The sequence below is a fragment of the Ochlerotatus camptorhynchus genome, unplaced genomic scaffold, assembly GCF_037179485.1.
Source record: "Ochlerotatus camptorhynchus isolate MF236.1 unplaced genomic scaffold, CSIRO-AGI_Acam_v1.1 ptg000007l, whole genome shotgun sequence".
Classification (NCBI taxonomy): Eukaryota; Metazoa; Arthropoda; class Insecta; order Diptera; family Culicidae; genus Ochlerotatus; species Ochlerotatus camptorhynchus.
Genome location: NW_027040499.1, coordinates 1,439,817 through 1,494,971, shown reverse-complemented (window position 1 = coordinate 1,494,971; position 55,155 = coordinate 1,439,817). Strand labels below are relative to the sequence as shown.

Sequence of the window (55,155 nt, the reverse complement as noted above, 5' to 3'; positions counted from 1 at the left end):
GTTTAAATTAAGAAAAAAATTAAGAAATGCACGACAAACTCAATTGTTCAAATATCCACCTTCAAGACGTTTACGCCACCTCTAAATCTAAATATTTTTATTTCGCTAATGTAAATTCTGTCAGACTTTTTAAATTGAGCTTTTACAGATATTCAAGGACCTTCTTTGAAATCAATGAAAATTTGTAGAAGCTATGACTTGATAGTTTGATTACAGGGAACTTCGTAGATTATTGGGCAACTTTTTGTCTTTAGCACTACTTCAAAGCAAATTTAGAATAGTTTTAGGAATTGCATATATTTTCAAAATATTGGTAGAACGTCAGGGGACAACAAATAAACGATATTCTTAAAAATTGAGAAAGCTTCTTAGAAGGGCAACAAGCTTATAGTAGTTCAACGACCTTTGTACAAGTTTGGCGAATTAAATAGAAAATCGAGAAACTTCGGAAAACTTCTATGAAGAGTAAGGAATTATGTAGAACTTCAGGAGACTTCATAGAAGCTCGGCTAGATTTTTGAAAATTTCATGGAATTCAGGGAGCTTTTTAGATGGGAATATTATAGAAATTCAACATAATGTTCTGAGGTTTCAAATTTTCGGGAACACTGAATGAGACATAGAAAATATTTATAAGTTCAGTACATTGTATTGTAGTTTGCCTAAAACGCTGTCCAGACTGAGCAGTTATAACATGTTATAACGGTTGTCAAATAATTGCAACACAGAAACCACCATCAAGATAGCGCTATAACATGTTATAACTCTGTAGTCTGAACGTACTATAGTAGTCCGTTCAGACTACATAGTTATAACATGTTATAGCGCTATCTTGATGGTGGTTTCTATGTTGCAATTATTTGACAACCGTTATAACATGTTATAACTGGCCAGCGCTTAAGTTATAAACAAATCGTATAAGTTCAGATAGCTTTGTATAAGTGGACAAGACTTTCCAGCAATTCGCAGAACTTTCCACAAATGTAGAATACTTTATAGACGCTCAGGGATAAGTTAAATTGATTGAGAAGAAGTTCAAGGATTTTTGGAATTGAATCAAATAAACTTTGTAGAATAACAGGGACCTTCGTATAGGTTTTATTGAACTTAGTTGATATTTATGAAATTTCAATATAATTTTCATAAAGCTCCCTGGATTTTTTTCAAAGTCTTGAAAAATGAAAAGATTTATTTTCTATTATTCTGAAGATCAGAAAAACTTATTCATAGAATTTCAAATGTTTTCAAAATTAAGATAAATCTTCAAAACGAATGAAGAGATTCAACCTTCATACGAGACGTTTGCGTGTAGCAAAAAAGTGAATAAAATATGAAGGCCAATCTTCAGCCATGAATAGGCCATTAATTATGAAGCTCAAGGGTAATCTGGAAAAATATCGAAATTCCTCCTTGCAATGCAAAAATAGGTTACTCCAGTATTTAATTCCTAAATTCTCTGGGGTTGGCCAGCTCTAGGTCTGAGGTTGCCAGGCCATTTCATTTTTTCTGATCTTTTTACTGAACTTCTTTGATAACTCTTCCTTCACATTATATCAGAGCTCTCAGAGAACGCTTTGATTCAATCAATAATATGATCAATGTAATATTTAAAAAAATTAAGGCTCTTGAATAACAAAAACATGTTTATAACTTGGACTTCAGATGTTTATTCGCAAAAAGGCGGTGCCTAAAGCAAATTACTTCATAGATGTGAACTGAAAACAAGCCATGATCGATCCATTTTGGCCCAACCGAAACGTTCTATGGAAGAATAGTCATATTCTGCAACCGGACGAAGTCTCAACAACATCTTCTAACTATGAAGATGATAGCTTGCAGTATGACTTCTTTCACATTGCTATAGCTCCAGGTATCAATCTGAAATGGTCCAACTTTGTTTAAACATTGCTAATCAATTTATTCACCTACACATTTCATAGTCCTCAAGTTTTCGCAACTCTTTGGAGTCTTCCCGCTACACAGCGTCATGGAGCGTCTTCCGAAGAACCTTTTCTTCAAATCCAGCACCTTGACCTCGTTCGTAAGTGTGGTCGCCATCTTCGGTGGGTACTCCATATCCGTACTCAGCTTGAAACGTATTGCCCGAACAGGGATAAATGCCATCAACATTGCTGAGCCGTTCTTCTACGCTGTTTGCGCTACGAGTGCCGTCCAATTTTGGTCACTGGCCAAAGAATGGAAATCGATCATCACCGTATGGTCTCGAACAGAGCGAGTATTTCTGAGCAAACCTTTCCGCGACAGTAACCTACAGAGGAGGATTCGACTGACGGCGGTTGTGATTCTTATGCTTGCTCTCGGTAAGTTGGACAGAAATTATTTGACTAGCAATCAATTATGGAAAATATTATTTTTGCAGCTGAACATGCTTTCTCTGTTGCGAACAATATAGCTAACTTGCAAAAGGAGGCTTCACAATGCAATTGGACCATCACCAGACCTGTCAAATACTTTTGTCTTAAAACTTTTAGTTCTGCGTTCGATAGCATCCCGTACAACTTGCCTGTCGCCATTTACAATGAGGTATTAGCCAAGTGCTTTGGTTAAGGCAAATTTTTAATGAATTGGTGTTTTCCATCCAGTACGTTATCGTGGCAATGACATTCGCGTGGAACTTTGTCGACCTGTTCATCGTCCTCGTGAGTATAGGGCTAACCACTAGGTTCACTCAACTGAACGCGCACATATCGGATAGGATACGGAGCTGGAAGCCAACTTCCCAGAACTTTTGGGAGCAGATCCGCATCCACTATGTATCGCTATGCGAATTGGTTCGTGTGTTGAACCTTTCAATCAACCGGTTGGTTTTCGTATCGTACGCCAACGACCTGTACTTCATTTGCCTGCAGATCTTGAATGCCACTCAACAACAGCCCTTCCTGATCAACAGAGTGTACTTTTTCTACTCCTTCAGCTTTCTACTGCTACGAACGTTTCTCATGTTTTGGTTCAGCTCCCAGGTCCAGGATGCGAGCCATGTGCCATGCAAGTTGATACTGCGAATTCCAAATGACGAATACTGCGAGGAAGTGCAACGGGTACAGATGTACTCCAAACGCGGCGTCAGCCTCACCGGAATGGGCGTTTTCGTGGTATCGCGAGGGATCTTTCTAACGGTAGAAGAAAGCTTCGTTTGAGGTCGTAGATATGGCTTCCTAATCGATTTGTTCATTTCAGATCGCTGGGACGATTATCACATACGAGCTTGTGCTATTGTCGTTCACCAAACGCACCTCTGAGCAAACGAGCAACGGCAACGGCAGCTCGTGTGAGCCATTACAGTTGGACTAATGTGATCAGTTTGCGATTTATTAATCTGATCTGAAATGGGTGACAATCGTTAAATAAGCTTGCATAAAATTAATATACATATGTCTACACATCATTTTTAATATTTGCAAACAATGTTTCAATTTTCAATATTATTCTACTGTATCACTGCCATTGATAATTTTTCATATGAAATTTGGGATCGACAAACCAATTAAATTGAAAACTTATGATCCGTAGAAAATTTTCAGTAATAGATATCAAGGAAAATGTTGATAATATTTCACCAATGAACCATTTCATCAAAAAAATATATTTTACTGAATAAATTTCAATCATGGCGTTCAATAGCTTACAATATTATTAATCAAACAAACGACTGTTATCATTAGCTGAAAAATGGTGTGTTTTTGTTTTGCTGCGTCGTTTTTGTTCTAGTGAAAATGTTATAAATTTAAAATTTCATTTTTAAAAAGTGTTAATTGGAAAGTACAGAAGTGATGTTGAAAAGTACATTAAGTGAAATTGTTTAATTCTTATCCATTGCATGTGGTGCCAACTGTTCTAAACTACGCGTAGCTACGCACAGCTAAGTTTATTTACCTTTTCGTTCCTCTGTCCTCGATAGGAAATATCCATCTAATTCAAGACGATCATTTTAAAACTTACTAAATACGCGTCAATCAAGTAGTGCCCTGCTGCTTGATTGAAAGTTTCAGTACATTATCAATGGTGCATATTTGCATCGATAATGTATTGGAGCGGGGCTTATCATGTGTGAAAATAGCTTCGAAATGCTTGTGTTCTTGAAATGGGCTATTGTTGCTGCCGCAGAGCTGTCACCTTCTAACTCCCGGGTTCAAGCTTCTTTGCATTCATAAGTAATGATTGCAGGCAGATTTTATCCATAATGCCACTGCCAGACAGTGGGAGCTAGGCCAAGGGCGAATATTCATTATAATCTACGATTCCACATACAATTAATAACCTTTTACACATTAGAATGAATTGTGCATATGTTTAGGATCAACAAACATTTTCAGGCGCAAAGGAGCGAAGGATCGAGCTGATAACGTTTCTTAATTCCAAAAGCTGAAGACTGTTTTGAATAATATGTTTAGGTAATGGGCAGCAACTACGGACAGATAAACTACTGTCAGTATCTATTTATTAAATGCTTGATATAACGATTGCCAGCAACGCCGCCTGGGCGCATCCTATGGCTTACCCTCCCTACTAACAAAAATCCACCCTTCCCGTGACACTTATGAGGGGTCGTAGAGTTCTCTGCATCTCTCTTAAGTAAGTGTTGGACTAACATTCCTTCCCTTTCCCCACCAGATGCAAGGACGTGGCTAGGACAGCTCTGGTCTGTTGGAGGGTTGACACATCCTTTATCTAAAAGGTAGTATTTGTTCACAAATTACTATCTAACAGCAACGGATTCATGGATTAATGGTTCCACGGTTTCCGATCCGGAAACGGTAGCTGATGAACTCGGTTTCTACTTCGCCGAGACAACAAGTTCAAGCAGAAAACCAAGCCATCGACCGCATCCATCGCAGACTTCATAGTACCCCCCGACACCGCCAGTACCGGTATAAACCAGGCTTTCTCTTGGCAGGAACTGCAGCATGCCCTTCGTTGCAGCAAAGGGAAGTCAGCGGGACCCGACGAAATCGGATATCCTCTACTCAAAAGGCTACCGGTACCAGGACTGCTACGGATGCTAGACCTTTTCAACAAGCGCTGGCTCCCTAACGGGTACCCAGCAGTATGGAAGGAAAGCTTGGTAGTTCCCATCGCGAAAGCCGGCGTAGCCACCCGTGAAGTCAGCAAGTTCCGTCCAATAGCGCTAACATGTTGTATGGCCAAAGTCCTAGAGCGTATGGTCAATCGAAGATTGAAGCAACACCTCGAAGCTGGAAGTTTCCTTGATCACCGACAGCACGCTTTCCGACAAGGTTTCGGAACGTCCACCTATTTCGCAAGGGGAAGTTCTCAAGAACGCCTACGACAGTGGTTTTCACACCGAGATAGTATCACCAACAAGCCGACATGAATGACCATAGCAAAATCAATAATATTTCTGACCAAAGCACACTACTGACATCTGGCTCCGTGTTCGCGGGAAATATTTAGCTAATACCCCGTTCACATTACAGCGTATATCACGTGATATACGCTGTCTTGCAATGAGCACTCATGCATCTAGTTTTCACTGGAAATCCTATGTATGAGTGCTCATTGCAAGACAGCCTATATTACGTGATATAGGCTGTAATGTGAACGGGGTATAAGCCATGGAACCCCATGCAAAATGTATGAATTAATTCGTGTCTGATCCATTCTGAATAAATTATTTTTAACTAGATCAAAAAATCCTATGGTTTTGACAGTTCGGATCACTGCAAATTTAAATCGGCCGTTTACGATTTTCGGGCATAAGTCAGAATTAAGTGTCATGTCGGTTTGTCGGTGATAGTATCGCTCGACATATCGAAGGCCTTCAACAGAACGTGGACGCTCCTTGTCCTTAAGCAACGAATCCAGTTGGGTCTTAACGGACCCATCGTTCACTGCATCCAGAATTTCTTGTCCAACCGCTCATTCCGAGTCGCAGTCGGCAACACCAAATCTCGGCTTTTCCCCGAGGAAACGGGTGTCCCACAAGGATCGGTTATCACCGTTACCCTGTTGCTCGTGGCGATGAACGGAGTCTTCCGTCAACTACCGAAGAACATATTTGTGTTCGTCTACGCCGACGACATCCTCATCGTCACCACCGGACCCACGCCAGTACGTACAAGGATGAGAGCCCAAGCGGCAGTCTCCGCCGTCGCCAAGTGGACCCACTCAGTAGGCTTGGAATTATCAGCCTCTAAAAGCATCAGGTGCCATGTCGGCCCTTCTCGACACAGAATTAGCGGACCACCGATCAAAATCGACGACCAGTCCATACCGCTGAAGAAGACCGTCCGAGTTCTGGAAGTTCTCGTTGAACGATTCCTCAACTTTGAACAGCATTTCAGTGCAGTCAGTCAGTGCCGCAGCCGAGTGAATCTCATCCAGACCATTTCCCGACAGAATAGATCGAACAACCGCAGCATCCGTTTTCACGTGGCGAGTGCTATTATCGACAGTCGCCTTCTATACGGGTTGGAGATGACCTGCATCGCAACGGATAAGCTTTTAGCTACGTTAGCACCAGTCTACAACTGGCATGGAGACAAATGCTGGCAAACACGGAGACAATTCCGTGGCCATGAAAAGGACTGTAGCTGAAATGTTAGGAGAAAAACACCATACGCACACTCACCGATACACGGACGGATCTCGCTCTCGGGCCGGGGTCGGTATCGGTCTAGCCGGAAACATCACACCAACCAGCTGCAGCTTACCGCCGCAATGTTCTGTCTTCTCTGCTGAAGCTGCTGACATCTTCATCGCTGCTACAACGCTCTCCAACCGACCGATCCTGGTCCTCACGGATTCGCACAGCGTCATACAAACCCTGACATTCGAGGCCCCGACTCATCCCTGGGTACAGGTGACGATGAAGTCCACGCCACCAAACACGGTATTCTGCTGGGTTCCGGGGCACTCCGGAGTACCAAGCAACTCTGAAGCTGACTTTATGGCTGGGGCAGGACCATCTGCCCCCCGCTATACTAACGAAGTACCGTTACACGAAGTCAAGTGCTGAATCATGAGCAAAGTACAGGAAGCTTGGGACGCAGAGTGGGCTCAAAACCGCTCCCTCTTCATCAGACGGATCAAAGGGACAACGAGGAAATGGACAGAACAGTTGAACCAGCGGGATCAGAAGATAGCGTCGCGTTTGAGAACCGGTCACACCAAGATCTCGCACAACTTCAGTGGAACGCCGTTCCAGGACTTGCGTCAGTTGTAGAACTCCAGTCTCAATCGAGCAAAGTTTAGTCTTTTTTAATTCCTTTCGGCTGTTGGGACTTCTCTGCCTGGTGGGGGCCCTCCCCGTTCCCCCGGTGTGGAGCTCTGTCTTATTCAGATTTTAATGTTGTGTCTTTAATATGTTGTGTAAATGTACGATCGAGCCAGGAACCAATTTTCGGTTGAAGTAAACACTGTAAAAACTACTCTGTTGGGGGTCCTCCTTCTGAGGCCCCACCTTTCATTCATGGACGAGATGAACTAACCTACGGCTAAAAATCTAAAAAATAAAGTCTAAAAAAAACGTATGAAGGTGGGTCTCCTTCTTAACAACAGTTTGGAGCTTGTACCACAGACGACATTGTGCAACCTGGTTTATGCTATGTTATGCAATACAACGACTGTTATCATTAGCTTATGAGATATTGTTAGACTAACCTTAAAAGGTGTACCGTCTAAAATCCGCACACACTTAAATTGCTATAACTTTTGATCCATTGGGTAAAATTATTTGAAATTTTGCGTAGACATAGTTTAATGTGTGTTGTTTACACTCTGTAGGTTTATTTCATCAGGTGCCAAAAGTTTTCAAAATGGCGACGAAAGAACAGTGCGTGCGCGAAAAAGTTTTGCACGAGTACTTTGAGAATAAGGATCTGTCGCATCGTGCCATCGGAAAAAAAAAGTTGGGAATCGCGAATTCCACGGTGTCTGATATCATAAAATGGTTCGAAGAACGTCTGACTGTTGATCGGAAGCAAAGATCCGGAAAAAAGTGGTCATAGGTCAACGACCCAAGTAACCATAGGCACGTTATTTCGCCTTTTTGGCTATATACAGCTGAACAACGGCTATACCATTGTTTGTAAGTTCTGATGAGGCCCGTATATAGCCAAAAAGGCGAAATAACGTGCCTATGGTTACTTGGGGAGAACGATCACAAACGCATGGTTGGGGCCTTTAAACGGAAACCGAACGCCTCATTACGATATATGGCTAAAAAGTTGCATGTGAGCAGGACTTTCGGGCAGAATACCAAAACTCGAGCTGGATTACGTACGTTTAAGGTTCAGAAGTCACCAAACTGTGAGTTTATACGGTCGCAAAAAGCCGTTCCCGGAAGTTGTACGACCGCAAAATAACGAAACCACACTGCTGCGTAATGGATGACGAGACATATGTGAAGGCGGACTTCAACCAGATTCCAGGAAACCTGTATGTGACTCCCAAGGATAAAGTTCTTAATTTGGCAAACGATTTGTACTTGCGGAAAGCAGAGTACACCTTTCGTTACCGCAAGCACCATGAATGGACAGGTATATTTGGAAGAGTGTCTCCAAAAGCGGCTTCTCCCTCTCTTGAAGGCTCACGACGGTCCAATAATATATTCTGGCCGGATTTGGAATCATGCCCCTTACGAAGGACGTGCTAGAGTGGTCTTCCGACCTAATAAGCACAACCCACACTTAGTATTTCTTAATCTAGCGCAGTTTAGCACCAAACGGAATGTTATTATTACTGATGGGTTCCAAATTTATTTACCTTTCCGTATTCCACTGTTTACTCTGATCTGATTAATTTACTTATAGACTGTTCCAGAAAGTATAAGCACAGCTTATTTTAACGGTCACTTTGAATATAATGAAATATTTCAACATGTTTTGGCTGCGTCCTTTTGTTTGCTCATTTCTGAATGACATAGCATCAAAAAAGTGCTCAGTTTTGTGTTTCCTGTCAAAATGCGTGGTCTTACTCCGGAACAAAGAAAAAGTATCGTGCACAAATGGTGCACTGTGAGCGGACTCTCTTTGAGAAAATTGGCCAAGGAAGAGGGTGTAAGCGTCGGAGCGGTACGAACTGCGAATAAAAAATATAGAGAACAGTGTACGTTTGAAGATGCGCCGAAGAGTGGCCGGAAATCCGGTCCTGTAAGTCCGGATATCGATAAAAAGATCAGGGATGTCTACAAACGGAAACCAGCGACTTCCGTTCGGGATGTTGCGAAAAAACTAGGGACCTCATCGAGTAACGTCATGCGTGCCAAAGAAAGACTTGGGCTAAAAACATACCGGAAGCAGAAAAAACCCAAAAGGAACCCAAAACCGAGGGTAACGACTCTATCTACGATGCAGGAAATATTGTGTTTTGCTGTGGCTTGCTGTGGCTCGCTGCGCGTACGCTGAGTAGATAGAAAGAAGATTTATCACGATTTTAAAGATTTCCTGCAAAAAAAAGATGTGCGAAGCAAGTAGATGCGAGAAATGAAAGAAGATTTTTCAAAGATTTATTCGCTAGTGTGAGATTTATTGAGCATCTAAAATTGAGACTTAGATGTGTCGCCCCCCTCGCCCAAAACAGGCCGCGTCCGTGAAACCACGGACCCACAAACTCTACGATTCGTTATTGTGTCGAAATTCTGGGTGTATAATAATGGACGACGAAACGTACGTGAAACTAGATTACAAAACGCTTCCCGGACCACAATTCTATACTGTAAGCGAAGGCAAGGACATCCCCGAAACGGAGAAGGCAATTTTTACCGAAAAATTCGGTAAGAAGATTATGGTTTGGCAGGCAATATGCGAGTGTGGTAAAACATGTAGTCCGTACATCACAACGGAGACGATGAACACTCAGAAATACGTTAAGGAATGTCTCCAGAAGCGATTGTTGCCGATAATCAGGCAGCACGAAGGTCAAGTAGTATTTTGGCCTGATTTGGCGTCATGTCAGTGCCCTTAGAATGGTACAAAAGTCAAAATGTATGTTTCGTGCCGAAAGACATGAATCCGCCGAACTGCCCGGAGGCACGGCCAATCGAGACTTTTTGGGCTTTAACCAAAGCAAAGCTTCGAAAATTAATAAAACCAGCGGACGACATCGAAAAATTCAAAAAAGATTGGCCAAAAGTGGACAAAATGGTGGGAAGTACCACTGCGCAGAAGCTAGTGGGTCATGTTCGAGGAAAAGTTAGGAGTCTTGGCTATGATTAAATATGTTGATTAAACGAGAGTAAAGTATCATTTGAAATACAAATACAAATATGATTTGCCAAATAAAATTATTAAAACTTAAAAAAACATGACTTTTTTGTTATTTTGAAAGTGTGCTTATACTTTCTGGAACAGTCTATATTAAAGCTGTATAAACGTTGACTGTCTTCCCAATTCAACGCCAGAAGTTTGATTTAATAACAAACTGAATAAGACTCTGAACCATTTGGTGGATTATTTTAACTTTTGGTTAAAATTTGACAGATGGAAAGTTATCGATTAACCCTGCTATCCGAGCGTGGTTACTTCTGACAGACAAGAAGTTAAATTTTGACAACCTTGGCTAAGTTCTGCTCGAAAACCGGTCGATCGACAGCACAGGGATTTTCGAACATAGAAAATAACTTTCGAAATGTCACTTTTAACCACGAGTTAAATTTAACTCGGCAAATGGTTCACAGCCTAAGTGTAATTTGCACATACATTGACGCTTTAATTCGACTGTTTTCAATTGATTTAATAACATACTCTATTAGACGTCTAATAAATGTTTTCTAGCTCCATTATTGGATTTCATTGCACTGCTTTACAATATTACTGAATAAAGGTGAAAACACTATGTGTACATTAGAGTGATGCAAAATTTGAAATTTTCGCTCCACAATACTTAAACGAGTCCAAATCGGATCCTGACTAACCTCTCAAAATTTGAACCCATTTGGTGGGAAACTGAGATGGCACAAACCATTTGAATTATTATTATTTAGCTTTATTTAGGAGGCTTTCAGCCTTAGGCTGGTTCGCCTCCATAAAAAAAAACCATTTGAAGTTTGCATGGGAATTACTATGGTAAAACCAAGATTTTTGTTCATGTCTATCTAATAATTCACCATATCGGTCTGCTTCAAAAGTTTTCAACTTTGCTTGTAGGAAATTTTTCCAGCTACAACTTTGCTGAAGACTACTTTTTGATTAAATGCAAGGATCGAAAGTTATCAATGGTTCAATGCGCTGATGTCTTATGATCATGCTCAATCAACTGCTCAGCAGGCAACATTGGTATTTCTGGAGCGTTGAATAGGACACACAAATCATGGCTACTATGTCACACTGCAAAATACAGTGTTGCCTACAGAGCAGCTGCTTTATCATGTCATAAGTTTACCAATCTCTTAAATAATTGATAACTTTTTCCTGTCTCGTTTTACATAGAAACAATCTTCAGCAAAGTTGTAGCTGAGAAAATTTTCTATAAGAATGTTTATCGAACTGTTTCGCAGCTCTATATGGAAAAAGACTAGAAGGCAATGAACAGAAACGATCGCGGTTTCAATCTCAAGCTCAACTCTTTTTTTTTTTATTTGTATTCTACACCTAATTAATTTATAGTAATCATCGATCATATCACCCGCGACAATGAATGCATTGATCTAATTTAAAAAAAAATAACCGAGCATCCTTTCCTGGGAATTGGCGAGGTGAAGAGGTAGCATTGGTATCACGCAAAACAACGTTGAATGAATTAATCATTCCCACATGGAACTTGAATTGCGATCGGGAGTGCTGATAGGTATTCAGTTTCAAGCAAGCTTTGATTGATTATTAAGCTGCCCATATGATGAATTCTAGGACAGCTCAGATGACAAGGCAAGTGGCTGGTGATCGGAAGGTACATGGTTCGAATCCCATGCAACGACATGTATATTTGTAATAAATTTTCTAATAATTGTGTGGCGTGTGCTACGTCAGAAATAATGAAAAAAATCACTAGAGCAACACCCCATACCCTGTCTCTCCCGTTCCACTTATTTTCGGGTTAATGGTACCGCAGTTGATGAATAATCGTTTAACAATAATTGGGTTTTTTAATTTTGAAAAATATATCGTTTTTTATATATCGTCTGAAAGAGCTTCGTTTTCTGAGCACAGCGATATTTTTTTTCGAACCTACACACTTTCATCTCGATTTTTAAATCCAGATTTGATGCATAATAATAACTTCACCGCTTGACACTAAACTAACCAACTGACAGCTCGCTCCCATACAAAGTGACACCGAGAGGCGCTAATAAGGTGATTTTTGCAAATGCAATCGTTCGTATTTAAAATAGTTCCAGTGTACCAAAATTGATGAAATTTTGGGTCTGGGTTCCATTTTTAATGCAGATTACGAATATGCATTTACCTCAATACCTTTAAAGAACCCAATTTAATAATGTCTTATTAAACGTTACTTCACATGAATGAGAATCTCAAGCGTATACAGAGCATCGCTGTTTAAAGGAAACAGTTATGTCTAATAAACGCTGAATAATCAAAAATGTTTTCGAATAAGCTCTGCTACACACCTAGTTTATTTTACCGAGCTTTCATCTGTTATCCACTCTTTCCTCTGGGTGCGCAGCTCACCCAAGTTGTTCTCGCTTGTTTCTATAAAGGCATTCTTGATGGCCGTCCATTGTTCTTCTACGATGCCACCTTCTGGAACGTCCGCAGCTCGAGTCTCAAGTTCTTTAACAAAAGACCTTTTTACCGCTGGATCTTCAAGTCGGCGTGTGTTGAACCGCCGCCCGAGTCTCTCCTCCCGTCACTGGATCCGCACCATGCGTAGGCGGTTTCACTGATTAGAAGGTGATGGTCAGACGTGATGTCGGCGCTGCGTTTATTCCGGACATCAAGAAGGCTCCGTCTCCATTTTCGGCTGATGCAGATGTGGTCGATCTGATTTTCGGTATGTCCATCACGGGAAACCCACGTGACTTTGTGCACTGGCCGATGGGGGAAGAGCGAGCCCCCGATCACCATGTCGTTATTGCCAAAAAATTCTGCAAACAGTTCACTGTTCTCGCTCATTTCGCCGAGACCATGGCGTCCCATGACACGCTCATAGTCCGTGTTGTCGGAGCCGATCTTCGCATTGAAGTCGCCAGTGTAGATCTTGATGTCACTCTTTGGAACCTTATCCACGACGGCATTCAGTTGACTGTAAAAATTCTCCTTGTCCTGTAGCTCGGCAGCATCGGTTGGCGCATAACATTGGATTATGGTTAAATCTGGCAACGATTATCCTCTCATTAATAGGCTCCCACTTGATGAGCGCAGCACTTGCCTGGACGGTAAGTAGGAGACCAACTCCACGATGGCAGGGAGCGTTTTCACCTCGAATACCAGAGTATAGTAGTACCTGTCCCGACGGCAGTTTGTGTTCTCCAAAGTTTGGCCAACGAACTTCACTCAGTCCCAGGATTTCTAGCTTCATGCGTCGCGCCTCGTTGGCGAGTTGTGCCAGTTTACCCTGCTGGGCTAACGTCAATACATTCCATGATCCAATTCGTGTCCGTTGTTTTGCGCCAAAAATTGTCGTTGCCGTTATATCAGTTCAATGTCTTTCTCTGTTGGTTTCTGTAACAATTGTAAAGGTTTTAGAGACAGTATGTGGTTGGCCTAAGGTCTCCTATCCGCCGTGATGGGGCTGCCATCTTAGGTGTAGCTTCCGGGGAAGAGCATTTCTTATTCAGCCGCAGGATGCCAGTCAGACGCTGTTTGAGCCGCACCTCCATGGTGAACAGACGCTCGGGTTGGCGAAGCATTTCCTCTATCACCGTGCTATGGTTACCGCGCCAGTGTTCGCGTCGCACCTCCTCACTCTGCTATTGTCGGATTGACAACATTGCCCAGGCTACGCCAACCAGCTGTGTCCATGTTTCAGCTGGCAGTCTTTTGTGATCATATGACTCGTGGAGGCGTGAGGTAGGAACTTGTGAGGACCCGAGCTAGGTATATCACCAACAAACCGACATGAATGACCATAGCAAAAACAATAAAATTTCTGACCAAAGTACACTACTGACATCTGGCTCCATGTTCGCGGGAAATATTTAGCTAAGTCATGAACCCGCATGCAAAAGTCATGAATTGGTTCGTGTCTGATCTATTCTAGACAAATTATTTTATCTAGATAAAAAAAAATCCTATGGTTTTGACAGTTCTGATCACTGCACATTTAAATCGGCCGTTTTCGATTTTCGGGCATAAGTCAGAATTAAGTGTCATGTCGGTTTGTCGGTGGGTATATTGTTCCTTCCAGATTGTCACTAACCATTTTGTAGCCCATTTAAAGATAGCCCAACAAGCGAAATCCAACTGTCCCTGTGTCTGAGACGAAACTGGTGAAGACAGTTTTCGTTTTCTACTGTTTTTTGATTTTTGATGTACGACTACTTCTGTGTTTTCTATATGCGGGTGGCCCTAATGGCAGTTTAATATTTCAAACGTTCAAATAAAAGCTTTATATAGAAATTTGAAATTTTCTAACTGCTAATAATTCAAACAACATCTCACTAACAAATGAACGGACAAGTGCATATAAAATATTTACACTACAACGTGATGGCGTCTTACAATCAACTGCGAATGTTATATTATTACCCATTGGTACACCGGCAGTGTTGGCAGAAAAAAAGGATTTTTTGGTGTTTAATTCAAACCACAAATATTTGAATTGCTATAACTTTTTTTTAGATACATTCTAGCATCGTACTTGGCGAAGTTGTTAGGCACTTCATCGATATTTGTAAATACTTAGTTGCATTGTTTATGCTAAATTGCGGTCTATAGGGATAAAAATGCAAATTTCCCATACTAATTTCCATACAAATTTCAAATGCAATGCGGAAAGCCGAGTTACAACCAATCGTCCCCAAATTTTGCACAGTTGTTTGGGACTCCAAATGGAACCAAAAAAGAGTTGTTCTCGATTGATGAGGTAAAGTTTGCGTTTTTCCATATAACGATGACCCACTCTAGTGTGCATGCATGAAGAAGTTAAACAATATGGCGGCATCGATTTTATTAGTGGAAGAAGTGATTCAGCATACTGCAACTATTTGAAGGTATTTTTGTATTACTTCGCTTTATTTGAAATGGGAATGGGAATATTTTGGCTACCTGGGTTAAAACGTAAATGTTACGTGAAAAGTAGTATGGACGAAAGCTACCTATTTTTTCACGTACATCGGACGTGCATATTTTTTGGAGTGTATATATATATAGATTCGCGGAAGCGGCCATATTGAGCCAATCGAGCAGTGAGAACTGGGTTGAAAAGTATTGTCATCGGGGTGAAATACGTTCAAACAAAACTTTTATAAATTTGAAAAACATTATAGCAGTAAAATGCGTTAACATAACACTTATTTGTCCAGTTTGGTGTGAAGTGCGCAATAACACTATACGCTATATTCCTGTTTTTTCCAGCAATATATCTTAATTCCTAAGCAAAATACAAGTGTGTGTGTGAAGTGGTACTGAAAGAAGCTAATAGTAAATAGATACCACCCAATAATTATCATTGCAACATACACTGCACAAACGCATAGAATCCTCTAGGGAAAAATCTGCCGGTAGTCCGCAAAACTCCGCCATGTTTGGCGAAATTCAGTGTTTTTTGGAAACCGGAAAAAAGCTTACATTTTTGCACTTCGTTGCATTTCCACGACCGCGGTTCACCATTTCACTCTAAGAATTCAAATAACGTAAACAAACTAACTCATACCGTAGACAAGGCCACGTTGCCAAATCGTCTGATGATATTTCCGCGAATTTCAGGATTACTAGTTCCATCATTTGGGTTATCGTTCGTTTATGGTAATGTTTTATTAGGGTAAACAAATCCCCTTAACAAAAAGAATGATCTGCAGGTACCGGAGGAAAAACCGTGGACCCATTGCCTATCATGTTTTTATTGGTTTTGGAATGTGAAGTGGTTTGGTGGTTATGATCGTCTTTTGGGAGATTTGGAATTTTCCCGTTTGTTGCTGCTCTCATTCAGCGATGTTTTAATACTGAAGCGTTCCTTTCGACCATTGAGCGCTTCATCGAAACCCGCTCATCGTTGTAGTGGTCTATTGATTGGAGGTGTTCTGCTGCGATTGCATCGGGTCAACTTGAGACGATCAGTATTCTTTGTTCGTGATGGAGCTTCTCGACTTGCTTGGGCGAGGCCGAACTATCAGATAATTTTGACGTTCAGTTTTACATTTTACAGTGTTTTAGTAGGAATTCCACTCACGGTGGCGCTATTCGTATCTCATGTGTATCATAAGAGTTGTGCATCTTTTTGCTTTATTTCATCTTTGTTTAATCCTTGGAAAATGCCAGCCTCGAACATGGAACTATATCTCCGACGCCTTCGGTATCCTCTGCAAATTTCAACATCACTAGTTCATAGGTTACCACTGTACCTGCCATCTGAAAAGTGCAAATTTATGTGATCCCCCTTCCAAGGACTTAATAAATTCATTCATTTACTGCAAGCATGGTTCTTTTGGTGAGGCGAAAAAATCCCATCCCAGTGAATGCCACTTGATTGCTTCTCAGTTGTCCAGTGAACCGCTCCAGTTCCGAACACCATCCGATGTTAGGGATTCTATGGCACACTGCCAACGGATCCCTAGCCGTCTCGTTGATCATTGCCGCACTGTAGAAGACCAATGTCGTTTGAATAATCAGGTACATCAGTGCAGCCCAGTGATGTATTGTGGAGGCGACGGTATCATCTTTTCTGGAATGGAAATTCAAACTGTAAGCTCTTTGGGAACAAATCTGGTTCCGATTTGGTTTCACTTGGTAATGTTGATCAACTCGAAGCACATCAGATACAGATTTTTACCGCAGGAGTGTATGATGATCAGTGCCAAATAGCCATTGGCCTCCTTCACAAACTCACAAAGCAGCACGTACTGAGTACGAACTTCCGCCCAGAATTTCTCATTTGCTATCGTGATACCGCTACTGAAGGGTTGCACTTTGGCGTGAATTTGACGAAAATAGTAAGTTATGCTTATGCTGGTCAGAATGATCATCAAATCGTGGCAGCCCCAGGACATTGTCAGGGCTGCATGCGAGTACTATGTGAATAAGGGAAAATCATTGATTCGATTGAACGAGCTATTAGCTGCGTATCAAACATACCTCGAAGAAAAGTAAAATCAAAATATTGTATCGGACATGTTTGAAGATGAAGGAATAGTTGCGAGAAGCGAAATAGTGTGGAAAATTGTGCACATCCCATCCACAGAATTTGGCTTCACGATATTGATTGTAAACGTCGGCCGTCTTGGAAGCTACATGTTGAACTGAAATTAAAAATCAGTTCCTATCAACGGCTTCAACGATTTTGAATATCCACTTACAAATGCCACACGTGAGCAGTACGCAAGCGGTGACGCGTATCTTCGAGTGGATTCCTTTCCGTACTTTGTCATCACTGCCCATCACAAACACGTTGTGGATCACATCAAATTGAACGGCCAACTTTTGCCACCTTCGGGCAAGGTTCACCAACAGCACAGTACTAATAACCGTATCCACGTAGAACACGATTCCAATTATATTCTGAGCATTGACTCCACCGACCCGATCCAGTCATTCATACTCAACGTAACTCATGGTTAATCCAATCAGTACAATAACCGCCGAAAACAACGTTCTCAACGTGAACCACCGGAAGTGTAGATCCCGAGGGTCTTTTTGCAGGATCCCGTACAGAGGAAATATGCCAATCAGTTGGAATAGCAGCAGAATCGGCCGCATTGCACTGTGAAAGGTTTCGCCGTGCATCTTCAGACTTACTTGCCGTCAAATGCCTACGACTCTAGAGCCTTTATATGCAAGAATGTTGCAGAGTGCAGACCGTCGATTAAGATTAGCCAAACCGATAGCAGCTGGTACATTAGTCCGGCTGCAATGGTTCCCATGAGCGGTGTCCAATGCTGTTGCTGTAGGACTATAGGTGATTGAGATTTCTTTGCAAGGCGGAAGAGCTAGCACCGGAGCTCTGCAGGCATTGCGACAATTAGTTATAGTATTGGCAGTTTAACATTGATCATTGCTTATTTAGCTAATCATTTTTGTGATGAGAGGGGTTAGCTGAAACGAAACTCGTTACTAAACCACCTAGTAGTGTGAATTTGTGGTAAATGACTTCTTATGTTGACATGATCTTGACATGGCATTTTGCATTCTACTTTTGAAATGGTTACAATTTCTTCCAAGTCATTAACTTCGCATTTGGGGATGATTTATAGTATGCCCGCAGACCACTAGGTCTCACTTCGATTGAGGGTTTTTGGTCGTTGGAAACAGGTAAGCACTCATCTTATATATTTTCCTTCAAAAGCATTTGAGCAGATGGACGCACTTTCCTTTATTTAACGTCGATCTCTCTTCGTTCCATTTGGCGATTGTTGTGTCCGATTTGGTGCAGTGCTTGCTGAGAAACACACCTTACTTTAGGTTTATTTCAGTACTTGCTTTTTTGCTTTTGAAGTTGCTGTAAGACAACAATACAGGAATCCAAACGCCGTTAAAAAAATTACTCTTGAGAAAAATTAATAATTAGGTTTCATTGGTGAACACGGCTTATTTGTTATGTATTGAATAATATTGTCAATTTCAATTCAATTAAATTGAGTAAACAATAACAGCTGTTAGCATGATTAATAATCAAAAGGCTATGTTTATAAACAAGCCTTATTCGATTTCACTCCATTGTATCCACTATTTGGCATATATAGAACGTACTATTGTTAACGTGGCACATGAAACACAAAAGCCTCGTTGAAGTTATGGACATTTCGGAACAACAATCAACACGTAATCTATGCAATTTAAGAATAAAAATATATCCAGATAAATCTCCTACACAATCAATTCTACCTTGTCCATCAATTTCATCATTTCTCGAAAATATTCTGCAACAAGCTTAAATGTTGCTGCTGCAGAAATTGCACCAACAGCTCATCCAGATCTTCGTTGCTACGTGAAATTTGCTGTTTGATCGCCTGCTTGAAGTCCTCCTTTACGCCCTTATCCACTCCTCGCGTTCCGATTCGCCTGGACCCTGCGGCGGCTAGGGTACTACTACTCGACGGCAAGGCCAACTCCAGCTTCACGTCCGGACAATTTTGCCACATATACATGAACTCTTCGACGATTTCCACGTTTACCACATAATTCGTCCAGGTGGGATAACTGAATTGACGTCTCGATTTAATAATTTCGAAAATAATTTCCACGATTGTGGATTCGTCAGGCCAATTCAGCTGGCACAAAACGAGAAGATTACCCATAACGGAGTTCGAACAGTCGGGGTCGCTTAGCTTGGCCTTGAGGAAGGTAATGAGTGTTTGAACTATATAATGTAGAATGGCACGCTTGGTTAGAGGCATTAGCATCAGCACCCGGGGCGCTGGGTAAAGGGAGACGTTTTGCAAATAGTATCCATTTGTGGTGGGAAGATTCTGCAGAATGCTGTTCATCAGCTCAAACAAATGGACATTTATACTCCCTTGTACCAATGCAACACCAAACAAGCGGACGTTTTTCTCCAGCTGGGACATGTTGCGGGCATTTTGAGATTGAAGCAGCGAATGCGTTTCTTCGTGCTGTCTAACGTAAACCGATAGGTCGATTAAGAATTTCTGAATCCACAGCGATAAGCCCGGTATGCATATAATGAGCTGAGTAAAGTCGGCCTTCAGGATTTCATTCGAGTGCAGCAGCTGCCAACAGTTGTACGACGTTACCAAACAATTTGGAGCATCAGGGTTAACCGGTCCATTGACAACCACCTGTGGAATCTCCAAAACCGTTTCCATCTGACGGCGTTTTACATCGATTTTCAAATCCTTCAAACCTTCAACGAGAATCACCTCAATCTCATTGTCCTTTCCTTTCAGACGGGAATAATTAATGTACTCCTGAAGCGACAGCACAAACACGATCGTAGCGCAAAATAGAATCTGTTTGTTCTCGGAGGGTCTCGGCGGAGCAGACTGCACAATTTGAATGATCTTCTGCCAGTAGATATCCTTGCTCCAACCTTTCTTGTAAGGCACGAACGGTTCCCACTTGAGAATCTGTGCACAAAATTCAAGTATTTCGAAAATTTTACGCCAACAATCTGCGATCGTTCGTGCTTTATCCTCAGTTTCCGTGAGCATCTGATTCAGATAATACTCGAAGCAAACGGCCATGATTTGATGAACCAACTTGCTCGGTAGTTCTGGAGGACGATTGTAAACCAGCGGGATCGCTTCCTGTACCAACATTTCCTTAAAGCTCGGTATCGTTATGTTCTGAACTAGAGTTTCCAGTAGGCGAGGCTGAAAGTGAGATAAAATTCAATATCAAAAATAATTTAATGACGACGGATCGACTTACAGCATGAGTGGAAATCGCTTGAGGGAATCTTTTCAGCAACAGCAAAATCAAGCGGCAATGGTCCAGATTATTATTGGAGTGGGCAGCTGTGAGCAGCAGGATCTTGTGCTGCACCTCGTAAGAAATGTACTGGAACATTTTAACGTAGAATTCCTGCTCCGAAGTGGTGGTCCCTTCCGGCACTCGAAGCGCGGACGTCATCAGTGAGATTTCGTTCAACAGGTTGGCCGGTGTCTGATGGGCGTTTTGGAATGTCATAATTCTACAAGAAGAGAATCCCATCAGCTCTCATCCCCGTAATGGAGGATTCATATAATACTTACATATAACTCAAGCATTTCGCGGCTTCCTCAAAATTGTTAGCATTCTTCTCGATTTCGTACGCCTCGAACTGGACGCCGAAGTCGTTCGGAAAGAGCGTCTTTGCCGCGATGATCCATGCTTTGGCCGTGTACGGATCAGTCGTTTCCTTAGCGCGAGCTATCAGATACTTCTCGCTGGAGAGTACTTCCATGGTTTAGATTGAATTTTCTGCCCAGCTTGATGCGAAAAATTAAATCCTGAATCAAAATAAACATTCAAACACAGCCGAAGCGGCTACCGCAAACACGCAGTTTGTTCGTCCGATTTTATGTTTGACAGTTACAAGATGTTTGCTGGCAGCACTGGAGAATAAATGAATGAACAACAGCTCGGTCTGTTGGGTTCATTGCCTGGGGGTCTATCAAGAACGATTACATGGAAATCATTTGCTCCGGAACATATTCACCCATTATTCTCGTTTTCGTTCGAACCTCGGTTCGAACCGTTTTTCTTCAAACAAACAAAAGTTGTATGAAAAATACGGAAAACAAGAATATGGGTAAATATTAGCTCAATGATAGGTCCAAACTGATCGCAAAAACTTGTGAGCTCGTTTTTAGGTTTATGGTTTCTTTAGTGCTGAAAAAAAAATATCGCTCTTTTTTTATCATTTGAAGGAGCTTCGTTTTCTTCGTTATATTTTTCGAACCCAAAGACTTTTATTGCGATTTTTAGATCAAAATTTAATGCAAAATACATAATATCTTCACTGTTTGACACTAAACCACAGATAAACAGACATAACACATTGAATATTGCTCACTGTAAAACATTGTCGCTAAAACATTACCGCCATGTGTTGAGTACACTGTGCTGGGCACTACGCTGAACAGATGGCGGTAGTGTGTAAACGTCAAACGCGGGAATTGACTAGGCGCGCCACGGGTGGTGGTACTACCAACTACAATACTTTTAAATTGTCCGTTAAATGCTTGTTCGATGAACAACTTGTGAATGTTATATCTGTTTGTCTGTGACTAATAATATCAAATTGACAGCTCGCTTCCATACAAAGTTCAACTGAGGGGCTCTAAGATGCTGATTTTTGCTAATATAATCGCATTTATTTAAAATAGTTGCAGTTCATGAAATTTTGGATTTCGGTTCCGTTTTTAATGCAGATTACGAATATGCATTTACCTCAATACCCTTAAAAAACCCAATTGGGTTCTTTAAGGGTATTGAGGTAAATGCATATTCGTAATCTGCATTAAAAATGGAACCCAAATCCAAAATTGTAATCGTACTTATTTAAAATAGTTCCAGTGTACCAAAATGGATGAAATTTTGGATTTGGGTTCCATTTTTAATGCAGATTACGAATATGCATTTACCTCAATACCCTTAAAGAACCAAATTTGCTTGAAACGTAAAGAAAACCCATAACAATGCACAACTTTCTATCTTATTCAGTTTTCTATGTTATTGTCCACTCATACCAACTTGACTATGCAATTCTCCAAGTTAATCATGCAATTCAAACTAAAATATCCCTTAGCGACCTTCACACGATTATATAAAACTTAAGACGGATGCGTAGGATGTATGTGAATGGATTGATTTGAATTGGATGTTTCGCTTGCATAATCTCGAAGACAACAAATCAAGAAGACTGGCAACTCTCCAATTTTCTCATTCGAACGCTATGAAACAGGTACAAGGTAAATATTTGATACGCACGAATTTGATAGCAATGATTACATCCTCAGAAGAAAGGTTTGAGTATTTTCTCATTTTTCTATGCGTTGCTTCCACCTTCTCTTAAGCGCAGCGCTATTGTATCTGTCGCTTGGATTCTGGCAAAGTACCCAGTCTTTTTGATATGATGTCTTCGACAATCTTTAAGTCACACATAATGCTCATACCATTTTTTCAAGATTTAACTCTGAAAGTTAACGTTTATTCAAATAGTTTTTAATTCTTATTTGTTTAGTAATCATGAGTTACTGAAATTTACACGCAACAGACATAACACTCACAATCACATTCATCGCAAATAATGTTTTAGTTGAGAATGTGCTTGCATTTGTCATGGTGGCGCCACTGAACCATTGAGCGAGCCACCACATTTCGAACTTATCAGTGATGCCAGTTCTTCTTCACGTCTAGTTAGTAGATGTCAGCTCTTGGAAATGATAAGTGATCAAGGCATCCCACTGGAGACACATAGGGTAAACGCTCCTATAGTTGCGGTACGTTAGAAGCGTTAGGTTCCTATAGTTGTGTATTGCGTCTCCATACACAACTATAGGAACCTAACGCTTCTAACGTACCGCAACTATAGGAGCGTTTCCCCTACCACATATAACGAATACAAAAAAAAAGTTGTTGAATATTACATCAAAACTGCTGCACATTAGTTATTCCGTTCCTAATATCACATTGTACGATGTACACAGAATTCGAGAACAAATCATGTTGATGACTGTAATATTCTATCAACTTTTACCAGTTGTTGATGTTCAATACTGCACCATGAATATGATTGATTGATACATATTACATTGATACATCTACATTTAGAAAGGGCACTCATAAGTGATGCATGCCCCGTAACGTGGGTAGATCACCTTTTCGTGGTACGCTACGGGATGTAAGATCTACCACCGATTCCTAGTTGTCGCCGCCAAAAGCTACTTTCTTCTCCAGTTAGGGAGAGTCTTTCGCTTACTAGGTCAGACACTGTTTCTCGATTCTAGGAGCTCATTTTTTCTCCGGTTAAGGAGAGAAGTTTTCACTTCCAAGTCAAGAGTTCTTCTAGGAGCTACTTTTTTCTCCGGTTAAGGAGAGAAATTTTCACTTCTAGGCCGAAAGTTCTTTCGGATTCAAAAAGAGAAGAATCTGGAGTAACCTACGAAACTTAATTTTATTCAACAAAATTGTACAAAGTGATCTTACAGCTACGTGTTGCATTAGCAACTTATAATTATGTAAAACCTTTACATGATTTGTCCATGGTTTAACATTTCCCTTTCAATACCGAACTTTAACCTAATTTGCCTATTCTAATTAGCTAGGATTCCGATCGCCCTTGAAAGGGTAAATTTGTGTTGTTTAGACCTTATATACTATGCCCTCTCAGATCTGGGATTTCTCAGATATCTTGTAAGTTTATTTATTTTCGTAACTCAGATCTGATATGGCTCTACAAATAAGAATGAGACATTTGTAACGTTTAAACATTATAATTATATCCTTCGTTAAGGATAAACAGAGAGGGAAAGCTAAACGTAACCTAGATGCGTGCAACAAATTACATCGTGATGAAGTTTGATTCTAATGTAACGTTATGTTCTGTTGTCATTGGATGTATTCTGATGTTTTATGCGTGCAACAAATTACATCGTGATGATGTTTGATTCTAATGTAACGTTAGGTTCTGTTGTCATTGGATGTATTCTGATGTCAAATTTTACATCGTCAAGACGTTTGATTCTGATGTAACGTTTGAGGCTAATGTATTTTTATGTACTTGGACGTCACACTGAAGTCTGAATACATTAAGGTTACAGCAATACACGTTAAAATTTAATGTATTGAAGATGTCTGCTGATGTTTCCTACATTACAATTTCTATTCGGGAAGCATGCCATGCGTGGGCGTGTTTATCCTACTTGAACGCAGAAACGTTCCTAAGTAAATACTGCAGTTAGATTATGTAAAACGAGCTCTCGCTCCTTTTGCCCTACTTTTCATTTCATATTCTTGGCCTTGGTATCAACGTCAGCTAGGGCTATGCAAACGAGATGCAACTATGTGGTTATCTTATGGTTTTGGTTTTAAATTAATTGCCTCGCGGTAACATTCCGGAGCCCGTAAATCCTTCTAGGTTTACTTATATATGATCGTTATTCCGCGAGTGTTTCGTCATTTACTTTGTGTATCATTCCCACAAAGCAATCTTTTTTAATGATAGTTTCAACATCTTGGTGTTTCAACACCCGTTTTGATGCTACTTGTTCTTTTTATTGTCTTCATTTGAAGAAGCTTCTCCTGGCGGCTCAACATCCATAATAGCCAATTTAACTACTGGTCGAGTGTATTCTCCAGAGGCTGTTTTCACAACAGCCGATCTTACCTGACCATCCTTGCCTACATGTGTTTTCAAAACAACTTCCTTTTTCCACTTTGCCTTTTGATCATCTTCAGCAATCATAACGATGTCTCCTTCCTTTACATTTTTCACAGCTTCCGACCATTTTGATCTTTTGCCTGATGAAGGAAGGTATTCGTGTAACCATCTATCCCAGTAAGTTTTAGCCATAGACTGCACTTTCTTCCATTGTTGTCTAGTGGCTTCTGCCTTGGACACATCATTCAATGATGGTTCGGCTCCGCCGGCACAACCAATTAGGAAGTGGTTGGGAGTGAGTGGTTCGTCATCCGTGGCGTCTAGAGATATATTCGTCAAAAGTCTACTATTTATTATATTTTCGATTTCTGTTAATAACGCACGGAATGTGTGTTCTTGCATAGTTTGATTTGGTAAAAGACTTTTAACTTCTTGAACCAATCTTTCCCATGCTCCACCAAAGTGTGGAGATGATGGAGGATTGAAATGCCATTCAATTCCTCTTGACGCAAGTCTGTGCTGAATCTTTTTTAGTTCGTTATCAGCTCCTACAAAATTAGTACCGTTGTCACTATAAAGGAATTTTATTCTGCCTCGTCTGTTCTGTACTGAGTTCAAGCATAATAAAAATGCATCTGCAGACAGATCATGGGCTATTTCAAGATATACTGCCCTTGTTGTCATACATGTAAACAATGCTCCCCATCGTTGTTCTGTTCTTCGTCCGATCGACACATTGTACGGCCCAAAGTAATCTACTCCGGTATGGGTGAATGGTTTCACGAACGGTTGCAATCGACACTCAGGTACACAGCAAAAAAAGTTGTTGAATATTACATCGAAACTGCTGCAACCAGGTCAATCCCTCGGTTGTGTAATATCACATTGTACGATGTACATCGATTTTGCGAACAAAATTACATCCATTGATGTAATATTGTATCTGCTTTTTGCTATTACATCATTATTTCATACATCAGCTTGAATTACGTTGATCGATATTACATTTTTTTTTTGCTGTGTAGAGGTGCCATTTTAGGGGTATTTATCTTCGCATTTTCATTTTTACAATATTGACATTTTTTTATTGTCCTCTTCATTCCAGCATCTATTTGAATAACATGATATTTTTGTTGCACTGCTGCTATCGTAGCCTTCATTTTTTTATGTTTAAACTGTTCATGTTGATTTTTCAATATTAAATCAACTACATGATGCTTTGCTGGAAGTATGTAAGGATATCGAGCTGCATAAGGAACGCACTCTGCATCCTTATATCGTGTTTCTGATTTTATTGTACCATTTTGATCTAGGAATGGTGTTAGCGTTCGTATTTTGCTAGATTTGTCCACCGTTTGTTTAACATTGAGTTCCGTTAACTCATCTGGAAATGCATCCCATTGAGTTTTCAGAATCAGCAAAATTTCTGCCTTTTCCATATCAACAGCACTGTTGGCCGCACTGGCCTGAGCGCACCTACCGTGTCAGAACATCCCTGCAGTGGGTTTGACAGCGGAGTGACAGGTACCGATCTGACACCGGGGTGAGTAAGGAAGAGGATAAAAAGATAGAGCCAGACGATTGGAATCGAAAATTATAACATTCTCAGTCCTAAATGTTTCTTATGCATCTATTATTAAATTGAACTTAAATTAATCTTAAACTAGTGAACCTAGGTGCTAAATATTAAAATTAACCGTGAAATTGTTTGAGCCGGTAAGCTGAGATCACTTAAAACTATCTTAAACGAAACTTAATTGCTATTAGTTATAACTAGGTTACCCACAACAATAACACCAGCTTTGCAGTAGTGCCGCAATTCTATTAGACACTACAATCGGTGAGAAACTTAAACTACAGTGTTTCCTCGAAAATTACTATTAATCTACTTAATTATGTAGGATATTGCCGTCAATTGCGTTTCAAAGGTCACGAGAGGATTAAACCATATTAATCTTACCATACGAAAGCCAATCGGTAAGGTCATACATAGGTACAGTAATAAACACAACAAACGCTAAACTCTATTACCATTAGGACAACCACAATAATCAGGTCGAGAACCCACTTAAATCCCAGCCGGGAGTTATATGCTAAAGGAACTAAACGTAAGTCTTACCGGCTAAAATTACAATCTAAACTTACATCTATAAAGCACAAATACTGAATTTAATTGATACTTTTATGAAACACAAAATTGATAACTAATATTGATCACAAATGTCCTGCATCTTACAGGAAAATTATATTCTCCCAAAACCGCATATTGCGTTTTATTGCCGTCGGTGGAGAATTATAACATCGGAAAATTCCTATTGAAACGATTTTCAACAACATATAATTTTCGTTTATTGAAACGGTACGGTCGGTCAAGTTATGTCGCGAAGTGGTAGTAAATCCGATGCAACGGATGCCTTTCGAAGTGGATCTAATGAAAGTGGAGTGATGAAAGGAGTAAATGCTACTGGTGGTGATGGTGGTGGTAATCCGGATGTGGTGACATTGGAGGAAACTGTGGAAGGACATACCTGCAGAACGTGTCAAGGTTCTGATACCGACGAAATGGTCCAGTGCGACGTATGTGATGGATGGCACCACTTTTCATGTGTAGGCGTATCGGAGGAAGTTGCCGACAAGAGCTGGAGTTGTACAAACTGCGTGACTGCGAAATGGATCCAGCGAACTAAGGCAGCTTCGGATGGAGCACCTATAAGGGATGACGTCATTCAACATCGGAGATCGCTGCAAGATCTAAGCATCGGGAAGATCGTGACAAGTACCCGTGGCAATCCAGTGATTCCTTCAGTTTCAGCATCACAAAAGTCAGCTAAGTCGTTGACAGTTCCGTCAACCAGTCAGCAGCCAGCGCCTTTAGACTCAGTGTTTTGTCAACCAAAGCAGAAGTCATCGTTGCCTGGCGTAGATGTGCCAGTAATCGTTGCAGAGGAGGCGTTTTCCGAGATTTCCATATCCTCTTCACAAAAATCTGCGAGAAACCGCGCCAAGCTTCAGCTGATGAGATTGCAGGAAGAACGAGCATTTCAGCAGCAGCAAGAAGAGCGCCGAAGACTCGCTGAGGAAAAGGCAGCCCAGGAGTATAAGGAATATCTGGACAACAAGTATAAAATTCTGGAGGACCTGGCGAGCGAAAAAGGATCGAGTCGGAGCTCTAACTCCTCTCGTCGTCGGGTTGAAGAATGGGTGCAAACAACTAACCCTGCACCCTTAGAGATAGCCAAACCCGTCACTCAGGAACAAGCCCGTGAACATGACGGCTTGCAAGAACAGCTACGTCAAGAGCAGCTTCAGGAGAAACAACAGCACCAGGAAACAGCCTTTCAAGAGCAACAACGGCAACAACGGTCGCACGCAGAACAGCTACGAAAGCAGCAACAGAAGCAGTTGGAGAGAGAGCAAAAATTTCGGCAGTTTCAACAGCATCAGCGGCAGGAGCAAATACGCCAGGAGAATCTTTTGCGACAGCAACAGGAAGAGTTAAAGAAGGAAGCGGATGCCATCAATCGAATGTGGGAACAGCAGTTGGAAAAGGAGAAAATTCTACGCGATCAACAACAACAGCTAGCGGATGGTCAAAGGGTCATGCGACGACCGGGAAATATAATTCTGTCCAACCAGATGCCAGATCCACAACTCAACCCCCCACCGGAGAATCTGGAAGAAGGGTTCTGCAGAGAGTCGATACGTGGGCATCCTGGTCAATTCCTACCAGATGCCCTACCACAGTCGACGCAGCTTCATCCGATAGAATTGGATTACCCGCATAGGTCAGCTGCGAATCCTATCGATAGACAGAGTAGGAGGCATTCAATAAACTCTTCTATTGTGGATGATGATGACCAGTTCCAGCTTTCCCGCTCTCAAGTTGCAGCACGACAAGCAGTCTCCAAAGATTTACCTACGTTTTCGGGCGATCCCGAGGAGTGGCCAGTTTTCATATCCATGTACAATCGAACGACTACGATGTGCGGATTTACGGAGGATGAAAACATAGTTCGACTACAGAAAAGCCTGAAAGGAAGAGCTTATGATGCTGTCAAAAGTCGGCTGATGCATTCCGGAAACGTTCCTGGCATTTTATCAACATTGAAGATGCTGTTTGGTCAGCCCGAAGTAATCATACAATCGCTGATTCGTAAGGTGGGCTCTTTATCGCCAATCCGGGAAGACAAGCTGGAAACGCTAGTGGACTTTGCGGTGAACGTTCAAAACTTCTGTGCCACTGTAGACGCGTGTGGACTGCAGGAGTACATGTATAATATTACTTTACTACACCAGCTTGTCGGAAAGCTACCACCGTCGCTTAAACTCAACTGGGCACAGCATCGTCGAACACTGTCAACGGTCAACCTGGCGACCTTCAGTGAGTGGATTTATGGCTTGGCGGAAGCAGCGAGTGTTGTTGTATTCCCCTTGGCGGTTCAAGACGAGAAGCCAACTCGAAATGCACACGGGAATAAGAAAGGAAACACGTACCTTAACGCCCATTCTGAAACCTTTCATCCTAAAAAGAATTACAGCAGCGACTTCGAAGAACCACCAACGGCAGAATCAACATCGTACCAGGAAGCCTGCCCAATCTGCAGGAGAAGTTGCAAGTCGGCTGATAAGTGCAATCGTTTTCTGGAGCTCTCTAGAGAATCGCGCTGGGCCGCCGTAAGGGAATTTGGCTACTGCCGTACATGTCTGCGCATCCATAAAGGATACTGCAAAGCGAAACCGTGTGGCAAAGACGGATGCACCTACCGGCACCACGAGCTGCTGCACAACGATTCGAAGGACAAGCCGAAAAGCACCGAAACTACGGCCAGGCGTGAGCAATCTCCGCAACCCAGCACTAGCAAGTCTGGATGCAACACCCATCAGACAACCGTCAGCTCAGTATTGTTCCGTTATCTCCCAGTAGTGTTGTACGGAAACAAGAGAGCAATACGCACGTATGCATTCTTAGATGAAGGTTCTGCATTAACGCTGCTCGATCAGGAGCTTGCTAACGAGCTTCAGCTTGATGGCACTGTAAACCCTCTGTGTCTCCGGTGGACTGGAGGAACTGAACGACACGAGGCGGATTCTCGCATCTACAATCTTCACATTGGTGGTGTTAAAAACGAAAGCAAGAAATTCCTCTTGAGTGACGTGAGGACGGTGAAAGAGCTACTGTTGCCCCAGCAAACGATGGACATGGCTGAGTTGTCACAGTTGTATCCACACCTCCAAGATCTGCCGATCGAATCTTATCGCGACGCTCGTCCACGCATTCTTATAGGGATGAAGCACGCCCAGCTCAGTCTTGGCCTGAAAAATCGTGAAGGGGGAATCGGTCAACCAATCGCTATAAAGACACGCCTCGGATGGACGGTATGCGGAGGATGGGGTTCCGGGAGCGACGCCAACCTACACCATTACACCTTCCACGTTTGCCCCTGTAGTGTGAAGTCAGACGAGGACTTGCATCAGGCTATGAAGGACTACTTTTCATTAGACAGTCTCGGGGTGGCTAAACCGGAGAAGGTGCTTTTATCCGTTGAAGATGAACGAGCATTTTTATTGCTTCAGTCGCTGACCCGTCGTAAAGATAATCGATACGAGTCCGGATTGCTGTGGCGATACGATGACACCCGATTGCCAGACAGTCAATCAATGGCGCTGCGTCGATTGCAGTGCCTAAAGAAACGGATGGAGAAAGACCCGGAAATGTCAAAGATCCTGCAATCAAAGATAACCGAGTATGTGGAGAAGGAGTACATCCGGAAGCTTACAGACGAAGAAATCAACCAGAAGATTCCACGACGCTGGTATTTGCCAATTTTTCCCGTAACCAACCCAAACAAACCTGGGAAGGTGCGAATTGTGTGGGACGCAGCAGCTATCGCTCACGGCATGTCCTTGAACTCAGCGCTGGTAAAAGGACCGGATCTGTTGAGCTCACTTCTCGCAATTCTACTTCAGTTTCGGGAACGCCGCATCGGACTGACTGGTGATATCCGTGAAATGTTCCACCAGGTACTGATCCGAGCCGAAGACCAGTTATGTCAGTGTTTCTTCTGGATAGACGACCATGGAGCCATAGTAGTGTACGTGATGCAGGTTATGACATTCGGGGCTTGCTGCTCCCCAAGCACTGCACAGTTCGTGAAAAATACCAATGCGGAAAGATTCGCGAACAAATATCCAGCTGCATGCGAAGCTATCATGAAGTCTCATTACGTAGATGACATGCTCGTCAGTGTGGATACAGAAGAGCAAGCGATCCAGTTGGCGAAAGACGTTAAGCATGTACACGAGCAGGGTGGCTTTGAGATCCGAAATTGGGTAAGTAACTCGAGAAAAGTACTTTCATCGCTACAGGAGGCAAACACCGACGAAAAATGTCTCGACTTATCTCCAGAGCTGGCCACTGAGAAGGTGTTAGGCATGTGGTGGAACACGAGCGACGACGTCTTTACCTACAAAGTCGGATGGAGCCGCTACGACCCGGCTCTGCTAGAAGGCCAACGACGTCCGACGAAGCGGGAAGTGCTGCGTGTTCTAATGACCATTTTCGATCCGCTCGGCTTGATTTCCCACTTTCTATCGTTCCTGAAGATCCTGCTCCAGCAAATCTGGCGGTCCGGTGTGCAATGGGACGAAGAAATCGACGACAATGCAAACGAAAAATGGAACACATGGCTGCAAGTTCTACCTAGAGTTGAACAGGTTCAAATCCCTCGATGCTATAACTCCAAATACCCCGCGGAAGAAGCCGACGATATCCAACTCCACACGATGGTGGATGCCAGCGAAAATGGCATGGCCGCCGTTTGCTATTTGCGTTTCGTCAAGACCGGAACGATCATCTGCTCCATCGTCGCCGCAAAAACAAGAGTCGCACCGCTTAAGTTTACGTCGATCCCAAGGATGGAACTAGCAGCTGCTGTCCTTGGCGCCCGTTTGGCTCGCGCTGTCGAAGGATCGCTGTCCATCCAGATCTGCAGGAAGGTGTACTGGTCAGATTCCCGAGACGTCCTATGCTGGATCAACTCGGACCATCGCCGCTATAGTCAATACGTTGGTCACAGGATCAGTGATATTGTAGAGATTTCGGAAGCACGTGAATGGCGGTGGGTCCCGAGCAAGCTAAACTGCGCTGACGACGCTACCAAGTGGAGTAGCCTACCAGATATGTCATCAGATCATAGATGGTTCAAAGGAGCAGACTTTCTCTGGCGCGCTGAAGAAGATTGGCCGCCATCGCCAACACTTAGTGGATCTACCGAGACCGAACTTCGCCCTTCCTTTCTGGGTCATCACGCACCGTCGGAACCCGTCATCAGTGTCTGCAAATACTCAAGCTGGAAGAGGCTGGTTAAAGTTGCAGCACTCGTTCATCGTTTCGCGAATAACTGTCGCCTAAAGCACGCCAGGAGATCGATTAACACGGCACCACTTACAGCAAATGACATGCTGATCGCCGAGAGTTCGCTGATACGACTCGCGCAACGGGAAACGTACCCCGACGAAGTTGCTGCTCTTCAGAAAGCCAAAGCCGATTCTTCCACAAGTACTGTCCCTAAAACCAGCTCTCTATACCAGTTATCGCCATGGTTGGACGAACGTGGAGTCCTGCGCATGCGAACGCGGATTGCTGCTTGTCACTACGCCACCGATGATGCGAAGCAGCCAATCATTCTCAATCGAAATCACCACACCACCACCCTGATCGTAGCATACTACCACCACAAATACCACCACCAAAACCACGAAACCGTTATCAATGAAATACGGCAGAAGTTTCACATCCCTCATCTACGCGCCTGTTACGAGCGAGTACGGAAGGATTGCCAGTGGTGCAAGAACCAGCACACAACACCTAGCCCACCATATATGGCCGATCTTCCGCCAGCCCGCCTCGCTGCATTTTCACGACCATTTACGCATGTCGGAGTTGACTATTTCGGGCCGGTTGAAGTTGTCGTCGGAAGAAGGGTTGAGAAGCGGTGGGCAATGTTAGCCACTTGTCTGACGGTGCGGGCAATCCACATTGAAGTTGTACATTCGCTTAGCACAAGCTCCTGCATCATGGCGATCCGTAACTTCATTGCACGGCGTGGCACTCCCCAGAAGATTTACAGTGACCGTGGTACGAACTTCATCGGTGCAAATCGGGAACTGAAGCAAGCCAACGAAGCAGTAAACCAACACGAACTGATGAGAGAGTTCACGAGCTCTGGGATTGAGTGGGTGTTCAACCCACCTCTGTCACCACACATGGGCGGTAGCTGGGAGCGATTGATTCGCACCGTCAAGAACAACTTGATGGTTGTTTGTTCGTCGAAGAAGACGTCCGATGAAGTATTCCGCAATCTACTAACTGAAGTGGAGAATACAGTCAACTCGCGTCCACTAACTCACGTGCCGATTGATGAGGATTCGGCCCCAGCGTTGACTCCGAATCACTTTCTGCTTGGATCGTCCAGTGGTTCGAAACCGATCACAAGCCTCGATGATAGCGGCGCAGCCCTGAGACAGAACTGGTGTACGTCGCAAATTTTAGCGAACCAATATTGGAAGCGTTGGGTGTCGGACTACCTTCCAGAAATCACTCGCCGAACCAAGTGGTTTCGTCATACAAAACCGATCGCCGTGGGCGATATTGTAGTCATCGCTGATTGCAACATGCCCCGCAATTGTTGGCCGAAGGGTAAAGTCATCAGCACCAAAGTCAGCCAGGATGACCAGGTTCGGTCCGCAACCGTGAGGACAGCGAGTGGCGTATACGATCGCCCGGCGACGAAGCTTGCTGTTCTAGACATATGGTGCGACGGAGAGTAAGCCAACCAGGGGTTGTCGTACCCTGGGGGGAGTGTTGGCCGCACTGGCCTGAGCGCACCTACCGTGTCAGAACATCCCTGCAGTGGGTTTGACAGCGGAGTGACAGGTACCGATCTGACACCGGGGTGAGTAAGGAAGAGGATAAAAAGATAGAGCCAGACGATTGGAATCGAAAATTATAACATTCTCAGTCCTAAATGTTTCTTATGCATCTATTATTAAATTGAACTTAAATTAATCTTAAACTAGTGAACCTAGGTGCTAAATATTAAAATTAACCGTGAAATTGTTTGAGCCGGTAAGCTGAGATCACTTAAAACTATCTTAAACGAAACTTAATTGCTATTAGTTATAACTAGGTTACCCACAACAATAACACCAGCTTTGCAGTAGTGCCGCAATTCTATTAGACACTACAATCGGTGAGAAACTTAAACTACAGTGTTTCCTCGAAAATTACTATTAATCTACTTAATTATGTAGGATATTGCCGTCAATTGCGTTTCAAAGGTCACGAGAGGATTAAACCATATTAATCTTACCATACGAAAGCCAATCGGTAAGGTCATACATAGGTACAGTAATAAACACAACAAACGCTAAACTCTATTACCATTAGGACAACCACAATAATCAGGTCGAGAACCCACTTAAATCCCAGCCGGGAGTTATATGCTAAAGGAACTAAACGTAAGTCTTACCGGCTAAAATTACAATCTAAACTTACATCTATAAAGCACAAATACTGAATTTAATTGATACTTTTATGAAACACAAAATTGATAACTAATATTGATCACAAATGTCCTGCATCTTACAGGAAAATTATATTCTCCCAAAACCGAATATTGCGTTTTATTGCCGTCGGTGGAGAATTATAACATCGGAAAATTCCTATTGAAACGATTTTCAACAAGCACTGATTGTCTTATCAAATCTCAATTCTTTGTTTGTTTTAGACCTAAGCCACTCTATATATTTATTGTTATGCATACAGACCTTTTTAAACGGTTCCAATCCGAACACCATTTAACGTTCAGCCAATCTAAATTTGGTTTGCTTATGCTCTTTATTGAATGTACGGGACGTAATTCTTCATGACTTAAATCTGAACTATGATTGTCCCCATTCACGGATGGCCAATGTTTCTCGTCCAGCTTCAAAAACGCTGGTCCTTCAATCCAAGACGATTTCGATTGTTTTACTTTAGTTCCTTCATCAGCCGGGTTTGCTGCTGAACTAACGGTGCTTTCGAGGATTTCACTAACACGATATTGAACGAATTGTTTGAACTTTCTTAATTCAGATTTGATCCAACTTATGACTGTTTTTGAATCGGACCAGTATATAACCTGGTCTATTTGTAATCTTAATGCTTTCTGTACTGTATTAGATAATCTTGTCCCTAATACAGCAGCTTGTAGTTCTAAACGAGGTATTGACATTATTTTCGTGGGAGCAACCTTTGATTTGGCAGCAACAATCGTAACATCAATGCCGTCTTTGCTTACTGTTCTCATATATATAACAGTAGCGAAAGCGTTCAGTGAGGCGTCTCAAAAAACATGAAGTTCTCGACGTATCACACCTTTAAAATAAGAGTAACATCTTGGGATTTTTATCTTAGATAAGGAAGACAATCTATTAATCCAGGTTTGCCAAATCTTATTTATGTCATCGGGAATTTTATCATCCCAGTCTATACCACGTCGCCATAAATCTTGCATTATTATTTTAGATTCGATTGTTATATGTGCGATTAACCCAAGAGGATCATACACACTCATAATAAAAGACAACACTTGTCTTTTTGTCGGTTCCAACATTACTAAATTGGGAATGTTGATTTTAAATGTAAGATTATCGTTTTGCGTGTCCCAATACATACCAAGGACCTTTTCATATACATTTTCGTTATCATCAAGTTTCACTTCCTTTATTGGAGAGATTCTATCATTTGGTAATTGCTTCAAGCAGGACTTCGAATTTGATATAAAATTCCTTATTCGGAAGTTAGCTTTATCATGTATCTGAATGATGTCTGATACAGTTTTTACAGCTTCTTTCACTTCGTTGAAGCTGTCTAAATAATCATCTACATAGTGATTTTTAATTATAGCCTCAACTGCCTTAGGTCTTTCATTTATGAATTGTTTGGCATTTTCATTCTTGACAAATTGCATACAAGCCGGTGAGCAAGTAGCTCCAAAGGTCATTACTTGCATTTCATAGATGTCTAATCTTGTATTAGGTTGCTTTCGAGATACCATTCTTTGTGATTCTCGATCTTCTTTTCTGATTTTCACCTGATGGAAGGCCTCCTGAATATCCCCGGTTATTGCTATTGGACCTTCTCTAAATCTCATCTTTATATCAAGAGCTGACTCTGTCATGTCAGGTCCTGCTAATAATTGTGAATTTAAAGAAACTCCATCAATCTTAGTTGCCGCATCAAATACCATTCTTGGTTTAGGCGGTTGTTTACTTTGGTTGATAGTTATAAAATGAGGTATGTAAAAGGTTTTCGAAGTCTCAATCATATATTTATCAGGACTTAGCTTTTTATGATATCCTTTCCTTACATACTCATCAATTTGTGTACTATACCATTCTTTTAAAGAAGAATCCTTCTCTAATTTCTTCTCTAATAATAGAAAGCGATTCAAAGCCGTAGAAAAACTATTTGGGAATTCTACCTTATCATTTTTCCACAAGAGACCTATTTCGTAACCCTTATCAGTTGGTTTCCATGTTTCTTGCATAATTTTTAGAGCGCGTTCGTCTGATTTTGATATTAATTCGCTCTGAGGTACCTTCACGCCAAAGGCTTCTGTAGATAAGTAATCTGCCATAATCTCCTTCATTGATTTTTTTTCTTCATTCACCTCATTCATTACAAACACATCATTTTTGTTTTTGGCGTTATTTCGGCTGGTACCGAATATAACCCATCCCAACTTTGTTTTCTTGGCAATAGGTTCAGAAAATCCACGCGATCTTTCTTCAATACCCTTAAAGAGATATGCATGTGGTAATCCTAATAATATCGTTGGAACTGCCTTATTGTAAGATTGCAGTTCTATTCCCCTTAGATATGGGAACTGTTCTTCTATTCGTTTTGAATCAATAGATTGCATGGGTAAAGCCAGTTCATTAATTGTACGTAAATCCTTAAGCAAAAACGATTTCCCGTTTTCACCTTTGATACGTACTTGAACGGTCATACTCTTAGTTTCTTCTTGGACCTCTCCGTTTGTCCAAGCTATAGTCATAGGCTTATTAAATCCTGATATATTCAATTGTTCAACTAAGCTATTATGAATTAAGCTTACCGATGAACCTGAATCGAAAAATACGTGAGTTTTTAAACTGTTTTTTCCGTTGTTCAAAGTAACAGGCAAAATTTGATAATACACCATGTTGTGTTTTTGTACGTGACAGTTTACTTTGTCAGACGCAATAGTGGTTTCAGAACCTTTTCTTAAATTTTCTTTTTTATCAGTTCTTGGATGTAGCAATCGATTATGTTTACTGGTACATCCGTCAATATTGCATGGTCGTGCTACTCTACAATCCTTTAATAGATGATTTGGATTGCAACATGAAAAACAAAGTTTCTTCTTCATTATAAACTGTCTTCTTTCACCGGAAGACAATCCTCTAAATTCATTGCATCCTGTTAAGCGGTGATTTTGTCCACACTTAAGGCACTTTGGATACCCTGTACTGTGGTAGTTCACTCTATCGGGTCTTTCCAATCTGGAAAACTTTTCATTTTTAATCCCCTTATCAGCTATCAACATTGTAGCCAGTTTTTCTTGGGGCTTTAACCATTCATAGAAATCACTTAGCGTTGGAGCAATAAATGGATTTAATATAGTTGACAATGTCTTATTTTCATTTACATGCATCAACCATTGTTGATGCAGCCCATTGGGTAATTTTCCCGCCAGATCTCTGATTAATCTTTGATCATTCAGGTATTCTTCATGATCAATGCATCTCATATTAATTACTAGATTCCCAATTCCAGATATAAAATCCACCATCGTTTTAGGATTTTCAAAACGAGGGATTTTAAGTGCAAGGACATCTTGCAATAACCCAGAGTAAACCAACTCAACACTTCCGAATTGGTCTTCAAGTTTGTGCATGATCAATTCTATATTTTCTGAATCTAGGAGAAGTGCATTGACTGCCCGCAATGCATCTCCTTTTAAACTTCTTTGTAGACGGTGTAAATTTTCAAGGTCCGAAAAATTTCCCTGTTGTGTTGTTTCAAAGTAAGTTTTTTTAAATTTAGGCCAAGCCTTGTAATTGCCATCAAAGTATGGTAAATCCAATAATGATTGCCTTAAGATATATTTTTCGGTTGCTGATTTAGCATTAACGTTGATACCATTGATTTTGTTTATTATTGCCTCAAAGGCCTCTACTTGGCTATCCATTGTAGTTTTATTATCTTTGATATTTTTTAGAACTTTAATTTGTTCTTCCTGAGAAACCAGAAGGGCTCTAAACTTGGTGCATTTTCCACATGCCCAAGGCTCAGTTTTCTTAGGTGAGTGATCTAAACCTACACATAACAAGTGGAACCAGCGATCACAATCGTCGCAGGCCACCATGTTATCACTGTCGTCTTTTCCTTGACAAAGACGACAGTGCCCATTTTTATTTACTACAAATTTTTCACTCATGATTACAAATTTACTATTTTTTTTTCTTTTACTCACACTTGATGTGGTCGTTGATGATCTTCAGGATTGGCGTATAGCTTTTGTGATATATCGGCCACCGGCCGGGGAAAGCTGGATTCTGATGCAGCTATGATGATGATGATGATGATGATGATGATGATGATGATGATGATGATGATGATGATGATGATAATGATGCTAATGCTGGCTCTCTTCAGGTCGCTTGTAATACCTGGGACGGGACTTGACAATCGGGTAGCGGTTTCGAGCCAATTTGCTGTCAAATCCGAGCCAGTTACTGATTGGTCGATTTGACAGTAGCAATCGTGGAATAAAAAGGACAGAGAGATCACATCAATCTGACTGGCAGTGATGCCGGAATCAATGTTGACGTCAATGGCGTTGTTAATTGTTTACATTTGCGAAAGTAAAGGTGGAAAATAGGGTCAACGGCGTGCTTTAAGCCATGGATATTCTTGTTTGTTTATGGTTGTTTTTATTGTGATAAGCAAGAATGATGTACAAGGTACTAAACTGCAGCAGAAACTCCGAACCAAATTCAAATTAAAGTAGAAAAATCATTCTGCAATCCTGGCATCATTGATCAACTCCGTCAAACATTATGCACTAATTTTCGACGGGTATTCATCAAAAATATTAAGAAGAGTGAGAAGCTGGATTGTCAAGTCCCATCCCGGGTAATACGACTAGCTGTCTTCTTGTTGTTAAACTACTCACTTAGTTTAATTCTTTGTGGCGTTTTGTAGTGTGAATTTGCTCATATGCTGCCGGAACAACCTTTCTTTGGCAGTACCACGCCACAAGATCACTGGAAACGCCTTTGTGACACAGTATTCTCCCTTAGGAAAGGTTCCTTGAGCCACTTTTTGTAGGCCTTTCCTATCTTCAACTTTTCCACTTGAATGTCGATCTCTTTGTTCTTGATTATATCTTTGTCAGATTGTCACTTTTGGCGCAACGGCCCACTTGGCTTTAACAAGCCCAAATGTTCGAAACTATCTGACCTTTGTCAGATTTCGCGTTTCGGCGCAACGGCCCACTTAAACCGCCAACTTGCGGTTCTATGCAGTCAGATTTCGACTGACTGCTATTTGGCTTAACGCCACACTATTTGGCACAAAGCCCACTGGAAGTGCCAACTTGCGGTTCTCTACAGTCAGATTTCGACTGACTGCTTTTTGGCTTAACGCCACACTATTTGGCGCAAAGGCCCACTGGAACTGCCAACTTGCGGTTCTCTACAGTCAAATTTCGACTGACTGCCTTTTGGCTTAACGCCACACTATTTGGCTCAAGGCCCACTATTTGGCTCAAAGGCCCACTGGAACTGCCAACTTGCGGTTCTTTACAGTCAGATTTCGACTGACTGCCTTTTGGCTTAACGCCACACTATTTGGCTCAAGGCCCACTATTTGGCTCAAAGGCCCACTGGAACTGCCAACTTGCGGTTCTTTACAGTCAGATTTCGACTGACTGCCTTTTGGCTTAACGCCACACTATTTGGCTCAAAGGGGGGGGGGGGGGTGGAATGATCACAGGAATTTGGTTGCCTTGCAATAACTAAAGGAGGATGGTGTGGAACAGTCTTTATCAACGGGAAACAGCCATAGACAAATGCGGAGTAGTATCCTGAGCGGTGACGAAGCAAAGGTCTAAGCTACGATTGTTCGCATTAACCACGTTCAGAGTGGCGAAACTGTAATGATCCTAAAGGCTTACAGCTCCAGAGTGAAATGTAGCACGGTCGTGGTCCGGATACAGGACTCCACCGTAAGATAATCGCCAAGAAATTGCCGGTAGATTGAAGTCGCCAATGATTATCATCTCGTCAGCAGCTGTAGCGATCTCCATTATAGCTCAAATAGACTGACTGGGGGATTCAATTAGCGTAGAGTCGCGAGTTCGATCCGGAGGAAAGTAAACTACACACAAAAACAAAGTGCGGTCAGCGAGCTTAATGTAATGGCAATCCAAACTTGTTCTACACAATTCCATGATTTCTATGTATCGTTTTCGATAACTTTTGCCTTCAATCCAGAGCCGACCGCTATGAGAACCCCTCCACCAGTAGATTTGCGGCTGTTGTGCGGATTCCGATCGCTGTACTTACATTATTTATCTCGAATATAGGTATGAGGACTTTTTCACATCAAAAGAAAAGCACACATTTATTCTAAAATATGAACACTTTATTTAGTTAAAAAAAAAACATGGTAAACTTAGCGAGCAATGTTCTGGAGTTTGGACAAATAGGAAACTATATCTAAATGATACAACCATCATAGCAGTATTGTTGTCAAACATTGTACAATCTGCAATGAGTTGCATCTCAGTTTGCCACAAGCCGTTCGGGTAATCGAGTGTTATGTATATTCTGGCAGTTTTCCACAAACAAAAACTTTCCGATACCTCCTTTTTCCAAAGAAAATTAAATCGTCCTTACCCTAGATGAAGAAAAATTTGAAGTACGCGCTCGTATCTGATTGCCAAACTTTGTGCCAAAAGTTAATTATTGCCGCACTTGAAACTGAACATTATTGGTTACCTTAAGCCAAAGAAAAACTTACTACGAATTTGGTTCCACTTAAACCTCGTACTTTAAAAGACACGAATTAAAGAAAAACTTGTCAAATGCACACGAAATCTTAACTAGAAATTTGATCGAGCTTTGCCTTAGCCTTCCGTCTCCTGCTCAGTCGGTTGGTTGTCCTCTGCGTCCTCTTCCACAAACGTCGCTGGTGTTGTTTTCTTATTAGGATCAAACCGTTCATAAATAACCACATTTCCACCGATCCTATCCGTTGTGTAATCGGAATGGAAGATGGTTTCCTTCTTTTCGTAGCTGGTTAGGAAGTCTTGAAGTTCTGGTTCCAGGCTATCGAATGCAATCACATGCGACGGTGTCGCACTACGGGGATAAACGGGTATATTTCTCCGAAGCCAGCTAACTGGATCCTTATAGAATGTGTTAGCTTCATCTGTGTAGGTTGGATCGTTGTGGAAGTTTGGTTCACAGCGCAAGAATCGCATTGTCGTATTGTGATGGACATGGCTGTGGAACGGAGTAGAATGGCATGGCATGAGGAAGAGGAACTTCGGTGGCTGATCGAACTCGTCACGGTAGTTCCGCGAAAGTGTCTGCACCGAAGACATCACATCCAGCGTGCCACGTTGATGGACGAAGCTCAGGTATCCCGCCGGAATTACATTTCCAACCAGTAGCACAAGGGCAGCGAACCAAACAAGCTTTCTATAAACGTTCAAAATATTGTGTGTAAATGTGTGGTTTAAACATGTTGACCAATGCAATCTTACCCAGAGGCTTTCCTACTCCAACGTGACAAAAAGTCTGCTGATACGTAAAGACAGATAGGCAAAATCTGTAGCAGGAAGCGGAATTCTTTGTGCGGAAACAGGGAGTACACTACCAGCGTAAACAGCACGGTCACCAGTAGAACGCCTCGTTCCTTGTAGACTTTAAGATGACGAAGCGTTTCCACGGCGCCGAACAAGAATGGTAATGTTCCAATTCCCAGCACAGTCGGAAGACCAACATTGACGTACCAGTACCAGGGATGTTCGCCGTAGAAGCTTCCGACTCCCTTCAAGACGTTGAAACGAACAAACTCGTATGGAGACAAAAGAAGTGATCCATGTACAAAGCTATCGACGGCCACTGATACCGTACCGACAACGAATCCAATCAGAAAGTATCGTTTGACCAATAGTTCCCACACTGGATGTGTCGATTTCATCACATGGTGCAGACACAGAGGTATCCATGGAATAGCAGAAGTTGGTCTCACGAAAACCGATACTGCAACCGGCCACAGGAAAGTGGTGCACTCTACATCCGACCATGGGAAATAGCTGAGGGCAATGACCGTTAGCGAAGCTTCCAGTGTATTCGCCAGTGTACGGGACCCCGTGTAGAACCAGAACCACGAGGTAGCTATCATGAAAGCGGACCACTTGCTCTTATTGGACCACACGTAGAATCGATAATCCGAGTACGCCGATAGTAAGGCCTGCAGCACTCGGGGCAACAGCACAAGCAGCTCAACGCAATCCAGCTTGACGAGCTCGAGCAGTTTGTAGAGGCCGGCTATGACGGATGGGTAGATGTAGCTGCGGATGCCGTGCGTCCATTCCCAGGTGAGATGACCATAGCTGAAAGATTGAAAGGGGTTTAGAAGGAAAAACAAATATGTTGTCTTAGAGTGCCTATATACAGTCATACAAAATTTTCTATTAAAAGTCATTTCGGTGAGTTAGTTGACGACACCTCGCTATATGATCTCAAAATTTAGCAAAAGAAACCTCCCTATAGCTGTCAAATTTACTTTTGGGAAAATTCCTCAAAAATTACTTTTCCGTTTTCTTTTCAGCTGCGTACCAGGCTTATTGAAGTAACTTTTTTGTAAAGAACAATGTATAGCAAAACAATTTTATAAATTGTGTACAAGATTAATCGATTTTAACAAGAAATTTGCATAAATTTATATTAAAATTTCACAACAGTTACTATTTAAAAAATTAACGAAATTTTCAAGGGCTGTCGCAGACTCATCACCCGGGATATTGAGTTACATTAGCATAGTTAATCAACCCATCCATTGATGAACCCCCTGTGCATTGAAATAAACACCCGGGGACGCACGTGACCCTGCAGTTCACGCTAAGCGTTTGCTTCCGAAATGAACACCGTTTGCTGTCCTGTGCTCGGCTCACCTCTGAAAATTACAAATCTCCTTCCACGTCGCCCACCGGACGCGCCTTTCCCTTCCCCTTCCGCATACACAAACGAAGAACTTACCCAAATGCAAGCCGATGAGCCACTTCCAAACTCTGCCAGTACTCGTCCGGAACGTACCAAGTCTGCACCAAAAACACCGACGCCAGTCGCAAAGCGACGAAGAACAACAGTATTTTATTCAGCATCACGAAAATCCGGCTTTCAACAATCAAAATAATGCCGCCACCATACGCAGCGTGCTCGTGTAGATTTCAAAATATTCAATAGCGGATTTCACCAACCGTTCGAAGTTTTCCGCACATAAAATCTATCACATTTCGATCGCTACCACACGGGGAGCGTAATAAGCCGAAAAATGCAACCGAAACTATTGAAAATAACGGAAAATTTTGCTAAAAACTACGGAAGCACAACTTGCGGCTGAGGGGCCTCCCTCGAAGAAAGCACTCGACTGTACCTTTCTGTGATGAATCTACTCACTCGCACTCCCAAAGAAACTCATTCACTATACCATTTCACTTGTACCGCACAGCAACGACGAAAGACGGCAGCGGTTTCGGAACGAAAATAAACTTTCCAACACATATGCAAATCCGTCGCCGTCGGAAAGTTGCACGTACACACACAAACTCAGCCCGAAAAGAAAAAAGATGACGTAGTTTTGTTTTCAATTTTTTAGGTGACGTAACCTCAGCGTTGCCGCCGAACTTTTGAAGCGTTTGTTTGCTTCTTACCGGTAAATTACAAGGGGCGCATCGAAGGAGAATGGTTGAAATAAATATTTATTATGGAATGAATGCGGTTATCAGATTATTTTATTGAATAGGATTCAGAGTTAATTATAGTATTCTTACTGTCTTAAATATTAATTGCGAGAGCCGGAAATGTTTTCCATTCGCACCTTTTAGGCATCCGCACCGATCGTTTCGATGAATCCGCAGCAACTTTCCGGATCGAACAGGAAAACATTATGGTGCGGGGCTTCCTTCTGCGAAACGGTTTTGATGACCTCGTGCGCCACAGCACCTCCCACGATGGCAGCTGCCGGCGATATTTGTGCAAAAACGTGCACCAGGGCAGAATCTGGAACCAGATCAGCTGCCAGTTCGTCGCGAATTTTCAGCAGCTTTTGCAGATCGCCCTCCCGTTCCGAATGCAGCGGATCACGTTTCTCGTTGTCACGGAATGTCTGCAGAACACGGAGCAGTGGCAGAGCAGGACCGGAACGTTTCAGCTTACGAGCATACGATTTGGCCTTGAAATCAAAGTCCAAGACCGCCTGGTAGGGCGGGTACTTCAGCGTACGCTTTACAGTCGAAGTTACCAGCTCGGTTTTAGTTTTTTCGTGAGGCTTGGAAATGATTTTATGCTTCACTACATCTTCGGCAAAGTTGTGCTCTTGTAGATCGGCGAAACTGAACCCGAACATACCCCACAAGTCTGCGGCAAAGAACTTCACTCCGGCCTCCCGACACACGCCATCGATACGAAGCAACTGCTCAGTCGTAGCTCCTAAGATGCACACCACATCGAAGCCCTTGAAGTAATCATCCGACTTCTTGGCTAGTTTCTCCGTGTCTGCCTTCAACTCAACCATTGGGTTAAGTTGCTGGGCCCGAGACAGGGAAGCTTCGGCACGATTCGTTCCCAATGCCGACTGCGGAACCAGAAACTGGGAACAGAAATCCACTTCTTTCACCACCTGATCATCCAGCAGCGTTACCTCTTTTACGCCAGACAAAATGATGTTCTTTGCAATTTCCGCTCCGAGACCATTTACTCCGGCAATCAGGATACGGGCGGCTCGTAATCTGTAATTTCGAAACGATTCCATTCAGATTTTAGACCGAATACGAGGTTATGTTACCAATTAATCAACACCGGGCTTACCTCTTCTGGGATTCGAGTCCCCACAGACGAATCTGACGATCGTACAACTCAGCTTCATGCTCGGTCAACTCGATTCCGTTGGCTTCGACCATTTTTACCAGGGTTTGATGAGTTTTTGACAAAAACTTAGGAATCTATCCGCAGCAGTACACGACTCTGTGTGTTGTTTGATTTGTTTGGGAAAGCGGCTTCACTTTTTGTTTGATGACAGCTCAAAAATATTTCGCCGCCCGATGTCGGTAGGGATGTCGGTTAATCGTTCGATTAGTTCAAATTATTCAAATAATTAATTCAAATCGACAGTGAGCATGCATAAGGGCGTATAAGCGATGATCGATTCTCTTCATCGATTTTCTCTTTGCATTGCTACAGCTAAGCGAAACAATTTTGTAGAATTTGTTCAATGTAGAGTTGTAACAGGTTGCATTGACTATCAAAAGCAACAGCAAACGCACCGACAAACGTTAAATCTAGCGAGTTATTAACAAAAGAGAAAATCGATGAAGAGAATCGATCATCGCGTATACGCCCTTATGAATGCTCACTGTCGAAATAATCGAATATCAAAAATTATAATCAAATAGAGATTTTCACGTTCGGATGTATTGGTGCGATATGTGAGAGCGTGTTAGTGAATATCCGAGGAAAATACATAACAAATCGATGTCAAACTCATTTTGACAGATCTACTTTCATGCATTTTTTAGGTTAGCCAGAGGAAAATAATAAACAACTTTACACCAACAATCAATACTAAACTAACGATTTTAAATTGGCTCACTCCCACACGAATTGCCGGCGAAAAAGTGACGTCATTTGACATTAAGCGACTTGAAGACTGATCGTTCGCCCTTTGTCCGGGATGCGGACGAAGGGCGACTCGCCCCGCTAGAGTAATTTCATCCGCCGGGCTACCAAATAGCGCTCCGGGATGCGGACGAAGGGCGACTCGCCCCGCTAGAGTAATTTCATGCGCCGGGCTACCAAATGGCGGATGAAACTTAGCCATTTTTTTGCGATTTTTTTTTTGCGTCGGCTGACTAAGCGGTCAGCCATGTTTTCATTTCGTTCGTGGCAGGTGCTGGTTTTTTTTTATCCGGGTCGCAAAATTGGCCTCAGATGGCCATCTTCCGGATTGGTCCGATGGTCCGACGATACATCTTGCCAGTTCATACTCAAGGTAAGTAAAATGCTTTAAATTAACAAAACAATCAAAACAATGTTGTTAATTTTTGTACCTCATTTTTTTTTCAGCCGGCTGCTCATAAAATTATCTGGTCCGCAAAATTGGCCTCCGATGGCCATCTTTGGGGTCGAATAGTCTTCCGACGGGACCACCGAAGGGAAGAGCAATCTTTCTACTTCATACTCAAGGTAAGTAAATTGCTTTTAAATGAAATAAAAACCAAAACAATGTTAATTTTTGTAAATATTTTTTTCAGCCGGCTGCTTGCTCCGATTATCCGGGCTGCAAAATTGGTCTCCGATGGCCATCTTCGGGATCGAATGGTCTTTCGACAGGACCAACGAAAGGAAGAGACATCTTTCTGCTTCATACTCAAGGTAAGTAAATTGCTTTTTAAATGAAATAAAAACCAAAACAATGATAATTTTTGTAAATAATTTTTTTCAGCCGGCTGCTTGCTCCGATTATCCGGGCTGCGAAATTGGTCTCCAGTGACCATCTACGGGATTGAATGGTCTTCCGACGGGACCAACGAAGGGAACAGACATCTTTCCAGTTCATACTCAAGGTAAGTAAATTGCTTTTAAATAAAAAATTTAAAGTCCTCTCCAGTGGATCAATTTTGAAGTAATTAGTTCCCAAAATTGAGCCGCTGGAGGAATCCGCTGATGCAACGCATGCCGATGCCGGATCCCGATGTCTATGTTTAAGGTAAAGTAAGGTTTTATTAAAATTAAGTAAAAGTTAAAGTTATTTTTAAGTTAAATTAAATTAAGTATGCAAAAACTAAATTTAAGTTAAAGTTAAGTAAAAGTTCGGCTTGAGTTGAAATTTAGTTAAAGTTTAGTTAAAGTTAATTTAAAGTTCATTTAAGTTATGTAAACGTAATGTTAAAGTTATGAAAAAGTTATCTTAAAGATAAGTTAAAGTAAAAGTTAAGTAAGAGTAAAAGTTAAGTTAGAGTAAAAGTTAAGTTTAAGTTATGTTTGTTCAAGTAAAGTTAAGCTAAAGTTATGTTCAAAGTAAAGTTATGTGAAAGCGAAGGTAAAATTAAGTTAAAGTTAGGTTAAAATTAAGTTAGAGTTATGTTTATGGTTAAGGTAAATTAAGGTTCAGTTAATGTTAGGTTAAAGTTATGTTAAATTTAAGTTAAAATTACGTTAAGGTTATGTTAAAGTTTAGTTAAAGTTATGTTAGAGTTAAAGTTAAGTTAAAGTTATGTTAAATTTAAGTTAAAATTTAAAGTTAAGTTAAAGTTAAGTAAATGTTAGGTTAAAGTTATGCTAAAATTAAGTTACAATTATATTAATTTTATGTTGAAGTTTAGTTAAAGTTAAGTTAAAGTTAAGTTAAAGTTATGTTAAAGGTAAGTTAAAGTAATTTTCAAGTTAAAGTTATGTTAAACTTAAGTTAAAGTTATGTTATATGTAAGTTAAAGTTTTCTTAAAGTTAAAGTAATGCCAAAAAATAAATTAAATTTTTGTTGAATTTGGTTACATTTAAGTTAAAGTTTTGCTAAAATTATGTTCAAGTAAGGTTACAGTTAAGTTTTAGTTATTTTAAAGTTAAAGGTTTAAGTTATTTTTAAGTTAAAGTTAAGTTTAGGTCATTTTAAAGTTAAAGTTAAGTTTAAGTTATTTTAAAGTTTAAATTAAGTTACAGTTATGTTGAAGGTAAGTTAAAGTGATGTTAAAGGTAAGTCAAAGTAATTTTAAAGTTAAAGTTATGTTAAACTTAAGTTAAAGTTGTGTAATTGGTAAGTTAAAGCTATCCTAAAGTTAAAGTTATGCTAAAAATAACTTAAATTTATGTTAAATTTGGTAAAATTTATGTTAAAGTTTTGCTTAAGTTAGGTTCAAGTAAAGTTAAAGTTAACTTAAAGTTATTTTAAAGTTAAGTTTAATTAATGTTAAAGGTAAGTTAAAGTTATGTTAAAGTTGTGTTAAAGTTAAGTTAAAGTAATTTTATAGTTAAAGTTATGTTAAACTTAAGTTAAATTTAAGCCAAAAATAAATTAAATTTATGTTATATTTGGTTAAGTTTAAGTTAAAGTTTTGCTAATATTATGTTAAAGTTTAAGTTAACTGAAAGTTAAGTTTAAGTTAACGTTAAGTTCAATTTAATTTAAAGTTAAAGTTAAGTTTAAGTTATTTTAAAGTTAAATTTGTGTTAAAGTTAAGTTTAAGTTATTTTAAAGTTAAAGTTATGTTAAACTTAAGTTAAAGTTCTGGTATAGGTAATTTAAAGTTAAATTAAAGTTAAATTAACGTTAAGTTAAAGTTATGTTAGAGTTAAGTTAATGTTATATTATGTTATGTTAAAGTATAAATTAACTTAAAGTTATGTTTAAGTTAAAGTTAAAGTTAAAATCATTTTAAAATTAAAGTTATATTCAAGGTACAGTTATGGGAACGCTTAGTTAAAATTAAGTTAAAGTTATGTCAAAATTAAATTAGAGTTATGTTTCTGCTAAGTTAAGTTGAAGTTCAGTTAATGTTAGGATAAAATTATGTTGAATTTAAGTTAAAATTACGTTAAGGTTATGTTAAAGTTATGTTAAAGATAAGTTAAGTTAATATTAGGTTATAGAGTTGGTTGGAAATGCTAACATGAAGCTTTAGTGTGATGATTTATTAGCTAGAGAATGATCTTTAGAAGAATGTAGGTGGATAGTTCCGTTAGAGTACGGCAGTATGAAAATTGAATAGAAGTTGAAAATGAGCGAAGGGCCATTAAAGCGACAGTTTTCAAGATGACGCACATTTTTGCCTAGCCCGTACGATGTACGCGGGGACTTGAAGTATGTCTCCAAGTCCACAGGCAAAAATGTGCGTCATCTTGAAAACTGTCGCTTTAATGGCCCTTCGCTCATTTTCAACTTCTATTCAATTTTCATACTGCCGTACTCTAACGGAACTATCCACCTACATTCTTCTAAAGATCATTCTCTAGCTAATAAATCATCACACTAAAGCTTCATGTTAGCATTTCCAACCAACTCTGAAAATCGTTAACTTCGCGTATGAAGTAACATAAAAAACACTTTGAATTAGGTTATAGTTAAGTTCAAGTTATGTTAATGTTAAAGTTATTTTAAATTTAAGATAAAATTTAAAGTTTAGTTAATGTTAGGTTAAAGTTATGTTAAGTTTGAGTTAAAATTAATTTGAGGTTGTGTTAAAGTTTAGTTCAAGTTAAGTTAAAGTTATTATAAAGTTAAAGTTAAGTTAAAGATCTATTTAATTAATGTTAGGTTACAGTTAAGTTCAAGCTATGTTAATGTTAAAGTTATTTTAAATTTTAGATATAATTTAAAGTTAATTACAGTTAACTTAATCTTAGGTTAAATTTATGGTAAATTTTAGTTAAAATTAATTTAAGGTTATATTAAAGTTTAGTTCAAGTTAGTTTAAAGTTATGTTAAAGTTAGGTTAAAGTTATTATAAAATTAAAGTTAAGTTAAAGATATGGTAAGTTAATGTTAGATTAAAGTTAAGTTAATGATATGTTAAATTTAAGTTTAAATTTATTTAAGGTTGTGTTGAAGTTAAGTTAAAATTAGGTTAAAGTAATGTTTAAGTAAACAAATAAGTTAATGTTTTGTTAAAGTTAAGTGTAAGTTAAGTTATAGTTACGTTAGAGTGAAGCTAAAATTAAAATAATTTTATAATTAAAGTAATGTTCAAGGTAAAGCTATGTGAAAGCTCAGTTAAAATTAAGTTAAAGTTATGTCAAAATTATGTGAGAGTTATATTAATGCTTAAGCTAAGTTAATGTTAGGTTAAAGTTATGTTAAAGTTAAGTTAACATTAAATTAATGTTACGTTAAAGTTAAGTTAAAGTTAAGGTTAAGTTAAGTTAAAGTTATGTTAAAGTGAAGTTAAAGTTAAGTTAAAGTTAAGTTAAAGTTAAGTTAAAGTTAAGTTAAAGTTAAGTTAAAGTTAAATTAAAGTTAAGTTAAAGTTAAGTTAAAGTTAAGCTAAGTTAAAGTTAAGTTAAAGTTAAGTTAAAGTTAAGTTAAAGTTAAGCTAAGTTAAAGTTAAGTTAAAGTTATGTTAAATTTAAATTAAAGTTAAGTTAAAGTTAAGTAAAAGTTAAGTTAAAGTTAAGTTAAAGTCAAGTTAAAGTTAAGTTAAAGTTAAGTTAAAGTTAAGTTAAAGTTAAGTTAAAGTTAAGTTAAAGTTAAGTTAAAGTTAAGTTAAAGTTAAGTTAAAGTTAAGTTAAAGTTAAGTTAAAGTTAAGTTAAAGTTAAGTTAAAGTTAAGTTAAAATTAAGTTAAAGTTAAGTTAAAGTTAAGTTAAAGCTAAGTTAAAGTTAAGTTAAAGTTAAGTTAAAGTTAAGTTAAAGTTAAGTTAAAGTTAAGTTAAAGTTAAGTTAAAATTAAGTTAAAGTTAAGTTAAAGTTAAGTTAAAGTTAAGTTAAAGTTAAGTTAAAGTTAAGTTAAAGTTAAGTTAAAGTTAAGTTAAAGTTAAGTTAAAGTTAAGTTAAAGTTAAGTTGAAGTTAAGTTAAAGTTAAGTTAAAGTTAAGTTAAAGTTAAGTTAAAGTTAAGTTAAAGTTAAGTTAAAGTTAAGTTAAAGTTAAGTTAAAGTTAAGTTAAAGTTAAGTTAAAGTTAAATTAAAGTTAAGTTAAAGTTAAGTTAAAGTTAAGCTAAGTTAAAGTTAAGTTAAAGTTAAGTTAAAGTTAAGTTAAAGTTAAGCTAAGTTAAAGTTAAGTTAAAGTTATGTTAAATTTAAATTAAAGTTAAGTTAAAGTTAAGTTAAAGTTAAGTTAAAGTCAAGTTAAAGTTAAGTTAAAGTTAAGTTAAGTTAAAGTTAAGTTAAAGTTAAGTTAAAGTTAAGTTAAAGTTAAGTTAAAGTTAAGTTAAAGTTAAGTTAAAGTTAAGTTAAAGTTAAGTTAAAGTTAAGTTAAAGTTAAGTTAAAGTTAAGTTAAAGTTAAGTTAAAGTTAAGTTAAAGTTAAGTTAAAGTTAAGTTAAAGTTAAGTTAAAGTTAAGTTAAAGTTAAGTTAAAGTTAAGTTAAAGTTAAGTTAAAGTTAAGTTAAAGTTAAGTTAAAGTTAAGTTAAAGTTAAGTTAAAGTTAAGTTAAAGTTAAGTTAAAGTTAAGTTAAAGTTAAGTTAAGTTAAGTTAAAGTTAAGTTAAAGTTAAGTTAAAGTTAAGTTAAAGTTAAGTTAAAGTTAAGTTAAAGTTAAGTTAAAGTTAAGTTAAAGTTAAGTTAAAGTTAAGTTAAAGTTAAGTTAAAGTTAAGTTAAAGTTAAGTTAAAGTTAAGTTAAAGTTAAGTTAAAGTTAAGTTAAAGTTAAGTTAAAGTTAAGTTAAAGTTAAGTTAAAGTTAAGTTAAAGTTAAGTTAAAGTTAAGTTAAAGTTAAGTTAAAGTTAAGTTAAAGTTAAGTAATAGTTAAGTTATAGTTAAGTTATAGTTAAGTTAACGCTAAGTTAAAGTTAAGTTAAAGCTAGGTTAAAGTTAAGCTAAAGTTAATGTTAAGTTAAGTTAACGTATTTTAAAGCTATATTGAAGATAAGTTAAAGTTATGTTATGTTATGCTCAAGTTATGTTTAAGTTAAGCTAAAGTTAAAGTAATGTTCAAGGTCAAGTTATGTGAAAGCTAAGTTAAAATTAAGTTAAAGTTATGTTCAAATTAAGTTAGAGTTATGTTAATGCTTAAGTTAAGTTAAAGTTCAGTTTGACGATCTTCAAATTTCCCTGAAGTTCTGTGTACTCCCAGAAATTCTGAGAATTTCTCTGAAGATCTTCGAAGTACCCTGAAGCACTAAAAATTTCTCTGAAAGTCTACAAAACTTCCTGAATTTCTGTAATTTTTTCTGAAGCCATAAAAATTTATCTGAAGATCTCCTTTAAGTTCTGCAAATTTCTCTGAGAATCAACAAACTTCCCTGAAATTCAGTATTTTTCCCTGAAGTTCTGCCAATTTGCTTAAAGCTCTGTGAACTGCCCTGAAGTACTGAAAATAACTCTTAAGATGTACGAGGATCTTTAAATTTATGTGATATTCCCTGAAGTTCTGTGAGTTTATCTAAAGTTCTGCGAACTTTTCTGAAATTCTGTTCTATTAATTTCCCTAAGGAACTAAAAAATTATCTTAAATTTACGAACATCACTGTGGTTCTGTTAATTTCTCTGAAGATCTTCAAACTTCCCTGAAGATCTGTGAACATCCCTAAAGTACTGATTATTTCTCTAAACGACGACAAACATTGCTGTAGTTCTGTAAATTACTCAGAAGTTCTACGAACTTCCCTGATTTTCTTTTGATTTATCTAAAGATATCAGAACTTACCTGAAGATTTTTGAACTTCCCTGAAGTTTTTTTAACTTACCTTAAGTTTTTTTAAACTTCCCTGAAGTTTTTTAAGCTTCCCTGAAGTTTTTTAAACTTCCATGAAGTTTTTTTTTTTAATTTCCCTAAAGTTCTGCTAATTTCTCTGAAGATCTACGACCTTCGGTGTAGTACACAGCAAAAAAAAATGTAATATCGATCAATGTAATTCGAGCTGAAGTATGAAATAATGATGTAATAGCAAAAAGCAGATACAATATTACATCAATGGATGTAATTTAGTTCGCAAAATCGATGTACATCGTACAACGTTATATTACACAACCGATGGATTGACCTGGTTGCAGCAGTTTGGATGTAATATTCAACAACTTTTTTTTCTGTGTAACATCTTCAAAACAATTTCAGATTATTCTGCGTTCTGAAGCAATTTTCAAACGACTTCAATTCGATTTTTGATCAGATGTTGGTCCTCAGAATAATTCCTGACCTCTTCGAAGAATATCTCAAGATTTTAATATCTAATCCTTATCCACCTGACCACTTCGAATATTTTCGAAACTACTTTATTTGAATTTCTGATCAGTTCTAGGTCTTCGAAAAAATTCCTGCTTATTATGATCTCTTGTAGTAATATCCGAAAAGTTTCAATTGAATTATTGATCAGTTTTAGGTTCTCAGAATAATACCTGATCAATTTGGCCTATTCAAAGAATATCAAAAGGACATCGTTTGAATTTCTGTTCAGCAGTAGGTCTTCAGAATAATTATTAACTTAAATTAAATTAAATCCCGCAATTTTCTGATGTTTATAGAACTACCCTGTTCTAGCAGTTATTCGAACTTTCCTGAAAATGTACATTTACCGCTGTACCGTTATGCCGCTGTCCTGGAGTCATTGGGTTCGGCCCTGGCTCATAGACATTTCAAAGTCAACAATGTCTGCATGATGTTTATTCATCGGTTCAAACTATGCGTATTGATAAGTTTTCTGAAAAGATTTGGATCTAGGTACATAGTTTGCTTTGATAGTCCTTCACAGTTTCTCTAGCATTCTCTAGTCTTAGCTCATTAGACTTTAAAAGCTGTGTTTTACTTATTTCCCCTTTTTCAACCGCTCATCTAAATATTTACTTCAAAATCCTTGGATAAATCTTCAATTCGGCTTTATTTTCTTGTTTATTTTCTATCGGTCTATGTTCTGCAACCGAGTGGCAACCACTAACGCCAGGGAGGCAACTGAACACCTGGACTCATCAACTCAATGGCCAGGACCCATGGCTGTGCTTCTTTTCGAAGGAAGGCATGACACCACCAAAGCAACCAAGGAAGTCATCAATCACCACCAACAGACGAGTTTCCTTTGTGGTTCGACACATGGACGGAGCATTTGTGTTTTGATAAAGTATATAAATGATTGGGGTATTTCACTAAAATTTCACGCGACCCCTAGTTTTCACTCTGCCACAGACCTTAAGGGTAACCCTCATTAGATCCTCTTGCGTTGCATTGACGTAAATTTTACAGTTAGACAATATATTTAGCTGCCGCTTTACCGCATTGCGTCAGATCCGGATCTAATGTGGGTGGCCCTGTAAATTTGGAAACTTGATCATGTAAACACTAGGCATCATTGTCTGGTAGTTCGTTCAAAAATGATACAACAATCGTCAAGCTCGCTGTAACGTCACCTAGTGCCTCGTCATCCACGAATTGGCGCCTATGTCAGTAGTCTAATAACTCTTAGCGCGCTGATGGCATGGTTCCAATGCCGCATAGAGAGTTGCTACAATGATATTAGGTTAGCTAAGGTCAGTTAACTGACTGGTGGGGAACGGGAGCTTTAGCAATGACTATTATGTATGCATTTCTATAACGTTATCTAACAACAATGGTGTGTACTGTTTACAAAATCATGTTTGTAATTCTAATGTGTTGTATGGTTGAAAGCATTTGAAAAAGTTAGATTCTGATGTTTTGCACAGTTGAAAACTTCAGAAAACAATAAAATTTGGGTACAATTGAAAGCATCTGAAAAATGACTGATTCTAATATTTTGTACAACTGCATTAGAAAGCATCCATATTTGAAAACATCTGAACAACGTTTAGTACATAGTACGTTAGAACTGTTTCATACATTTGAAAACATCAGAGAACTATAAGCTATAGGTACAATTGAAAACATCCGAGAAAAAAATTTGTTTGTACATATAAAAACATCCCAAAATCGTTTGATTCTAATGTCACACGATTTAAATTCTTGATGTCAAAACAACATTACAATAACAAAATTTTGTTCGAAAATGTTTAATGTGTTGGATGTGAAAATACCCATGATGGGTATTTGATACTTTTTCTTAAACCGGAAGCCACAAACTTGGATTTCAAAATGGCTTTTATCGATTTCGGTCCCTGATTCAAAAAATACTCATATTGATGGGTATTGTACAATATTTCCCACATTTCATAAATCGGAAGCGGCCATTTTGTATTATAAAATGTAGCCGGATATCGATTTTTGACCTCTAGACCTCACTGCAATTCCAAAAATACCCATATTGACGGGCATTTTATAGTATTTTGCACTTTTTCTGATACCGGAAGCCACTATCTTTCATTTCAA

General features: G+C 39.8%; 5 protein-coding genes and 1 pseudogene across 8 annotated transcripts; 2 read left to right on the top strand and 4 right to left on the bottom strand.

The window, feature by feature from the left end:
• Positions 1–6,577: 6,577 nt before the first annotated feature.
• Positions 6,578–6,997, top strand: LOC135697072 (uncharacterized). Its single transcript, XM_065216662.1, has one exon. It carries the CDS (start codon positions 6,578–6,580, stop codon positions 6,995–6,997), a length of 420 nt encoding a protein of 139 aa, XP_065072734.1.
• Positions 6,998–16,334: 9,337 nt separating this feature from the next.
• Positions 16,335–17,798, bottom strand: LOC135697341 (gustatory receptor for sugar taste 64a-like; annotated as a pseudogene).
• A 1,094-nt stretch (positions 17,799–18,892) lies between these two features.
• On the bottom strand, positions 18,893–21,019 carry IntS10 (integrator complex subunit 10). Its single transcript, XM_065217408.1, has 3 exons — positions 20,744–21,019; positions 20,421–20,682; positions 18,893–20,362 (listed from the first exon to the last, which is right to left on the bottom strand). Exons 1-3 carry the CDS (start codon positions 20,932–20,934, stop codon positions 18,932–18,934), a joined length of 1,884 nt encoding a protein of 627 aa, XP_065073480.1. The 5' UTR covers positions 20,935–21,019; the 3' UTR covers positions 18,893–18,931.
• A 9,012-nt stretch (positions 21,020–30,031) lies between these two features.
• Positions 30,032–34,580, top strand: LOC135697313 (uncharacterized). 4 transcript variants are annotated; one of them, XM_065216952.1, is made up of 3 exons: positions 30,032–33,982; positions 34,044–34,106; positions 34,168–34,580. In XM_065216952.1, exon 1 carries the CDS (start codon positions 30,049–30,051, stop codon positions 33,682–33,684), a length of 3,636 nt encoding a protein of 1,211 aa, XP_065073024.1. In that variant the 5' UTR covers positions 30,032–30,048; the 3' UTR covers positions 33,685–33,982; positions 34,044–34,106; positions 34,168–34,580. The 4 variants fall into 4 exon arrangements, with proteins under 4 accessions (XP_065073024.1, XP_065073017.1, XP_065073011.1 ...); XM_065216945.1 differs by having other exon boundaries at positions 34,044–34,580; XM_065216939.1 differs by having other exon boundaries at positions 30,032–34,106.
• Positions 34,581–40,569: 5,989 nt separating this feature from the next.
• PIG-B (phosphatidylinositol glycan anchor biosynthesis class B) lies at positions 40,570–43,611 on the bottom strand. Its single transcript, XM_065216929.1, has 3 exons — positions 43,219–43,611; positions 41,718–42,572; positions 40,570–41,652 (listed from the first exon to the last, which is right to left on the bottom strand). The coding sequence occupies exons 1-3, from the start codon at positions 43,341–43,343 to the stop codon at positions 41,076–41,078; spliced, it is 1,557 nt and encodes a 518-aa protein (XP_065073001.1). The 5' UTR covers positions 43,344–43,611; the 3' UTR covers positions 40,570–41,075.
• A 386-nt stretch (positions 43,612–43,997) lies between these two features.
• Aos1 (activator of SUMO 1) lies at positions 43,998–45,204 on the bottom strand. Its single transcript, XM_065216918.1, has 2 exons — positions 45,049–45,204; positions 43,998–44,969 (listed from the first exon to the last, which is right to left on the bottom strand). Exons 1-2 carry the CDS (start codon positions 45,138–45,140, stop codon positions 44,063–44,065), a joined length of 999 nt encoding a protein of 332 aa, XP_065072990.1. The 5' UTR covers positions 45,141–45,204; the 3' UTR covers positions 43,998–44,062.
• Between the last annotated feature and the right edge of the window lie 9,951 nt (positions 45,205–55,155).

Bases quoted from the DNA above. Each gene is read 5' to 3' on its own strand.
- IntS10 (XM_065217408.1), bottom strand. From the start codon at position 20,934: ATGGAAGTACTCTCCAGCGAGAAGTATCTGATAGCTCGCGCTAAGGAA. The intron at 20,683-20,743 runs GTAAGTATTATA...CTCTTCTTGTAG, and splicing joins GCGAAATGCTTGAGTTATAT to AATTATGACATTCCAAAACG. The intron at 20,363-20,420 runs GTAAGTCGATCC...TCTCACTTTCAG, and splicing joins AAGCGATTTCCACTCATGCT to CCTCGCCTACTGGAAACTCT.
- Aos1 (XM_065216918.1), bottom strand. From the start codon at position 45,140: ATGGTCGAAGCCAACGGAATCGAGTTGACCGAGCATGAAGCTGAGTTG. The intron at 44,970-45,048 runs GTAAGCCCGGTG...TCGAAATTACAG, and splicing joins GGACTCGAATCCCAGAAGAG to ATTACGAGCCGCCCGTATCC.
- LOC135697313 (XM_065216952.1), top strand. From the start codon at position 30,049: ATGGACATGGCTGAGTTGTCACAGTTGTATCCACACCTCCAAGATCTG.
- PIG-B (XM_065216929.1), bottom strand. From the start codon at position 43,343: ATGCTGAATAAAATACTGTTGTTCTTCGTCGCTTTGCGACTGGCGTCG. The intron at 42,573-43,218 runs GTAAGTTCTTCG...TCAATCTTTCAG, and splicing joins GCTCATCGGCTTGCATTTGG to CTATGGTCATCTCACCTGGG. The intron at 41,653-41,717 runs GTAAGATTGCAT...GAACGTTTATAG, and splicing joins TGGAGTAGGAAAGCCTCTGG to AAAGCTTGTTTGGTTCGCTG.
- LOC135697072 (XM_065216662.1), top strand. From the start codon at position 6,578: ATGTTAGGAGAAAAACACCATACGCACACTCACCGATACACGGACGGA.